This window comes from Pristiophorus japonicus, chromosome 5 (assembly GCF_044704955.1).
Source record: "Pristiophorus japonicus isolate sPriJap1 chromosome 5, sPriJap1.hap1, whole genome shotgun sequence".
Classification (NCBI taxonomy): Eukaryota; Metazoa; Chordata; class Chondrichthyes; family Pristiophoridae; genus Pristiophorus; species Pristiophorus japonicus.
In genome coordinates, this window is record NC_091981.1 from 24180978 (window position 1) to 24253066 (window position 72089).

At 45.0% G+C, this 72089-nt stretch overlaps 2 protein-coding genes across 2 annotated transcripts in view; both read right to left on the reverse strand.

Annotated features, from left to right (window-relative positions):
• Positions 1–6024, reverse strand: part of LOC139263769 (leukocyte elastase inhibitor-like) — a 23364-nt gene extending 17340 nt beyond the window's left edge. Inside the window, exon 1 of the mRNA XM_070879816.1 lies at positions 5689–6024. The gene's annotated coding sequence lies outside the window, so the exon portion shown is untranslated. The remainder of the gene's footprint in view (positions 1–5688) is intronic.
• Positions 6025–33399: 27375 nt separating this feature from the next.
• On the reverse strand, positions 33400–56683 carry LOC139263770 (leukocyte elastase inhibitor-like). The gene is made up of 7 exons (XM_070879817.1): positions 56348–56683; positions 50442–50617; positions 48773–48910; positions 48415–48532; positions 43883–44025; positions 35865–36032; positions 33400–34689 (listed from the first exon to the last, which is right to left on the reverse strand). Exons 2-7 carry the CDS (start codon positions 50607–50609, stop codon positions 34174–34176), a joined length of 1251 nt encoding a protein of 416 aa, XP_070735918.1. The 5' UTR covers positions 50610–50617; positions 56348–56683; the 3' UTR covers positions 33400–34173.
• Positions 56684–72089: the final 15406 nt, after the last annotated feature.

A 72089-nucleotide genomic window follows, 5' to 3' on the forward strand; every position in this document is an offset into this window, starting at 1 on the left:
TTAGTATAATAAGGCTCGCAAGAAACTTAATGAATTACCAGAGTTTGCAACTGAAGATAGGAATTGCCTTATGAAGAAACGCAAACTGGGTGTTGGTCTGCAATGAAACAATTATAGCCTTCTCTGTAGAATTGGATTCAGGTTTTATTCTCTCCATGTCTAAAATTGAAATATTATCGTTTCTCATTAACCAACGTGTTGAAGCAACAAAGACTTCTGTGACAAGGTACATCTTGCCAAACCAGCTTTTAAATCAACATATTCCAGTGAGCCAAGTTAAATTGCTGAACCATCAATAAATCAGAAAATGCGTCACTATAATATTTGGAAACTAATATGAAATAAAAGTAAGGAGTAAGACCGCATTATTTCTCCTTATTTAGTTGATCAAAACCCTTTATGATTTTGACCATCTCTATTAAATCTTCTCTTACTCTCATCTACTCCAAGGAGAACACTCCCAGCTTCTCCAGTCTCTCCACATAACTGAGGTCCCTCCTCCCTGGTACCATTCTTGTAAATCCCCTCTGCACCCTCTCTAAAGCCTTGGCATCTTCGCGAAAGTGTGATTCCCAGAACCCAGAATTGAACACAATACTCAAGCTGAGGCCCAACCAGTGTTTTATAAACGTTTAGCATAACTTGCTTTTGTACCCTATGCCTGTATTAAGAAAACCAAGGATCCCATATGTTTAAAAAAAAAGCTTTCTCAACTTGTCCTGCCACCTTCAAAGATTTGTGTACATATACCTCGAGCGGTCTCTGTCCCTGCACCCCCTTTAAAATTGTATAATTCAGTTTATATTGCCTCTCCTCATTCTTCCTTCAAAAATGTATCACTTTACATTGCTCTGCATTAAATGTCATCTGCCATGTGTCTGCCCATTTCACCAGGCTGTCTGTGTCCTCCTAAAGTCTGTTACTATCCTCCTCATTGTTTACTACATTTCCGAATTTCGTGTCATCTACAAACTTTGAAATTATGCCCTGTACACCCAAGTATATGCAAATATTCACATTGAACATTTCATGTTAGTGCGAGGGAATGGAGCAATTTCCCATGACAGGCATTCACTCTCAGCATGACTCCATTTATTTCAGCGAAATGGGTCAGATGGAGAGTAAAGCTTCTTCTGCTCTTGGCCACTTCAGTGTTTTAACACCAACTTCAGCAATTGACGTCATTTCACGTTCAAAGTCGCATATTGAACATTTATTTACCTGCAATAAATATCAATATCTGAGAGCTGTGAACTATGCCACCACATTAAACTCCGTACAGCCACTAGTGCGTCTTGCTGCAGGTATTGCCATTTTGAAACCTCTACTACCTGGAGACAGTTCAAGATCAAGACAGTTTGATTCAGTTAACCCGCAACCACCAAAAACTATTGGTGTGAAGGTACAGCGCCAAATCTAATGAACATACACCTCACCCCGCTCCTAACCTCAATTCATCCAAAACTCTGCTTCCACTAACATATCCCACATCAAGTTGATAGAATCAGAGGCTGGAATTTTACCAGCCCTGCGAGTGCGGGTTTGGAAGCGGGCCCGCAGTCAAAGTGGCCGTGATTGATAACAGGGCGGGATCCCACTCTGAACCAGCCTCCTTGTCAGTTTCCAAAGTGTTGGGTCTGACTGCGGTTCACAGACACGACACCAAGCCAATTAATATCATTAAGATGTAGTTGAGAAGTATTTAATAAGAATTTTACCGGGTACTTAACATTTTGACATGTTTTTCATAAGCTTCCTGTCGCTCGGGCTTCAAGTTAGGTAAATGTGTTGGGTTCTCAATGACTCTCCTTTGCTTTGACTAGTTGACAGCTGCAGAAGCAATCTCTCTCACCATTGACAGATCACTTCTGTCATCTCAACTTGAGCTGCCATCTATTCCAGCAGCATCGGCGCCCTTGAGAAAATCTCACCTTGGTCCTCAGAATCCCACCACGACCAGCCTCAACACCAACATCACTAAACACAACAGCATTACCACCAACAACACCAAACTTCTCCGCAATCACCTGATGCTGCACAGGACACAGGGCATCAGCACCCGACCACATTGCTGCCTGGGATGCCAGGTTGGTACTACCCCACACCAACACCACAAGTCATTCCTGCAATGGCCAAACCATTCCTTTCATACTCATCACCACTGCAAGGGTTACCCTTGGGTCTCACCATTCACCGCAACTCACTAAGACTCTTCCAAAGGTTCACACAAATCTGTCCAAGAAGGCAACGTGTTCAAATAAAGATTTCAATTTTTGACAACTCATTGGCAGAAACTCTACATGAACATTGGCTAAAAGACCCAAGTGTCTATCCTTGTGTGTTGTTAGTTGGTATGATTGGACAAGGATAAGGGTGAGTGTAAGGTGTGGCTAGTGAGATGGGGATGTGATAATGTAGATAGAGAGAGGGATGAGTGGAGGTGCAAGGTAAGTTAGTAAGGATGCACAGGAGTAGGTTAGGAAGGCAGAGTGATGGGGATGTGATGAGTGGCACAGCAGGATGAGGTTCAGTTGGCTTTGCAGTAACGTTTTGTGATCTGCTGAGATCACTGAAAGGTTTGCAGCCAGCTCCTCTTGATGACCTCCCTGCTTGTGCTCTCCTGTGCAATGTGCAACCAGACTGCGTAGGTGTCCTGGGGAGGTCTCTTCAGCTGATTGGAAGGGAAAAGAACCTACCTGCATGCTGTGTCTCCCTCCATTAGCATCTAGAGGGAGTCATGAGCGAGGCTGGGTGCAGTCATTGACCTCTGTGCAGTGTTTGTCAGTGTTTGCAGCAGCTCAATGCTGCAGAACACTGACAGAACAACTGTCAAAATCAATGTAGCCGTGGTCCCTTTAAGGAAACTGGCTAGTGACGCGTCATCAGACCCGCTTCCTTTTAATTGGCTGGAAATCTCGCAGGGTTCTTCATGCAGTGTGGGCTGGAGCGAGGAGCAGTGTCTCCACCCGCCACCTACCCCGGTCTCCCAGTGGTTGACGAGAGCGCGGCCATAGAATCTTACAGCACAGAAGGAGGCCACTTGGGACGTTGTTCCTGTGCTGGCTCTTTGAAAAAGCTGTCCAATTTAGTGCAGCCACCCCACTGAGCTTAGTAAAACTGCTACATTTAAATGGGCAAAATGCTGGTTAAATAAATCAATAGTTTGCTGGGACACAACTGCCAATAATTATTGCATTCGCTGTTTCCATCAGTAGTGCAAAAAATGACTGAATTAAAACAAAAGTATTTTGAATGAAAATACACACATCTAGCGAGTGTGCGCCCTTCGTACATTGTAACCGATGCAAAGCAATCTTTAATAGTAGTAATATAAACAGAAAATGCTGGAAATACTCAGCAATCAGGCAGCACCTAGGGAGGGAGAAACAGAGTTAACATATCACGTCAATGACCTTTTGTCAGCAAGTCTGACGAAGGGTCACAGACCTGAAACGTTAACTCTGTTTCTCTCTCCACAGATGCTGCCTGACCTGCCGAGTATTTCCAGCATTTCAGTTTTTATTTGTTCACTGAAAACCAAACAAAGTGGATCAAAGTTTCGAGGTTCGCAGGCTTCCCCCTTGAGCCTGGATTTCGATCCATTGCAAGGAAACAGCCCTTGCACAGCTACTATGCAAAAACCGAGATTACAGTCAAACATTTTGCTGGTTGATTTTTGGCTTAATACATCACAACAGTGACTACACTGCAAAAGTACTTCATTGGCTGTAAAGCACTTAGAGACGTGCGATGGTCGGGAAAGACGCTTTATAATTCCAAGTCTTTCTTACTTCAAAGTGGAGTTTGCCTTTCAAACACAAATAGAGCCTGTTTGCACAGCGTCAATGGAAGTGGGTGGGAGGGATGAGAAAATTGTTAAAAGCAAACACTATTAACATCTGTAAAGGTTCAATTTGAGGGATGAGATCATTTTAATCTTTTTGAAAATCTTGCAGAATCTTCCAGTAAATATCTGTACATAGTATTCCCTGTGCTTTTTAAAGCCAATTACTGTACGTGTCAAATAAATATTTAGTATCACACCATTTAAATTTACAAGTTGTAATTAGATAATAATACACGGGGTTTCTATGTTTCCTGATTGGCTAGTGAAAGGAGCACCACCCCATGTCATCCCAGGTACGAGTACGCATAACAGTGCGCCCCGGGATCTGTGGGCCATGACACAGTGCCCAACTCCGCAGTGACACAGCACAAGTTCTGGAAGCGGGGTTCTCACCAGGTAAGTGTGGATTTTGTTCGGATGTTGGCGGTGTGCTCCTGAGCTACACCGCCGACCACAAATTCGGGCCCAGTGACACAGAATGCAATTTGGCCACGTAAATAATCGGCGTTATCCTGCCTCCTGCCCCACATCCCCACACAACCATTCTACCATCTTAGTCCTAATGCTTCTAGCCTTCATGTATATATATTTTAACATAAATCAAGATCCCCCAGTGCCTACTTATTCCTGTGGGCCAAAATTGCCCCTCCCGATAAAGGTGCCTGGCCGCAGGAAAGCAGTGGCCTTGTGGCGGCATGGAATGGCTACCGACTCTCCGTGGAGGGGCCGCCATTTTATAAATTGCCCTACCTCAGGAGCGGAGCAATGCCCGGGACCGCTGCACCCAATTTCCCACCATGGTGTGCACGCACCGACCCCTTACTGACTGGAGGGGGACCCCTCTCACGAAATTGCCCCGCGGAAGAGGGTGCCCCCGACAACTTTTGCTGTTGGTGCACTCTCGGGGAAATGGCACCTCTCTTGGATGCCAGACCACTAGCCCGGCTGAAACGCTCCCTGGTAGCCCAGTGGACCTCCCTAAAATATCTACAGAATTCTCAGCGGCTCTCCCCTTTAACTGAAGGCGAGAGACGTTGTGACACATCAGCGCGATGACATCATCAGCACGGCGTTGATGACGGATATCTGCGGACACTCCGTCCCGCCTCCAATTCCGCCCTGCTAGTGACGGCCACTCCGCTCCGACCTCTGCCCCCCCCATGATGATCCACTTCCATCCCGCTGGATAAAAACCCCAAGGAGCTGAATTTCGCCAGATAGGTTGCCGCACTAGAGCACGTCAGAAAGGGTAGGTGCACCCCAATTCCAGCAGAGGCCAATTTCTAGCCCCTGGTCTCCAGTTCATGTGTGCCTCTCTGGGTTTCTCAGTGGCGACCCACCTGTTGACTACTTCCTCACCCACAATCTGTCTCATGGTGGATCCGGATTCTTTCCTGCCTATCTACGTTCAATGATTCTCAACAGCTGCCTCAATGATCTTGTAAGTTTCAATGGCCCACCTTCATGCCCAGGAAACATTTACTCTTTTCCTGAAAAGTACGAGCCTGGAACCTCCAGAAACACGGAAAATGGGTTTGTTTTTGTTGATGAACTATAAATATATCGTCACTCCTCAGGCAAATTTAGCTTTGTAAATTTACATGGTCTATCCCATCTCGGAAATGAACAGCCGAATCACAACTCCGAAAGTGGAACCGTGTGTATTTCACTTGTTCACAGTGCAGTACAAGAGAGAAAGGACAGATTGCACATGGGGGGAGTGGACGGTGTTTATCCGCTGCATTAAAAGGGAATTGAACATGAAGTTAGCGAAGGTTTACAGCGCTGACACGGAAATGTAGTGTCACTAAAACCCCTGGCAGAGATATAAAGACACTTACCTTATGCGCTGCTATCCTTCAGCATCCAACACTTCCTCTCACTGTCTTCACTTTGCTCTGAGCGTCGCCTGTGAGGCGCCTTTTAACCCGGAGCAGCCGCCCCTCCACCCCCGGATTGACAGGACTGCTCTGTTATCCATCAGAGCGGAGGCGGTCCTCTTACTGGGGACGCAAGGCGTTTCCTCATTTTTTGAAGTTGTTACAGAATTAACGTTTTGTGATGAACTGAGATCATTGAAAGGTTTGTGCCACTGCAGCCAGCTCCTCTTGATGACCTCCCTGCCTGTGCCCTCCTGTGCAATGTGCAACCAGGCTGTGTTAGTGTCCTGGGGAAGTCTCTTCCGCCAATTGGAAGGGAAAATAACCTTCCTGCGAGCTGTGTCTCTCTCATTGAGCATTTGGAGGTAGTCATGGGAGAGCCTGGGTGCAGTCATTGACCTCTGTGCAGTGTTTGTCAATGTTTGCAGCAGCTCAAAGAAGGAATCCGAGAAGTGATCTTCGAAGAGTACAAGATAGTTAAGAGAATGCAAGAGGAGGTTAATCCAGAATACTATAAATTTTAAAAGTGCAAGTTGGATAAGGGGACAAAGCTTCAAACTGGTAAAAGGACTAAATTCATGAAGTTATTCACAAACAGATCAACATTTGAAGTAGGCTTTAGATACAGTAGTGAAGATAACAACTCAAATCATTGAAGAAACAGTTAAATGCTATAATGGGGGGTGGAGGAGAAGGGTATTGTCTCAGACTGGATGAATTAAGATGTTGTAATCCATTTTGGCACAAACCATTATTAAACCAGATAGGATGGCACCTAAAATTAAGATCAGATTAATCATGATCATGTTACTCTGGTGCCCTTATTACATCAAATAAATGGAGATAACAAATAAAGGACTTAAAAAAAAATCTAGCCTAGAGTTTTCAAGCTTTTATATGTGAGACCCCCCTCACTACCATAGGACTGAAGCAATGTGATTTGCAATCTGAGACCCTCCAGTAAGAGTTTTTATTTCTATTCATTTATAGAAGAGTATTAAATAAAATGGCAGTAATGTTATAAATAATTGTGTAAAATCATTAAAAACATCAATATATGCATTTTATTTCATTCTACCCCATTTATCTCAACTGCCACTAAACCCCACTCGTAGGTACCTTGCAGATCTCTAGAAATCCCTGAGATTATCACAGGGTCTGTTGACGCCACTTTGAAAACCACGTGTGTAGACATTACCCAACTGATCTAACCGGGGTTGGATTGCAGTAGCTGCAGACCCGGGCATTGTGTTTAAGAAGAGGAGAGTCTTCCAAAAAACAAAATGTTGCGCCTTTTGTTGTGCCTGATGAAGAACAAGAACGGATGATCAGCCACAAAGTCAGCTGTTCTCCTTGCACTTCGCAATAAAAGGATTGGTGCTGTGGCAGCAGCGGCTTCTGTGCCTTCTTCATTCACTTCTACAAAGGATTTATGAACAACTTTTGACAAAACCAGGTCATTTTTCTCCGTGATTCCAGAGAAGTTAGCTTGTGAATCACTAAAAGCAACTACCATCCCCATTAGGGTGAGGGTTGATTTAAGGTCATATTTCTCCTCCAGCTTGTATTGGGCAGTTCGACATTAACCCCCATATTATCCATCATATCTGGGTTGGTCCAGTCCATCAGATTATCAAAAGTGAGCTGATTGTGAAGCTAAAAATAAAAATGAATCCCATGTTAAAACATCATCAACAACATGCATTTTTAAAAATTGAGTCGTGAACGCGCTCCGTTGCACAAGAAGAGCCTCGAGTCCTGGATCTCTGGTGAGCGTTCGACCAAAAGGTAAGTGCGCATATTTTCTCCTATTTTTAGTCGAACACTAGTGTGAAAAAGAAACCGGGATTTCAGGGCCATTATTTCCAAGTATTATGCAATCTGAGTTACTCCACCCAAGTGTCTTTGTTGCGAGACATCTCTGACATTGCAATGATTTAGTCAGCAATAATGTAGCTGATCAGGCAGGAAAACTAGGATGACGCAAGGGACATTACTAAAACTAGGCCATCGAACACTGCAGGTTTCAACATGACAGCAGACTGCAATTCCACTGCTACCTTTGATGCTTTGATGACATTTTGCACAAGTATGTACAGCGGCATTAGGTGGTGGGACACGTTCCCTCGAAGGTGTACAGCCTATCCAAAGGTCCCACCCAGGTTACTCACTAGCTGTTGCTGCTGGTAAAGATACCGCACATGCTTGGCCGCGCAGCAAATTTAAAGGGACCGTGCAGAAAGAAATTAGAGGGAACATTGGTGGTGGGATAGCAGTTTCATCATTGGCAATCGGCTGTTTAAGAGGAGTTTACCTTACCTTGCCCAATGAAATGGAAGTAACTCCATTAAAGCACTAATTTTGTAGAAATATATGGAGGTGAAAGGGAAGTTATAGCAATAATGTATTACTATGACTGTGTAGCACTTTTCCAATCAAACTATTGAAAGCCCAATTCATTGCTGTATACTCATTCTTAAAGTTAGGTGAACAGCACACTACTGTGCTGGGGAAGTTGTTGCTGAAAACTTCCAAATGCAAATCAAACTGGATGCACTTTTAAGTTTACCTGTAATGTTTGAAAGCAAAAAACAAATATTACAGCCCACGACTCTACCAAAATCCATTAGACCACCATAAAGCAGTCATGCTCTAGCCCTGGAGTGTAAAAACTGGCCCACGAAACCTAACAATCCAGCCACTAATACTCTATGCACATTTAGGTTTTCCTTACTGACTGATGTCCCATTTGACTTTTTTTGGGCAGGACTATATGGTAAGTGTCCTGTATCTTACATGGCCACTGTTGGTGTGCCACCAGAGAGCACAGCAGTGGGAGAGTCGTAGGTTACCTGTACAGGTGTGCCTGGCCTAGTATAAAAGGCAGGCCACCAGGTGTGATCCTCACTCTGGAGTTAACTAGTAAAGGACTAAGGCCACTTCAGTTCAAGTAAACTCACTGCCTCACGGAGTCATTGTTAGAGCATCTAAGGATACAACTGGCGATGAGAATACAAACTTTCACGTGGGAATTGCTACCCTTGGTACGTTGCAGCAGTTCGCCGATGGTGATGATTGGGGTGCCTTTGTGGAGAGGCTAGAACATTTTTTTCTCAGCAAATGACCTGGCAGGAGATGACCCGGCCACACTGGCTGATAAGCGCCATGCTCTCCTGCTAACCAGTTGTGGGCCCAACATCTATCACCTTGTCAGGGACTTGTTAGCACCAGCGAAAACAACGACCAAGTCATACAAGGAGTTCGAAACCCTGATCCAGGAGCAAATCAAGCCCAAGGAGAGCAGTGCTCCTCACAGCCAGACACCGGTTCTATACCCACCGACGACCCGAAGGCTCGGAAGAAATTATGCCACAGACCTCAGGAGGCTGGCGGCACCGTGTGAGTTCAGCATCCACCTTAACGAAGTGCTGCGGGACATTTTTGTCATTGCAATTGGCCATGAGGGCCTTCTTCACAAGCTACTGTCGGCGATACCACAGTCACCCTGCAGAAGGCCATCTCTGTGAGCCAGTCATTCATGACCTTGACCTGCAGCTCAAGGCAGATGTCTCACCCTCAGGTCTCAAACCCGGCAGGTACTATGCAGAGTAGCGCCATTCAGGAGCTGGACTGTAGAGCGCAAATCCTCTCAGGGAAGAGAGAACAGGCCCCTGAGTCCCTTAATTCAGAGTGAGCCAAGGGGGGCTAATCGAGTAGCACCATGTTGGCACTGCGGAGGGAATCACAGGGCTCACCAATGCCATTTTAAAGAATATGTTTGCAAAAGCTGCAGCATAAAGGGCCACCTCCAGCGAATGTGTAAGAGAAATAGGACTCACTATGTCGATGAAGAGTCTGCAGATGGCCATGAATCCAGAGTGGATTATGAATTGTTAGGCAGAGAAGCACCCGAGTCCCATGGGGAGGTACATAGCATGTTTACCTGCACCACTGAGTGCTCCCCGCTGAAGATGGAAGTTGAGATAGAGGGAAGCCCAGTCTTCATGGAAGTGGACACGGGGGCGAGCCAGTCAGTGATGAATCAAGAAGCCTTTGAGAGGCTGTGGGACAATCCGGCTGAACGACCCGAGTTGGCCCCGGGTTCAAGCAAAACTGTGCACCTACACCAATGAAATCATCCCAGTGGTTGGTAGTGTGAATGTAAACGTACTCCATGATGGTGCGGTGCACAAGTTACCTCTGTGGATTGTTGCAGGTGATGGACCAATGCTGCTCAGCAGAAGGTGGATGGAGAAGATCCAGTGGAAGTGGGAAGACTTCACCCATCCAGTGATCGAAGCCCTCTGTGCTCAGAGGCAAAGCAAGCCCTCACGTGAGAGTGGACCCGGCACCGATGAGCTGACCAGCACGGCACCCGAGACACAGACCGCTCAGCACGACTGCGTGGAGATGATCCAGCTGAGACGACCCGAACGCACGTTCCAGGCTCCAGTGGCAGGACTCAGGAGTGAGAAAATCAGATCCAGCAGCGACTTCCCAACTGTGGAGGCAGAATCCGGGGAGAAGAGGATCGCCGCAGTCGACATCGTGGACGAAGAAAAGATGGCGCCCGCACCACGAGGCAATGCGCTGAAGACAAAGATGGCCACAGCCAGACCATGAGGTGCAGCGCTGATGGAGCAACACGTGGCACCAAACAGAGAAGCGGATTGGAGTAAAGCAAGCAAGGCTCTCTTAAAGTAGGCCGGCAACCCACTACAATTAAAGGGACAGTTCCACATAATTAAGCAATGTAACAAGAATTGTAAGTTAGAGACTAAAGGTGTAACGGACTATGTAAAGTGTGTAACTGACCATGTAAAATGTGTAACTGGTAATCGGAATTGTATACATACAACCAGCGAGGAAAAGTCACGCGATCGTGATCGGACCCCTAGAGTGTCCATCATAAGTAAGGAAAAGCTGTGCGATGCAGGATTACCACTGCACACAGCCAATGCAGCGGGCAGACACCCATCGGGTGCACACAGGTCCAGCAAGCTACCCAATGCTGTAGCCTGCGTCCCGGGGACCAGTGTCATGCACCACGAAGTGTGGCCACACGCAGCCAACACACACGAGCTGCGAAGCAAGCGACCTCAGCAGGGCAAAGGCACCGGTGGTGATATCATGCCCTGGGTCGGCTCCATCTCTCAGGCAATCGATGGCACCATCTGCCACAAGCCTGAAAGAGCAGACTGCACTAAGGCCATATCTGTAGTTGTAGGATCACCCGCCACTGTTTCCCCAGAGGAAACAAGCATCAGCCAGGATCTCAAATCAAGCGACACTCAGGCCAGCGAGTCAGCGGTTCACTGTGCATGCTAGACGACAGCTCCTCAGGGAACAGCTGGCACCCAGGGCGTAAAGAAAGGATGGGGGTGTCACAGACATTTGTGAACCTGCCTGACACTAGGGACCATGGCAACAGCCCCAACTGGCTTCCCACTGCCAGCACCGGGCACTGATCCGCCACCAGACTGCAGAGACACCACCCAGCAGCTCCGGAATTAGCTTGTCCTTTCGCACCGGTCTCTGCACCGACATGGCATCTAGCGCTCTTGTCACACCACGGAGCCATGCAAAAACAAAACGCAAAACCCACCAACTGAACTCGTATGTAATGAATGCCAGGAGCCCCCGCCACACCAACGTGGGAAATGGGGAGAACGGAGTGGTTAGGAACACACACTCACACAAACGGCAACCACCAGCACGCTACTGCACCAACTACCCACCCAAGGTTGAGCCGGCCCGCTAGAGGTCTACAAGACAGAACCCATTTAGAGCGAAGCCCAGAGCACAGTTAATGCAAAGGTGATTTTCACTGAGGGTTCAGGGGGGAAGTCATGTCATGTATCTTACATGGCCACTGTTGGTACTGTATCTGGTGTGCCACCAGAGGGCACAGCAGTGGGAGACTCGTAGGTTACCTATACAGATGTGCCTGGCCTAGTATAAAAGGCAGGCCACCAGGTGTGATCCTCACTCTGGAGTTAACTAAGGTCACTACAGTTCAAGTACAACACACTGCCTCATGGAATCATTGTTAGAGCATCTCAGGACACAACAGGAAGTGTTCTTCTTAGCACTGCCACACTGGTGTTTATTTGGGATTTATTCACCACAGGCTTGTTTGTCTGTGTCTGCAGCAGCTCAAAGAAGGAACCGAGAAGTGATCTTCGAAGAGTACAAGATAGTTGAAAGAATGCAAGAGGAGGCTAATCCAGAATACTACTTTAAATTTTAAAAGTGCGAGTTGGATAAGGGGATAAAGCTTCAGACTAAATGGACTAAAAGGACTAAATTCATGAAGTTATTCACAAACGGATCAACATTTGAAGTAGGCTTTAGATACAGTAGTAAAGAAAACAACTCAAATCATTCAAGAAACAGTTAAATGCTATAATGGGGGGTGGAGGAGAAGGGTATTGTCTCAGACTGGATGAATTAAGATGTTGTAATCCATTTTGGCACAAACCATTATTAAACCAGATAGGATGGCACCTAAAATTAAGATCAGATTATCCAAGATCATGTTACTCTGGTCCCCTTATTACATCAAATAAATGGAGGTAACAAATAAAGGACTTTAAAAAAACTCTAGCCTAGAGTTTTCAAGCTTTTATATGTGAGACCCCCCTCACTACCATAGGACTGAAGCAATGTGATTTGCAACCTGAGCCCCTCCAGTAAGAATTTTTATTTCTATTCATTTATAGAAGAGTATTAAATAAAATGGCAGTAATGTTATAAATAATTGTGTAAAATCATTAAAAACTTCAATGTATGCATTTTATTTCATTCTACCCCATTTCTCTCAACTGCCACTAAACCCCACTCTCGTAGGTACCTTGCAGACCCCCGGAAATCCCTGAGATTATCACAGGGTCTGTTGACGCCACTTTGAAATCCACGTGTGTAAACATTACCCAACTGACGTAACCGGGGTTGGATTGCAGTAGCTGCAATACCGGGCATTTTGTTTAAAGAGAGGAGAATCTACCAAAAAGCAAAATGTTGCGCCTTTTGTTGTGCCTGATGAAGAACAAGAACGGATGATCAGCCACAAAGTCAGCTGTTCTCCTGGCACTTCGCAATAAAAGGATTGGTGCTGTGGCAGCAGCGGCTTCTGTGCCTTCTTCATTCACTTCTACAAAGGATTTATGAACAACTTTTGACAAAACCAAGTCATTTTTCTCATTCATTCCAGAGAAGTTAGCTTGCGAATCACTAAAAGCATCTACCATTCCCATAAGGGTGAGGGTTGATTTAAGGTCATATTTCTCCTCCAGCTTGCATTTGGGCGGTTCGACATAAACCCCCATATTATCCATCATATCTGGGTTGGTCCAGTCCATCAGATTATCAAAAGTGAGCTGATTGTGTAGCTAAAAATAACAATGGATCCAATGTTAAAACACCATCAACAACATGCATTTTATAGATTATATATTATCATGGAGAATTTTAAAATTGAGTCATGAACACGCTCTGTTGCGCAAGAAGAGGAGGCCTCGAGTCCGGGATCTCTAGTGAGCATTCAACCAAAAGGTAAGTGCGCATCTTTTCTCCTATTTTTAGTCGATTGCCTGTGTGAAGAAGAAACCGGCATTTCAGGGCCATTATTTCCAAGTATTACGCAATCTGAGCTACTCCACCCAAGTGTCTTTGTTGTCAGTCATCTCTGACCTTATTGATCTGATTTAGCCAGCACATAATGTAGCTGATCAGGCAGGAAAACTAGGATGACGCAAGGGACATTACTAAAACTAGGCCACCTAAAACTGTAGGTTTCAACATGACAGCAGACTGCAATTCCACTGCTACCTTCGATGCTTTGATGACATTTTGCACAAGTATGTACAGCGGCATTAGGTGGTGGGACACGTTCCCTCTAAGATGTGGAGCCTATCCAGAGGTCCCACCCAGGTTGCTCACTAGCTGTTGCTGCTGGTAAAGATACCGCACATGCTTGGCCGCGCAGCAAATTTAAAGGGACCGTGCAGAAAGTAATTAGAGGAACTTTGGTGGTGGGATAGCAGTTTCATCATTGGCAATCGGCTGTTTAAGAGGAGTTTACCCTACCTTCCCCAATGAAGTGGAAGTAACTCCTTTAAAGCACTAATTTTGTGGAAATATATGGAGGTGAAAGGGAAGTTATAGCAATAATGTATTACTATGATTGTGTAGCAGTTTTCAATCAAACTATTGAAAGCCCAATTCATTGCTGTATACTCATTCTTAAAGTTAGGTGAACAGCACACTACTGTGCTGGGGAAGTTGTTGCTGAAAACTTCCAAATACAAATCAAACTGGATGCACTTTTAAGTTTACCTGTAATGTTTGAAAACAAAAACCAAATATTGCAGCCCACGGCTTTACCAAAATCCATTAGATCACCATAAAGCAGTCATGCTCTAGCCCTGGAGTTTAAAAACTAGCCCACGAAACCTAACAATCCAGCCACTAATAATCTTCAAATTTAAGTTTTCCTTACTGACTGATGTCCCGTTTTACTTTTTTTGGGCAGGACTATATGGGAAGTGTTCTTCTGAGCACTGCCACACTAGTGTTTCATTTGAGATTTATTCACCACGGGCTTGAAATATATGCAAGTTAAAGTGAATGTTGATTTAAACTGGATATGTGACTCACGAAACTCCATGGTATGCACTTAAGCAGCCCATGAAGATAAAGTTTGAATACTTAGGGTGGAAAAAGTGAACACTATTGAAATGAAGCTAATTGCCACACAGCACATATTCACTCCGTAGATTATTTTGTGGACCCCCTGAAAAGTCTCTGCAGACTCCCTGCCCTCAGAGGCCACGACCAACCGTTGAGAACCACTGCTCCAGCCAGTCCAACACTGACCCAAGTGTTCAGAGTATTCATGTCAACATCTTCTGGAGCAAAGTTACTCTGACCTGCACCTTGATTTGAAGATTGATTCCTTCTCTAAGTAAAATGTCTCCGTATAAATGTACTTTCATTATTATTGTGCTAGTAACAGTCAAACCACTAAACCGAAAACTTTTCAGTTTCAGATAGGCGAATGAACCATAAATTCACACTGCTAATAAACTACTTGCTTAAGGATCAATAGCAATTGTGTTTTACTGAAACTCTCATTCATGCCGTTGTTACCTCTGAAGTTGATGACTGCAACTCACTCCTGGCTGGCCTCCCACATTCTACACTATGTAAACTTGAGTTCATCCAAAACTCAGCAGCCCATGTACTAACCCGCACCTAGTCACGATCACCCATCACCCCTGCGTTTTCTGACCTACATTCGCTCCCGATTAAACAATGCCTCAATTTCAAAATTCTCATCCTGGTTTATAAATCACTCCATGGCCTTGCCCCTCCCTCTCTGTAATCTTTTTCAGCCTCACAACCCCACAAGATGTCTGCACTCCTCAAATTCTGGCCTCTTGAGCATCCCTCATTATAAATGTTCAACCATCGGTGGCCGTGCCAAGCTGTTTGGGCCCTAAGCTCTGGAACTCCCTCCATAACCCTCTCCGCCTCTCTACCTCTCTTTCCTCCTTTAAGACCCTCCTTAAAACCTACCTCTTTAAAGAAGCTTTTGGTCATCTGCCTTCATTTCTTCTTTTGTTGCTCAGTGTAGAATTTATCTGTTTTGTCTTGTAACACTGTTGTGAAGCGCCTTGGGACATTTTACCACATTAAAGGCGCTATATAAATAAAGGTTACTATTATTTATTTTAACTGCCATCTCAGTCAGTGATCTGTGGCAAATGTGGCACTTTAGTTTATTGTATTAATCTTTAACTGTTGCACAAACTACCTTCCATTTGATTGTCGTGTGGGAGGTAATAAGTGGTACTGAGATTTGTTCATTTATCTTTATTTATTTGACTTGGATGAAGGAAGAGTTGTATGTCCAAGTTTGCAGACGACAAGGTAGGAGGCCTAAGGATTTGTGTTGATGGGAGCAGGAAGTTATAAAGTAACTTAGACATAATCTCAGTGTGCAAAACTGGCAGATGGGAGTTCAACGTAGAGAAGTGTGAGGTTGTCCAGTTTGGATCAGATACATCAGGTTGTTTGCTTAATGGGAATAGACTAGGCACCATGGATGATTAAAGGGATTTGGGTGTCCATGTGTACAAGGGTTGCCAACTCTGCTTGGAGATATTCCTGAAGGTTTGACGATGTAAAGGTTGGATCACCTGTAGTTGAGTTGGATATGGTTTCACAATAGGAGCTGTTGTGTGAGAAGTTACAAGAAGCAAGAGGCCACCTGTAAACAGGTGAAGATGGGAAATAGAGGGCAGTGAAGAGAGGAAACCAAAGGTGGAGTAGTGAGTAATGCAATAACTCAGTCTGTATGTAAATAGTAGTAATAGATGTAATGCCCCGCTCTCCTACCTGTATCTAGTTGTAATCCTATAACCTGTTGATATTCATGCTGCGGCTAAAGCTAGAATCTCTCCACACTGCCAGAACAAGGAGGCGTCATCCTGAAACTAGAGCTAGGCTACTTGGGGGAGGAAGCACTATTTCATTCAAAGGATAATGGAAAATCTGGAACTCTCTTTTCTAAAGGGCGCGACGCTGAGTCAATTGAAAATGTCATGACAGCAATCGTTTTTAATTTTTGGTTGGGTAAGGGATATGGAGAAGAGGCAGGTAAACAGAGTTGGGGTGTGGATCAGCCATGATCTAATAGAATGGTGGAACAGGCTCAAGTGCTTCAATTGTCTATTCTTGTTCCTATGTACAGCTGCTGATGACATTTAGCCCGTGTGTCAGGCCTGGAGCTTGACAGATCCAACGCATCTCAGGAGCGAGGACATTTGCAAGGGCAAGATTGAAGTATTTACCCATATGTTGCCCAGAAAATGTCCAGAAAACTCTTGCGCCAGATAAAAGCAGGCACAGGTGTCAGCATTTTAAAACATACTTAAAACATAAAAAATAAAATTAATGAACACATTTTATTTTTCAAAACTCTGCCCACTATGTTAAATTTATTTTAAAGCATACATAAATAACTTTAATTTAAATTAATGCAAAATCTGTAGTGTCTTTTTTCTATTTTTTATTAATGTTTTGTGTATATGGGGGATGGGGGAGTTCTCATTCATAACAATGGGAACTCAATTTACGGAGTTTTTCTGGATTGCCTGCCCAGAGCCATGTGACTGCAGCTACAGCCCTGTGCCTGTCCTGACGTGCACGCGCTGCGAGGCGCAGTCAGTGGAGGCCTCAGGACCGGGAACTTGCGTGGGCGCAGCAGGAGCAGGTAGGTGCGCATCTTTCTTGTAGAATCCAGTCAAACGCCCACGGGAAGGAGAAGCCGGGATTTCTGGGCCTCTAACAAAGCTGCTTCCTCCCATGACCAGGACCGGTTGCTGCGATGGCGTGTGCTGGACGCGCGTGCGCTGTTGGTCGATATTTAGATTTTCTCCGTCCGCTCGAGCGGCGCAGCTGAGAGCTCATGCCCCGGGGAGTTCGATATCAGGCGACGTGGGGAACAACTGCCCCGGGGGTCCGCCAAAGATAACCCGATTGGAAATAAGCCTCCACCGTCCCCGCACTGCTCTTTGCGGTTACGAATCATCCGCTTTTATTTGACAGAAGACGCTGAGGTAAAACGCACACTCGAATGTAACGCTCACAAATCAATGTTTATTTTAGTTCCAGAGAAACAGAAAGTGACTTCACCGCCTCCAACTACAGAACGCCGCACAATCAAATCAATCGGTAGTGCCTGATGACATGTGGCAAACAGAAAGAGAATAGTAATGGCAAGACTGAGGGCAAACTGTGAGCATTGAGCATGTCTGGGATACAGTCAGTATGGGACTGTCTCCCCATTCAATATATCTGGGTGATAAATAGGGTCGCTTTTCATTTAAATTCTTACAGACCAATTGGTTATTAAAACTGCCCATACTAAGAGCGGATGGCACTTTGGATGGCCCTGATCCTTTACCAACACAACATTACCGGAGAACTCTTAACATGACAAGACAAGTCAGGCATTAGATGTTTATTTAAAAGTTTTGCGAGATATTCAAATTATATAAAGTGCCCATACAAAGCAATGAGGTGCCTGGAGCATTTCCGAAGAACTCTTGACATGATAAAGACAAGTCAGGCACAGGCACAGCAGGCAGTAGTTTTTTTACTAAAATGTGCTGCGAGCTATTCCAATTGTATATACCACCCATTGAAACAAATGAGGTGTGGGGAACATGTCATGTTTATAACTTTGATTTAGAGGTGAGTGAATATCATTAGAGTGATTATTTGCAAGTTTTTTGTGTGTCCTTCTGCGCATGCGTGCCCTGGACTTCGTTCCTTTTTGCGCATGTGCGCTCGATTCAGTCGCACGTGCGCAGTGCGACATATAAGAAAACCGGAATCTAGCAGCTAGCCGACAACCATGACGTGCGATGATTCTTCAGCGGAGTCAAGATGACCTACGGCACAAGCACCAAGGCTCTACCCCACTACCGGCCAAGAAAGGAGAGCTGCTCATCAAGGGCAGAAAGGCAGTCAGCACTTTGAGGATCTCCTCCATCAAGACGTTGACTTCGACGTGAGTGTCCTCGACTCCATCCTACAGCATGCTCCCCACCACCATCTCAGCATAACCCCACCCTGGCACGAGGTTGAAAAGGCCATCCGACAATTGAAGAACAACCAGTCGTCAGGAATCCCCGCCGAAGTACTAAAACACGGCGGAGAAGCACTACTGGCATGGATTGATGACCTCATCTCTCTTATCTGGAAGGAGGAGATCATGCCATGAGATCTCAGTGACCATCTTCAAGAAAGGTGGCAAGTCCGACTGCGGTAACTACAGAGGAATCTCCCTGCTGTCGACCACCGGGAAATTCAGTGCAAGAATCCTCTTGAATCGTCTTCTCTCTGTGGCTGAAGAGCTCCTCACAGAGGTCGCAATGCGGATTCCGCCCACTAAGAGGCACAATGGACATGATCTTCACTGCGTGGCAGATACAAAAGAAATGCAGGGAACAGCACCAACCCTTGTACATGACCTGCTGTGTCATCACACCAATGCTCTTCCTGATCTTCCTTCCTTCAATGCTCCATCTCACCCTCAGCAAGCTCCCCGCTGAAGTGGAGCTAAATTACAGGGCATGCGGGAATTTGTTCAACCTCCGCCGCCTCCAGGCCAGATCCAAAGTCGTCCCATCCTCCGCCATCGAATTACAGTACGCAGGCGATGCTGGCGTCTGCGCACATTCAAAGGCCGAACTCCAAGCCTTCGTCAACACCTTCAGCAAGGCATACGAGAGCATGGGCCTTACACTAAACATCCGTAAGACAAAGGTCCTCTACCAACCTGCCCCCACCACACAGCATTGCCCCACGGTTATCAAAATCCACGACGAGGCCTTGAACAACGTAGACCATTTTCCATACCTCGGGAGTCTACTGTCAACAAGGGCAGACATTGACGACGAGGTCCAACACCGCCTTCAGTGTGCCAGTGCAGCCTTTGGTCACCTGACGAAAAGAGTGATTGAAGGCCAGGACCTCAAACCAGGCACCAAGCTCATGGTCTACAGAGCAGTGGTGTTACCCACCCCATAACCCTTTACTCCCTTATCACTCAAAAATCTGTCTATCTCCGCCTTAAATGTATTCAATGACCCAGTCTCCACAGCTCTCTGGGGCAGAGAATGCCAGAGATTTACAACCCTCTGAGAAAATAAATTTTTCCTCACCTCAGTTTTAAATGGGCAGCCCCTTATTCTAAGACTATGTCCCCTAGTTTTAGTTTCCCCTATGAGTGGAAATATCTTCTCTGCATCCACCTTGTCGAGCCACCTCATTATCTTGTAAGTTTCAATAAGATGACCTCTCATTCTTCTGAACTTCAATATGTATAGGCCCAACCTACTCAACCTATCTTCATAAGTCAACCCTCTCATCTCCAGAATCAACTTCTCTGAACAGCCTCCAATGCAAGTATATCCTTCATTAAATACGGAGACCAAAACTGTACGCAGTACTCCATGTGTGGCCTCACCAATACCCTGTACAGTTGTAGCAGGACTTCTCTGCTTTAATACTCTTGCAATAAAGCCCAACATTCCATTTACCTTCCTAATTATTTGCTGTACCTGCACAGTAACTTTGTGTTTCATGCACAAGGACCCCCAGGTCTCTCTGTACTGCAGCACTTTGCAATTTTTCTCCATTTAAATTAAATTTGATTTTCTATTATTTCTGCCAAAGTGGATAACCTTGCATTCTCCCACATTACACACCATGTGCCAAATTTTTGTTCACTCACTTAGCCTGTCTATATCCCTTTGCAGATTTTTTTGTGTCCTCCTCACAATTTGCTTTCCCACCCATCTTTGTATCATCAGCAAACTTGGCCACATTACACTCCGTCCCTTCATCCGAGTCATTCATATAGATTGTAAATAGTTGAGGACCCAGCAACAATCCCTGCGGCACCCCACCAGTCACTGTTTGCCAACTAGAAAATGACCCATTTATCCTGACTCGCCATTTTCTGTTAGTTTGCCAATCCTCTATCCATGCTAATATATTACCCCCAACCCCAATCTTGTGCAGTAGCCTCTTATGTGGCACCTTATCAAATGCCTTCTGGAAATCCAAATACACCACATCCACTGGTTCCCCTTTATCCATCCTGCTCGTAACATCCTCAAAGAACTCCAGCAAATTTGTCAAACATGATTTCCCTTTCATAAAACCATGCCGACTCTGCTTGTGGCTGCATGGCTGTCATTATATGATTGCTGGCTACGAGTGGTGGGGTTTTGGAGGGGAGTCATCAGCCAGGCACAAAGCGGATAGCCGTGTCGCCTAGCAGCCACCCTCGGGCTCGACTTGGTGGCTGGAAGATTGCTGCCACAGGGGACTGGCGCAGCATGAAGGCATCATGGCTGCTGCCAGGATACCGGGCATTGACCATCAGCAACTGCTGGCCATGGTTTCACGCCAACTGCACAGCTAAAAGAGCCTTTGTGGTTACCGTATACAGTGCCCGCAAAGCAACATGCATGCCATTTATGGCGCCCTGCCATGCGGAAGCCCAATATCCTGGCAAAGCCATGTGTGCGCTCCTCTTGCTTCAGTCTGTTTAGAGGGAAGACAATAAAGTCCCCTCGCCTAGTGTACAGAGCCTCTGTGACCTCCCGGATGCAGCGACGGACGGCAAACTGCAAGATGTTTGCTATGTCGCCTGTTCCAGTTTGGAAGGATGCGCTGGCGAAAATATTTCGGGGCCATGGTCACCTGGAGGCATCACCAGCAGCACCACCATTGTCCTGCTCTGAGGCTGCAGGTCTCTTTCCTTGAGGTGGCAGAGTTCTGTGAGCACCACCTTGTGAAGCTGAGCCATCAAACGCTCCGCTGTGGGCTGAGGTGCGGGTAGCCCTGAAGACCAACGTTCCCTATAAGGTGCACGACCCGGGACCGGCTTTTTCAATGTAAAACGTTGCGCATGCGCAAAAGCACAAAATTGTGAATGGGCCGGGCACCCTCCCCAAAAATGAGGGAACATTGCTGAAGACCCGAGGTGGGGAAGGCCACCCGTTGAGCGCCCACGTCCCCCTCCCCCTCCTCCATCTGTGAGCAGCTTGTCTTCTTTGCTGCCTCTGCTCCATCTGCCTGACCTGCTGCAGCAAGAAACACTGCCATGACTGGGGGAAAGTTGTGTGGTCAGGCAGCGCTTCCATTAGCAACCAACACCTTCCCAACTCCCTGCACACTTTAACAACTTGATAAATGTCTTCCAGCAAGCTGGTATACATGTTAATTCTGGGCCTGTGGGAACGGTAGCATAGTGCTTCTCTCTGTTTAGAGGGAAGACAATAAAGTTAATTCAGTTAATTCAATAAATCTGGAATAAAAAGTTAGTTTCAATAATAGTGACCATGAAACTGTTGGATTATTGTAAAAATCCATCTAGTTCATTAATGTCCCTTTAGGGAAGGAAATCTGCTGTGAATAATATGTGACTCTGGACCCACAGCAATGTGATTGATTCTTAACTGAAATGGCCTAGCAAGCCACTCATTTGTAACAGACCGCTATAAGAAACAATAAGAAGAATAAAACTGGACGGACCACCCGGCATCGACCTCGGCACCATCAACAGCCAGCCCAGTCGACCCGACAAAATCCTCCCCACTAACATCTGGGATTTGTGCCAACATTGGGAGAACTGTCCCACAGACTAGTCAAGCAGCAGCCTAACAAAGTCATACTAACAGAATCATAACTTTCAGCCGATGTCCCAGATTCCTCCATCACCATTCCTGGGAGTGTCCTGTTCCACTGTCTCATGGCTTCAGGTGGGACAGACACACCCGAGGTGGGTCCTGGGAGTCCTCAACATTGATGGAATGGTCCAGAGAGTCCTCAACATTGACTCCGGATCCCATGAAGTCTCATGGCTCCAGGTGGGACAGACACACCCGAGGTGGCGGCACAGTGGTGTACAGTCGGGACGGAGTGGTCCTGGGAGTCCTCAACATTGACTCCGGATCCCATGAAGTCTCATGGCTTCAGGTCAAGAATGGGCGAGGAAACCTGCTGATTACCACTTACTGCCCTCAGCTGATGAATCAGTACGCTTCCATGTTGAACACCACTTGGAAGAAGCACTGAGGGTAGCAAGGGCACAGAATGTACTCTGGGTGGGGGACTTCAACGTCCATCACCAAGAGTGGCTCGGTAGCACCACTACTGACTGAGCTGGCCAAGTCCTGAAGTATATAGGTGCCAGACTGGGCCTGCAGCAGGTGATATGAGAACCAACATGTGGGAAAATCCTACTTGACCTCGTCCTCGCCAATCTACCTGTCACTGATGCATCTGTCCATGACTACACTGATAGCAGTGACCACCGCACAGACCTTGTGGAGAAGACACCCCATCTTCACACTGAGGACAGCCTCCATCGTGTGGTGTGGCACTACCACCGTGCTAAATGGGACAGATTCAGAACAGATCTAGCAGCTCAAAACTGGGCATCCATGAGGCACTGTGGGCTATCAGCAGAATTGTATTCCATCACAATCTGTAACCACATGACCCAGTATATCCCTCACTCTACCATTACCATCAAGCCAAATGACCTACCATGGTTCAATGAAGAATGCAGAAGAGCATCTCAGGGGCAGCTGAAGAGCGTACCTGAAAATGAGATACCAACCTGGAGAAGTGCAACACAGGACTACATGCAAAATATCAGCGGAAGCAGCATACTATCAACAGAGCTAAGTGATTCCACAATCAACAGATCTGATCAAAGCACTTCAGTACTGCCATATCCATTCGTGAATGGCGGTGGACAGTTAAACAACTAACAGGAGGAAGAGGCTCTATGAATATCGCCATCCTCAATGATGGCGGAGCCCAGCATGGAAATGCAAAGGACACAGCTGAAGCATTTGCAACCATCTTCAGCCAGAAGTGCTGAGTAGATGATCCATATCGGCCTCCTCCTGAGGCCCCCACCATCACAGAAGCCAGTCTTCAGAAATTCAAATCACTGCACATGATATCAAGAAGTAGCTGAGCGCACTGGATACAGCAAAGGCTATGGGCCTCGACCACATCCCAGAACTAGCTGTACCTCTAGCCAAGCTGTTCCAGTTCAGCTACAACACTGACATCAACCCAACTATGTGGAAACCTGCTCAAGTATGCCCTGTCCACAAAAAGCAGGACAAATCCAATCCGGTCAATTACCGCCCAATCAGTCTACTCTCAATCATCAGCAAAGTGATGGAAGGTGTAGTTGACTGTGTTAGCAAGTGGCACTTGCTCACCAATATCCTGCTTACTAATGCCTAGTTTGGGTTCCGCCAGGACCACTCAGCTATAGAACTCATTGCAGCCTTGGTCCAAACATGGACAAAAGAGCTGAATTCCAGAGTAGGTGAGAGTGACTGCCCTTGACCTCAAGGCAGCATTTGACCGAGTGTGGCATCAGGGAACCCTAGTAAAATTGAAGTCAATGGGAATCTTGGGGAAAACTCTCCACTGTCTGGAGTCATACCTAACACAAAGGAAAGTGGTTGTGGTTGTTGGAGATCAATCATCTCAGCCCCAGGACATTGCTGCAAGAGTTCCTCAGGGCAGTGTCCGAGTAGGCCCAACCATCTTCAGCTACTTCATCAATGACCTTCACCCACGATAAAGTCAGAAGTGGGGATTATTGCACAATTTTCATTGCTATTCACAACTACTCAGAAGCATTCCATGTGGGTCAGAAGTTGGTTATTCTGTGGCGTGTATCTACCTCCTGACTCCCCAAATCTATAACAATAACAGCTTGTATTTATATAGTGCCTTCAATGTAATGAAATGTCCCAAGGCACTTCACAGCAGTATTATGAGATAAAACTATTTGACACCGAGTCGCGTAAGTAGAAATTGGCGCAGGTGACCAAAAGCTGGTCAAAGAGGTAGGTTTTAAGGAGCGTCTTGAATGAGGATAGAGAGATGGAGAGGTTTAGGCAGGGAGTTCCAGAGCTTGGGGCCTAGGCAACAGAAGGCATGGCCACCAATGGTTGAGCAATTATAATCAGGGATACTCAAGAGGGCAGAATTAGAGGAGGGCAGACATCTCGGGGAGGGAGGGGAGAAGAGGTGGGGGGATTGTGGGGCTGGAGGAGATAACAGAGATAGGGCGGGGTGAGGCCATGGAGAGATTTGAAAATAAGGATGAGAATTTTGAAATTGAGGCGTTCCTTAACCAGAAGCCAATGTAAGTCAGCGAGCACAGGGGTGATGGGTGAGCGGGACTTGGTGCGAGATAGGACATGGGCCGCCGTTTTTTGGATCACCTCTAGTTTACGTAGGGTAGAATGTGGGAGGCTAGCCAGCAGTGCATTGGAATAGTCAAGTCTAGAGGCTAGATGAGGGTTTCAGCAGCGGATGAGCTGAGGCAAGGGCGAAGATGGGTGATGTTACTGAGGTGGAAATAGGCGGTCTTATTGATGCTGCGGATATGTGGTCGAAAGCTCATTTCAGGGTCAAATATGACACCAAGGTTATGAATAGTCTGGTTCAGCCTCAGACAGAAGTTGGGGAGAGGAATGGAGTCAGTGACTAGGGAACGAAGTTTGTGGCAGGGACCGAAAACAATGGCTTCGGTCTTCCCAATATTCAATTGGAGAAAATTTCTGCTCATCCAGAACTGGGGATGTCGGACAAGCAGTCTGACAATTTAGAGACTGTGGAGGAGTCGACTGAAGTGGTATTGAGGTAGAGCTGGGTGTCATTAGAGTTCATGTGGAAACGCTGTGTTTGCAGATCATGTCGCCAAGGGACAACATATAGGTGAGAAATAGGAGAGGGCCAATGATAGATCCTCGGGAGAGACCACAGGTAACGATGCAGGGGTCGCAAGAGATGCCGTTGCAGATAATTCACTGGCTATGCTTAGATAGGTAAGAATGGAAACAGGCAAGTGTAGTCCCACCCAGCTAGACAACGGTGGAGAGACGTTGGAGAAGGATAGAGTGGTCAACTGTATCAAAGGCTGCAGACAAGTCAAGAAGGACGAGGAGAGATAGTTTGCCCTTGTCACAGTCACAAAGTATGTGATTTGTGACTTAGATGAGAGCCATTTCGGTACTGTGGCAGGCACGGAATCTGGATTGGAGGGATTCAAACATGGAATTGCGGGAAAGATGGGCACGGATTGGGGAGATGACAACACATTCAAGGACTTTGGAGAGGAAAGGGCGGTTGGAGATGGGGCAGTAGTTTGCAAGGATGGAGGAGTCGAAGGTTGTTTTTTTGAGGAGAGGGGTGATGACAGCAGATTTGAGGGAAAGGGGGACAATACCTGAGGAGAGAGAACCGTTAACGATGTCAGCTAACATGGGAGCCAGAAAAGGAGTTGGGTGGTCAGCGTTTGGTGGGAATACTGTCAAGGGAGCAGGACGTGGGTCTCATGGACAGGATCAGCTCAGAAAGGTCATGAGGGGAGATCGGAGAAAAACTGGAGAAAGATGTGAGGTCAGGGCTAAGGCACGGGGGATCCTTGGAGGAAGTTTGGCCTGGTGGGCTAGGGGAGGGAAGGGAAGAGGGAGAGGTGGCCGAGCGGATGGTCTCAATCTTAGAGACAAAAAAGTCCATGAGTTCCTCACACTTATTGTCGGAGGTGAGGGTGGGGACTGGGGAGAGTGGTTTAAAAAGACGGTTAGCAGAGGAGAATAGAAGCCGGCGTTTATCTTTACCTTCCAGAATGATTCTGGAATAATGAACCATTTTGGCAGATGAGAGCAGGACCCGATAGTGCTTTATGTGGTCCAGCTATATCTGGCGGTGAGTGGCTAAACCGTTCACATCTGCGTCCCTTAGACTTAAGGGAGTGAAGATCAGGGCTGTATTAGGGGGAACGGCCAGGGTGAGAGTGATTCATTCTTTTAACAGGGACTAGGGCATCAAAGGTGGTGGTGAGGGTGTGATTGAGCAGATAGATAGCTACAGAAATATTATGGTTAATGGAGGGCCAATGGTTGGACAGATGGGAGTTCATAAGTGCAGTTTTAAGAGAATCAGGAGAGAGATTTTTTCAGGGGCGAACACAAAGCGGGTAGGGCGTGGAAGGGGGATGTGGATGGAGACAGATAGGAGGAAGTGGTCAGAGATGGTCTTATTTGTGATTAACACGATGGGAGTAGCGAGGGCACGAGAGAAGGTGAGGCACAAGTCAGAAGAATGAAGGAACAGAAGAACATAAGAAATAGGAGCAGGAGCAAGCCATTTGGCCCCTTGAGACTACTCCGCCATTCAATAGGATCATGGAAGGAAGGTAGTGCAGGGGTCCCCTGCGGTCAGCCCCCTCCAAAACAGATACACCGTTTTGGATATTGTTGGTGGGGATGACTCATCAGGGGAAGGCAGCAGCAGCCAAGTTCACGGCACCATGGGAAGCTATGCTGCACAGGAGGACAGGAAAAAGAGTGGGAGAGCTATAGTGGTAGGGGATTCTATTGTAAGGGGAATAGATCGGCGTTTCTGCGGCCAAAATCGAGACTCCAGGATGGTATGTTGCCTCCCTGGTGCAAGGGTCAAGAATGTCTCGGAGCAGCTGCATTTTGGAGGGGGAGGGCGAACAGCCAGTTGTCGTGGTGCATATAGGTACCAACGATATAGGTAACAAACGAGATGAGGTCCTACAAGCTGAATTTAGGGAGCTAGGAGTTAAATTAAAAAGCAGGACCTCAAAGCTAGTAATCTCAGGATTGCTACCAGTGCCACGTGCTAGTCGGAGTAGGAATTGCAGGATAGCTAAGATGAATACGTGGCTTGAGGAGTGGTGCAGGAAGGAGGGATTCAAATTCCCGAGACATTGGAACCGGTTCTGGGGGAGGTGGGACCAGTACAACCGGAACCAATGTCCTAGGGGGCGTGTTTGCTAGTGCAGTTGGGGGGGGTTAAACTAATATGGCAGGGGGATAGGAACCAATGCAGGGAGACAGAGGGAAGTAAAATGGGGGCAGAAGCAAAAGATAGAATGAAGAAAAGTAAAAGTGGAGGGCAGAGAAACCCAAGGCAAAAATCAAAAAGGGCCACATTGCAGAAAAAGTCCAAAGGGACAAAGTGTGTTAAAAAGACAAGCCTGAAGGCTCTGTGCCTCAATGCGAGGAGTATTCATAATAAGGTGGACGAATTAACTGTGCAAGCAGCTGTTACCAAATATGATATAATTGGGATGATGGAGACATGGCTCCAAGGTGACCAAGGCTGGGAACTCAACATCCAAAGGTATTCAACATTCAGGAAGGATAGACAGAAAGGAAAAGGAGGTGGGGTAGCGTTGCTGGTTAGAGAAGAAATTAACGCAATAGTAAGGAAGGACATTAGCTTGGATGATGTGGAATCTGTATGGGTAGAGCTGCGGAATACCAAAGGACAGAAAACGCTAGTGGGAGTTGTGTACAGACCACCAAATAGTAGTAGTGTGGTTGTGGACCATATCAAACAAGAAATTAGGGATGCATGCAATAAAGGTACAGCAGTTATGATGGGCGACTTTAATCTGCATATAGATTGGGCTAACCAAACTGGTAGCACTACATGGAGGAGGATTTCCTGGAGTGTATTAGGGATGGTTTTCTGGACCAATATGTCGAGGAACCAACAAGAGAGCTGGCCATCCTAGACTGGTTGATGTGTAACAAGAAAGGACTAATTAGCAATCCTGTTGTGTGAGTCCCCTTGGGGAAGAGTGACCATAATATGGTAGAATTCTTTATTAAGATGGAGAGTGACATAGTTAATTCAGAGACTAGGGTCCTGAACTTAAGGAAAGGTAACTTCGATGATATGAGATGTGAATTAGCTAGAATAGCCTGGCGAATGATACTGAAAGGGTTGACGGTGGATAGGCAATGGCAAACATTTAAAGAGCGCATGGATGAACTTCAACAATTGTACATCCCTTTCTGGAGTAAAAATAAAACGGGAAAGGTGGCTCAAGCGTGTCTAACAAGGGAAATTAGGGATTGTGTTAAATCCAAGGAAGAGGCATATAAATTGGCCAGAAAAAGCAGCAAACCTGAGGACTGGGAGAAATTTAGAGTTCAGCAGAGGAAGACAAAGGGATTAATTAGGAGGGGGTAAATAGAGTATGAGAGGAAGCTTGCTGGGAACATAAAAACTGACTGCAAAAGCTTCTACTGATATGTGAAGAGAAAAAGATTAGTGAAGACAAATGTCGGTCCCTTGCAGTCAGAATCAGGTGAATTTGTAATGGGGAACAAAGAAATAGCAGACCAATTGAACAAATACTTTGGTTCTGTCTTCACGAAGGAAGACACAAATAACCTTCCGGAAATACTAGGGGACCGAGGGTCTCGCGAGAAGGAAGAACTGAAGTAAATCCTTATTAGTCAGGAAATTGTGTTCGGGAAATTGATGGGATTGAAGGCCAATAAATCCCCAGGGCCTGATAGTCTGCATCCCAGAGTACTTAAGAAAGTGGCCCTAGCAATAATGGATGCATTGGTGATCATTTTCCAACAGTCTATCGACTCTATATCAGTTCCGAAGGACTGGAGGGTAGCTAATGTAACACCACTTTTTAAAAAAGGAGGGAGAGATAAAACGGGGTATTATAGACCGGTTAGCCTGACATCAATAGTGGGGAAAATGTTGAAATCAATTATTAAAAATGAAATAGCAGCGCATTTGGAAAGCAAAGACAGGATCGGTCCAAGTCAGCATGGATTTATGAAAGGGAAATCATGCTTGACAAATCTTTTAGAACTTTTTGAGGATGTAACTAGTAGAGTGGACAAGGGAGAACCAGGCTTTTGACAAGGTCCCACGCAAGAGATTGGTGTGCAAAATTGAAGCACATGGTATTTTGAGTAATGTATTGACGTGGATAGAGAACTGGTTGGCAGACAGGAAGCAGAGAGTCGAGATAAACGGGTCCTATTCAGAATGGCAGACAGTGACTAGTGGGGTGCCACAGGACTCGATGCTGGGACCACAGCTATTTACAATATACATCAATGATTTAGATGAAGGAATTGAGAGTAATATCTCCAAGTTTGCAGATGACACTAAACTGGGTGGCGGAATGAGCTGTGAGAAGGATGCGAAGAGGCTGCAGGGGGACTTGGACAGGTTAGGTGAGTGGACAAATGCATGGCAGATGCAGTATAATGTGGATAAATGTGGCAAAAACATGAAGGCAGAATATTATCTGAATGGCAGCAGATTCGGAAAAGGGGAGGTGCAACGTGACCTGGGTGTCATGGTACATCAGTCATCCAAGGTTGGCATGCAGGTGCAGCAGGCGGTGAAGAAGGCAAATGGTATGTTGGCCTTCATAGCTAGGGGATTTGAGTTTAGGAGCAGGGAGGTCAGGCCGCAGCTGTACAGGGCCTTGGGTGAGGCCTCACCTGGAATATTGTGTTCAGTTTTGATTTCCTAATCTGAGGAAGGACGTGCTTGCTATTGAGGGAATTGCAGCGAAGGTTCACCAGACTGATTCCCGCGATGGCAGGACTGACATATGAGGAGAGACTCGATCAACTGGGCCTGTATTCACTGGAGTTTAGAAAAATGAGAGGGGATCTCATAGAAACATATAAAATTCTGACGGGACTGGACAGGTTAGATGCTGGAAGAATGTTCCCGATGTTGGGAGTCCAGTACCAGGGGTCACAGTCTAAGGATAAGGGGTAGGCCATTTAGGACTGAGATGAGGAGAAACTTCTTCACTCAGAGAGTTGTTAACCTGTGGAATTCTTTTCTGCAGAGAGTTGTTGATGCCAGTTCATTAGATATACTCAAGAGGGAGTTGGAAATGGCCCTTGCAGCTAAAGGGATCAAGGGGTATGGAGAGAAAGCAGGAAAGGGGTATTGAGGTGAATGATCAGCCATGATCTTATTGAGTGCTGGTGCAGACTCGAAGGGCCAAATGGCCTACTCCTGCACCTATTTTTCTATGTTTCTATGGCTGGTCTGATTTTGGCCTCAACTCCACTTTCCTGCTCTCACCCCATAACCATCCACTGCCCTATCATTCAAAAGTCTGCATATCTCTACCTTAAATATATTCAATGACCGAACCTCAACAGCTCCCTGGGGTAGAGAATTCCAAAGATTCATGACCCTTTGAGAGAAGAAATTCCTCCTCATCTACATTTTAAGTGTGCATCCCCTTATTGTGAAACTATGCCTCCCAGTTCTAGATTCTCCACAAGGGGAAACATCCTCTATGCATATACCTTGTCCAGCCCCCTCAGAATCTTATACTTTTCAATAAGACCAGCTCTCATTCTTCCAAACTCCAATGAGTACAGGCCCAAACTGCTCAACCTTTCTTCATAAGACAAACACTTCCTTTCAGGAATCAACCTGGTGAACCTTCTCTGAACTGCCTCCAATGCAAGTATATCCCTCCTTAAATACGGAGACCCCCAAAACTGTATGCAGTACTCTCGGTGAGATCTCACCAATGCCATATACAGTTGTAGCAAGACTTCTGTACTTTTATACTCCATCCCCCTTGCAATGTACAAGGACTCCCAGATCCCTCTGCAATGCAGCATTTTGTAGTCTCCTTTTAAAAAATAATTTTCTTTTTTATTCTACCTTACAAAGTGGATAACCTCACATTTTCCCACGTTATATGCCATCTGCCAAATTTTTGCCCACTTACTTAACCTATCTATATCCCTTGCAGATTCTTTGTGTCCTCTTCACAACATGCTTTCCCACCTAACTTTGAATCATCAGCGAACTTAGCTACATTACACTCGATCCCTTCATCCAATTCATTAATATAGATTGTAAATAGTTGTGGTGCCAGCACTGATCCCTGTGGCACCCCACTAATTACAGTTTGCCAACCTGAAGATTACCCATTTATCCCGACTCTCTGTTTTCTGTTAGTTAGCCAATCCTCTATCCATGCTAAAATATTACATCCAACCCCGTGAGCTCTTATCTTGTGCAGTAATCTTTTATGTGGCACCTTATTGAATGCCTCCTGGAAATCCAAATACACTACATCTACTAGTTCTACTTTATCCACCCTGCTCATTACATCCTCAAAGAACTCCAACAAATTTATTATGATAACTTTTATTTATAAAGCACCTTTAACATAGTAAAACATCCCGAGATGCTTCACAAATAGATGAATTTGACACCGAGCCACAGAAGAAATTAAGGCAGATGATCAAAAGCTTGTTTAAAGTGGTAGGTTTTATCGAGTGTTTTGAAGGATGAAAGAGAGGTAGAGAGGCGTAGAAGTTTAGGGAGTTCCAGAGCTTAGGGACCAGGCAGCCGAAGGCACGTCCACTGAATGGTTGAGCGGTTATAATGAGGGATGTTCAAGAGGCCAGAATTTGAGGAGTGCAGACATCTTGTGGGATTGTGAGGCTGAAAAAGATTACAGAGATAGCGGGGGGCAAGTCCATGGAGTGATTTGTAATCAAGGATGAGAATTTTGCAATCAAGGCGAGATAAATGGTTCATTCTTGGGTTGGAAATCAGTAACTGGTGGGGTGCCGTAGGGATCAGCGCTTGGATCCCAACTATTTACAATCTATATTAACGACTTGGAAGAAGGGACTGCGTGTAAGGTATCCAAGTTTTCTGACGATACAAAGATGGGAGGAAAAGCAATGTTTGAGGAGGACACAAAAAAATCTGAAAAGGACATAGACGGGCGAAGTGAGTGGGCAAAAATTTGGCAGATGGTGTATCATGTTGGAAAGTGTGAGGCCATGCACTTTGGTGGAAAAAAATCAAAGAGCAGTTATTATTTAAATGAAGGAACATTGCAAAGTGCTGCACTACAGCGGGACCTGGGAGTACTTGTACATGAAACACAAAAGGTTAGTATGCAGGTACAGCAAGTGATCAGGAAGGCCAATGGAATCTTGGCCTTTATTGCAAAGGGGATGGAGTATAAAAGCAGGGAAGTCTTGCTACAGTTATACAGGGTATTGGTGAGGCCACACCTGGAATACTGCGTGCAGTTTTGTTTTCCATATTTACGAAAGGATATACTTGCTTTGGAGACAGTTCAGAGAAGGTTCACTAGGTTGATTCCGGAGATGAGGGGGTTGACTTATGAGTTTAGGTTGAGGAGGTTGGGCCTCTACTCATTGGAATTTAGAAGAATGAGAGGTGATCTTATCGCAACATATAAGATTATGGGGGGGCTTGACAAGGTGGATGCAGCGAGGATGTTTCCACTGATAGGGGAGACTAGAACTAGGGGGCATAATCTTGCCCCTTATGGGCTGCCCATTTAAAACTAAGGAGGAATTTCTTCTCTCAGAGGGTTGTGGATCTGTGGAATTTGCTGCCTCAGAGAGCTGTGGAAGCTGGGACATTGAATAAATTTAAGACAGAAATAGACAGTTTTGTAAACAATGGGAATAAGGAGTTATGGGGAGCGATCAGGGAAGTGGAGCTGAGTCTGTGATCGGATCAGCCATGATCGTATTAAATGGCGGAACAGGCTCGAGTGGCCATATGGCCTACTCCTGCTCCTATTACTTATGTTCTTATGAGGCATTGTTTAACTGGGAGCCAATGTAGGTCGGAAAGCGCAGGGTTGATGGGTGATCTTGACTTGGTGCGGGTTAGTACATGGGCTGCTGAGTTTTGGATAACTGCAAGTTTACATAGTGTGGAAGGTGGAAGGATGGCCAGGAATGAGTTAGAGTAGTCAAGTCTGGAGGTGACAAAGGTATGAATGATGGTTTCAGCAGCGGAACACCAGGGCAGCGTGCGAGCGGCCCAGCAGCCCAGCACCCAAGACGGAGTGCTGGGCTATACAATGGTTGCCCGCACCATGCTAGGACCGCCATCTTTGAGCTGACCTGACCAGTTAGTGACCCCAGTTAGTATTTTCCATTTTTAATTCCAAAAAAACAGTTCAGTTGAAATTGAAAATCCAAAAGTAAGGATTTTGGTCGATATTGCAAACAGAGCTTGATACAAAATAAGGGAAAAGGTTTAAATCTTTAAAATCAGAAAGCAATCAATCTATCCTCAAAGATTCCAAAACAATAAATCATTGAACCATATTTTGTATTCATTTAATTGACACTTTTTATTTGAAAAAGTTTTGAGATACAGAAGATTTAACAAGTAAATTGCGTTCATCTAACATATCTTCAATCACCATTAAGATTATTTTTTTGCATTTAATGATTCACTATTTTCTATTTTTTTTAATTCCAAAAAATATAAAAAAGTTCATTTGAAACTTAAAACTCAAAAGCAGGAATGTTGGTCTACATTGTAAATAGAGCAGGTAACCTTTATACAAAAAGGAAATAAAGTTTTAAATCTTTTATTTCCAACCTTTCACCCCAGCTTTGCTATTTTGTTTTCAGACAGAGGACTGGCAAAATTGGATTTGCTAAAAAAAATTGCATATTGTAAAACTCAGCATTAAAGCTATTTGTAATTGTCATCACAGAAAAAAGAAACACGAGATGCTATACCCATTGATAAACTACTCATACCCCAATATTAGACATAAAGTCAGGTGTGAAGGAAGGTCCGAAGTGCCAGGCTTTGCAGTACATTTTACATCGGTGGTTTATCAATCGTAACCTGGAGTTACAGTAACTGACCAGTGAGTTACTGAAACACATCATTAATACAAATGCAATTGCATTTTGTCGTTAATTTATTGTCGGTTTTCATTATCAGTTCATGTATTATTTTCAGATAAAAGTAAACAGAAAGTGATAAATCTATCCTTAAAGATTCTAAATCATTAATCACTGACCCATATTTCGCATTGATTTTAATGGACATTTTTTATTTGACATATTTTTGAGCTAAAGGACATTTAAGAAAGTAAAATACGTTCATCAACAGATCTTTAAATCATCATGAAGATGATTTCCGCATTTTGCTTTCGCGCTTTGCCATGCAGCGTTACTTAGTTCCAGGTTTGGGAGACTGTTGGATTTGGGAGAACTGTTGGGTTTGGGAAAAGGTGTCGGGTTTGGGAGAAGTGTCGGGTTTGGGAGAAGTGTCGGGTTTGGGAGAAGTGTATCTGCCAAAGAACAGAATGCTATTGGTTTTGTTGTGTCGAATGAAAAAGAGGAAGGGATGATCAGCAGTGAAAATCTTGTCAGGCTGTAAGTTAATGCTTGTGAGCTCTATCATCACCGCTGTAGAACCTGCTGCTTCAGTTCCTTCCTCATTCACCTCCACAAAAGACTTGTGAATAACTTTGGTCACGAATAAGTCACGAGCCTCAGACATTCCAGATAGATCTGCCTTAGAAACATTGAAAAGATCTCGCATGCCTAAACTGGACAGAAGTGAGTTGAGCTCATAGTCATCTTCCAGTTTAAATTTGGGCAGACGAACCTGAACATCCATTTTGCGCATACGGTTTTGAAGTGTCCATTCTTGCAGCTTTTCTAATGTAAGTTCCTGCTCCAGCTAATAGACCAAAACAGAAAACATCAGTTAGAGACCAAAACAAGAAAAGCCCAGTTACAAAGGAAAGGGCCAGAGTGATCTCCTGGACTGGGTTTGATTGCACGGGAAGATCGAGAGCAATTTCTCAGATTTTTCCACCAAATTGGTCTGGATTTTAAATCTGTTTTTTTGCCTTGCCCAGGAGACCACATTATTTTTGGGTGGGATGGAGAGCGATGTTCCCTCTAAATTTTTATTGGTTGCGTGGCCCCTTTAATGTGCTGCGCGGCCCATTCACACTTCTGCGCATGCACAATTTTGTCCATTTAAAAGCCGGTGAGCGGCCTACACAGGAGTTCCAGACCGCTGCGCGGCAACACGGCTCAACAGGAACACTGGTGGAGAGTGTATATATTGTGAGATACAAGGTGTCACAATTATGTGGGACAGGCTGGATGGATGTGCTTTGAGGAGGGTGTGCTGGATAGCAATCACAGGTAGAATTCCTGCCTGATTTTCCTTTCCTAGTCCAGGGTTGAGTTATCATTACACAGAAAGGCATTCTATAAAGAATAGTGCATTATACAGTAACAGAGTGACGAGAGAGCACAGTTGAGACCTAGGTGGGAGAAAAATGTGATCTAGGTCCAAAGGACGGGGGAGGCGGGCGAATGAGGGGATGAGAGCAAGAACATGATCCAGATGGGAAGATCAATCGCATTCTTCCACCTTTTGTCGGGCCTGAATCACGTTCTTCCTCCCCCACCCCCTTTACACCTGCACTACGTTAACCCTCTCCTCCCCCACCCCATCACCGACTCTAGACCGCAGCGGTTCAAGAAAGCAGCTCACTACCACCTCCCTCAGGTTACTAGGGATGGGCAATAAATTAATGAATTTAAAATTATGAGCATATTCTGTGCATCGTCCTAAACATGCCTAACATTACATTTATGTGTTATTTTCCAGACTCGACTGTTCCAATATTCTCCTGGCCAGCCTCTCATCTTCTACCCTCAATGAACGGCTAGTAGTTGTATAATGGATCAAATCACACATTGCAAAGATCTCGATTACTCAGGCAGGCAGGATCTAATTACACATTATCGACAGACTGCTGGGTGTGTCTTGACCTCCAAGGGGACCAATCAGAACTCTCGTGTTACAAATAGTTACAACCTAAAAAGATACAATACCTTTTGGAGACCTGTGGAATCATCCATGATGTCATCTGGTAACAAGATGATCATACTTAATTCTTCATCAACGTATGGAAGCTCAAGAACTTGAATTTTAACTTCAGGAACGTGATGGATAAGTAACTTCCCCTTTTGGTACATCATTTTCACCGGCCTTCTTTCAGTCTATAAATAGTAACATTCATTGCATGTAATTCTTTTGAAATTTAAACTATTCAAAGAAAGCGTTGAAGGAGAAAGGTACAGGAATTATTTAAAAGAAAAGATAAACATATAGGTAAAAACACAGATGATGCTGTAACCGGCAAAATAGACACATTGTTGTATCATGTTTTAGTGCACTAGTCCGAAAGAGACCCTCATAATTGCCTAAAGTTTGACAAGAGTACTCACTGCTATATCGTTGTAAGCAGTAAGGATGCTTTACAAGCAATCTATTTTACCCAATCTATTGTACATATGTTTGTGTGTGTGGCGTGCACTCTTCTGAAAGATGCAATGAAGTATCGTCCATAGATCATTTAGTCAATAAGCCACGTTACTAATTTACATCTCTGGACTGATCAAAATACATTGTTGGCTTTGAATAAACAAAACACTCTGTGGGAGAAGGCCCACTTGTAGTTCAGAATATTTCCTGGTTCTAAAATGTGGTCACCTTTATTCTGGTACCCTGGCAATAGGTCACTTAAAATCAATCATTATATCAAAAAACAAGTTTGGTTCTTCTAAATTCCCTGAACATAGAATATTGTTATCTAGACACATTGTCACTGTGGATTGACAAGTCTCCGGAGTTGAAATACACAATGTTATCGGACTGTCTTTGTTTCAGACTTTCACCATCTCATGAGCTAAAACCTGCACTTTTGTGGTTATCATCCAAAAATGGGCAATATTTCTGGCATGGGCATTAAAAATAGGTTTTCAGATCGCCAGCTTCTCGCCCATTCTCAAAGCACCTAGTTTCCACTTTTGAAAATGGGTGTTATTGCGAGCGATATAAAATGGACGGTAGCGTAAATTTTTTTTGACCTTCTGCCATAAAGTGTGGCTGTCCTTAGCAACGGCATGGCAACGCTCGATTCTCGTGATTCTGGAGGTCAAGTGTCATCATGACATGTGCAGAAGAGGAGACAGAGAGGGAACTCAGAGGGACTGAAGGCATGTCTGGGTGTGGTGTGGCTGCTTTGGAAGGAAGGAGGAAGACCTTAGAGTTCTACAGCAAGTAGGGAAACAAAAAGTAGCTTTTACCAGCCACATATTTGACCAAATTTGGCCTATAATGGAGAGAGAGGAGGAGGCATCACAGCATGCTGTGGAGACTGACGCTGGAGAGAGCAGTGAGGTGGGAGAGGAGCACATTGGAGGCAGCAAAAGAGCCAGGAGTTTCTCGGATGAGGCAAATGCCTCCCTCCTACAGGAGGTCGAGTTACGCTGGGGTGATTTGATACAGGGAGGGCGTGGGAAGCCCACCCTAAAGGCATACCAGAAGATATGGACCAAAATAGCAGAGGTGATCTCGTCGGTGACCAACAAGGTGCGTGAGGGAAACAAATGCCGCGAACAATGGAACGAGCTTGTGGAATCCGCAAGAATAAGTATTACATTGATTTACCGTATATACTCACGTATCCTACGATCTCACGTATCATGCGACCCCTAACTTTTCGTCCCCAAAACATGATTTTATCATATATCTCATGTATCATGCGAGTCACTTTTTTGAGATACCAGATGACACTAGGCTAGACTTTCAAACAAGTTTAACAAGTACCCAACACGTAACAAGTACCCTAACACATAACAACGATCGAATACAGATCTTAACAACCGAATCATGAAACGAAAAAGGATGGATGAACGATAATGGCTGCAAGATTTGGCTGAAGAGAGTTTGGGAATCAAGAGCAGGTGGTTTACGACGCCAAAAAAGTTTACTTGTGTGGGATATGTTTAGGTCACATCGAGTGGATTCTGTTGTGAAAGCTGTTCGCGAATCGAACACCAATATAGCAATCATTCCAGCTGGCTTGACTAGTGGCGTTCAGCCACTTGACGTATCCATTAATAAGCCATTTAAAGACAATATAAGAAAGAAATGGAATGACTGGATGATGGAAGGAGAGAAATCATTTACGAAGGGAGGGAATATGAAGGCTCCGGATTTGCCTCTACTGTGTTTGTGGGTAAAAGAAGCATGGGCTGAGATAGATGGAGATTTGATTGTTAAAGCATTTAAAAAAATAAATATACCGGTAATAGTTTCATTAAGAATCGTTTCTGTTTTCCTTTGGTAGTTAGCCTCTCAGCTGATTTGGAAAGCGTAAACATTACGTGTGTATCAGCAAGTAAAACAGCAGTTTTATCAAAATCATCTTTATTTGATATACATATGTACTATTTGACTTACCGTAAATGGATACGGTCTGCTTAACAGCCTAACAGCCTAATCTTGGCCAGCACTTCACACCCCCAAATTTTGTATCTCGCGTATCATGCTACCCCCCAAATTTAGGTTACAATTTAGGTCTTCAAAAGTCGCATGATACGCGAGTATATACGGTATATGTATTTGTGTATTTATATAATTTGATTTGTAACAGTCATGAGTGACTATCATCAGATGTGAGGTCTTTCACTTTTACCGGGAATGTTTTACTCAAAGCCTGCAGTCATGGTGTACATCGTTAGGTAAAGAATGATAATTTTCATAATAATCATGATTATATCTGTCGGTTATGTGTTGTATCAGTGCCTGTGATAGTACCTAGCAATGGCCACCAGTCCCCAGCGACATCACTGACATGGAGGAGCCTGTGCTCGCGCTCAGACGGAAGCACACACGGACAGCCACGGACGCATCTGCAGACCCTGAAGTGATGCCACGTGAGTAAAGCTTACACCATTGCGTGATGTGAACAGCCACTCATATCCGAACAATCATATGTGATAGATAATTTCTAAAATTGTCATATAAATAATGATGGCCTAATGAAAATCATTGCAATGCAAATGTTTTGATGGTCATGAAATGTGATGTTGTGATGCTTTTGATAGTGGTGGTGCGTTTGTCGTGCATATGCTGTGTGTAGTGCTGGACTCACTTGTGACCCTCGCACCCCCTTCTCCTCGAATAGTCTCATTTGTGTTTTGCAGCTCAGCCAGCAGTGCGTCCCAAGGCAAGAACAGAGAGGCCAGAAGATGGGGGCGCGGGGCAGGAGTCGGTGGAGGATCCTACTACATCTGCTCTGAGGAGGTCAGATTCTCGCCCGTCAATCTGTTGGATCTGTTCTCCATGGATGAGAGCGCGGACTTCGAGGAACCTCCATCGCCTCGCTCCAGAAGCCATTCCACCCCAAGGCCATCTAGTGCTCCTCCAGTCATTCCCGCTTCCACTCTGGAGGTACCGGGCCCAAGCACCTCGCCACAGGGCACGCCATTTATCCCCAGGACAGCGCCAACCCCGCGGAGGCCTCGTGGACGCGGCAGGTCTGTGCTACGACGCCACATGACAGCGGAGAGATGGTACAGTTGTCCAGGAGGACTGTAGACATTGGTGATCGGCTCATCGAAGTATTGGGGGGCATATCCCGACAGCTGGCCACCATCTCCGGCACCATGACTGAGTACATTCCGCGGATGGCGGAGTCCCTGAATGCGATAGCCAGAAACACTGCTGCCACAGGCCTCCCAGTGGTCCCCGAGCACGGCACTCCACCCCTAGGTTCCGCACCACCACTGTGAACAACAGATGAGAGCAAGGACCAAGATCCTGCTTCTGCATCACAGAATGTTGCCCCCTCGGCATCCCCCGCTCCCGTACCCGTCCAACGATAGCATCTGCTTCATCACCCCCAATGAGATACCGCCTGAGGAGCTTCTCAGTCAGGCGCCTTGGAGCGAGGAGGGGAAGGGTTAGAGAGGGGGGGGGGGGTGCGAAGAACGGGAGGGGGGTGGGGGGGAGGAATGTGAGGTGCATGTCTGCAGGTGATGGCTGTGTTATATCTCCATCTGGGTGTATGCAATATGTTGCAATGTATGGGGGCTGGGGACCGCGCTCTTGCTTTGCCTTTGTACTCTGTGTTGCTGGACATGTTGAACATGTGATTTATGTCAATGGTGGAAAAAGTGGGGTGTGGGCAGGGGTTGGGTGTTATTGCCTGTGATGCTTATGATTTCAGAGCAATGCTGGTATTAAATTTTTGTTATTGAACATAACCTTGTTGCGCATTGTCTCAGATAGCTGCACCGTTACACACTGGTGATTCCTTACAATGAAAGGGTTAAATACAACTTAACATGAATCAACATAAACGTTAACTGGCACCAAGGTGATGGGCACCATTGATGTCTGAGCTGCACCCACACAGCAGTGTGTCAGCGTTGTCACTCACCAACGTTCTTTCAGGCAAATCGTTAAGCTATCAGCTCCTCACGTAAGAGTGGGATTTAAAAAATGCCAACCATACTGCTGGTGTTTGTTCAGAACAGTTCCACATTTTGTGAACAGCTTTTTGGGCGAACGTTATTGTGGGCAATATGTGTGTGAGGTGGTGAAATTGACGCTGGGCGATCTGCCGAATGTTCATTTCAGTAAACATGCTCTTCACAACAACAAAAAGTGGGCGGGCGTTAATATTGAATCTTGGCGTTAATTCGATGCGGATTAACGCTGGGCGCTATTCTGGGCGTTGATTTCGCCCATTCTGATGATTCCGCCCATTCTGATGATTCCGCCCCAAAGAAATGGGCGGGCGGTAATATTTTTTCCTGGCGTTAAGCACATGGGGAAAATAACGTTCAGAAATAAGTTTTCTAAAAATGGACATCAGTTTTATTTTATGGCTAAATGGAGGATATATGAGCGTTATACATCATTTCAGCGGTTAAATGGGTGTTAAGCATGCAAAAAAAGTGCAGGTCTAGCCCCATGTCTCTCACTGACAGAAATACCACAATGCCCCCAAATCCTTCAAAACAAATTTGCTTGTTGAAGGCAACAGGCCTTGGAGCTTACCTGAATGGAAACAGAGTGAGCTCCGTGGATAGACTGGAGAAGCTGGGGTTGTTTTCCTTAGAGCAGAGAAGGTTGAGAGGAGATTTGAGAGAGGCATTCAAAATCATGAGGAGTCTAGACAGAGGAGATAGAGGGCAACTGTTCCCATTGGCGGAAAGGTCGAGAACCAGAGGACACAGATTTAAGGTGATTGGCAAAAAAAACAAAGATGACATGAGGAAAACCTTTTTATGCAGTGAGTGGTTAGGAGGAATGCGCTGCCTGAAACGATGTGGAGGCAGACTTAATTATGGCATTCAAAAGGGAATTGGATAAGTACCTGAAGGAAAAAAATGCAGGGCTATGGGAAAAGGGTAGGCGAGTGAAACTAGCTGAAGAGCTCTTGCAGAGAGCCAGCACGGGTTTGACAGGCCATAAGAAATAAGAGCAGGAGTAGACCATTTGGCCCCTCTAGCCTGCTCCGCCATTCAATAGGATTATGGCTGATCTGATCTTGGCCTCAACTCCACTTTCCTGCCTGTTCCCCATAATTCTTGACTACCCTATAGGTCAATAATCTATCTATCTGAGCGTTGAATATATTCAATGACTTAGCCTCCACAGCTCTCTGGGGTAGGGAATTCCAAAGATTCACAACCCTCTGAGAGAAGAATTTCCTCCTCATCTCCATGTTAAATGGGCAACCCCTTATTCTGAAATGATGCCCCCTAGTTCTAGATTCCCCCATGATTGGAAACATCCTCTCAGCATCTACCCTGTCAAGCCCCCTCAGAATCTTATATGTTTCAGATCACTTCTCATTCTTCTAAACTCCAATGAGTACAGGCCCAACCTTCCCTCATAAGATAACCACTTCATCCCAGAAATCAATCTAGTGAACCTTCTCTGAACTGCCTCTAATGCAAGTATATCTCTCCTTAAATAAGGAGACCAAAACTGTGCGCAGTACTCCAGCTGAGATCTCACCAATGTCTAGGACAGTTGTAGCAAGAGTTCCCTACTTCTATACTCCATCTCCCTTGAAATAAAGGCCAACATTCCATTTGCCTCCCCAATTACTTCCTGTACCTGCACGCTAACTTTGTGTTTCATGTACAAGGACCCCCTGATCCATCTGTACTGCAGCATTCTGTAGTCTCTAATTAAATAATATTTTATTCTTGCTACCAAAGTAGATAACCTCTCATTTTCCCATATTATGCTCCATAGGCCTAATTTTTGCTCACTCACTTAGCCTATATATATATCCCTTTTCAGACTCTGTGTTCTCCTCACAACTTCCCACTCATCTTTATGTTGTGAGCAAATTTGGCTACAATATATTTGGTCTCTTCATCCAAGTCATTAATATAGATTGTAAATAGTTGAGGCCCCAGCACCAATCGCTGTGGCATACCAGGAGTTACAGTTTGCCAACCTGAAAATGACCCATTTATCCTGACTCTCTATTTTCTGTTAGTTAGCCAATCCTCTACCATGCTAATATATTACCCCCAACCCCTGAGTTCTTATCTTGTGTAATAACCTTTTATGTGGCACCTTGTCAAATGCCTTTTGGAAATCTACTTGTTCTCCTTTGTCCACCCTGCTTGTTACATCCTCAAAGAACTCTAAAATTTGTCAAATTTGACAATTTGTCTTTCATAAAACCATGTTGACTCTGCTTGATTTAGAAAACAACAATAAAATGTCCTGCTACTACTTCCTTAATAATGGATTCCAGCATTTTCCCTCTGACAGATGTTAGGCTAACTGGCCTATAGTTTCCTGCATTCTGTCTCCTTCCTTTCTTGAATATGGGCGTCACATTTACAGTTTTCTAATCCTCTGGGAGCTTTCCAGAATCTAGGGAATTTTGTAAGATTACAACCAATGCATCCACTATCTCTGCAGTCTATTTTAAGACTCGAGGGTGCAGGCCATCAGGTCTTGGGGACTTGTCAGCCTTTAGTCCGATTAATTTGCTTAGTGCTTTTTTCTCTAGTGTGAATGATTGTTTTAATTTCCTCCCTTCCTTCCTTTTCCCCTGATTTTCTACTGTTATTGGGATGCTTTTAGTGCCTTCTACCGTAAAGACCAATACAAAATATTTGGTTTTGATCATATCCTCCTTTTCCCAATATTACTTCCCTAGTTGCATCTTCCAAGGGACCAACATTTATTTTAGTTACTCTCTTCCTTTTTATATACCTGTAGATATTGGGCCAAATGGCCTCCTGTGGTGTAACCATTCTAATGGGGCCGAATTTGATCACCCTACCGCCGGCTGCCGCCGAGTGTTCTCGTCGGTCTACCCGTTTTTTTAGCGCTCGCCCCTCTGTGCGAGATTGGTGAGGCCCTCACTCTGGCGGTTTGAAAGGACCGCTGGGGACCATCCGCTGGCATGCAACGCCAAAAAAAGTCCTTCCGCCCGCTCCCACCAGAGTTTAATCTGAGCGGTCCTCCGCTCCTGCAGGAGAAAAGACCGCTGCATGGAAGCAGGTCTTACCTGGACAGTAGGTATGAAGTCCTGCAAGAAAAGGTTAGTGAGATGTTTCTCTTTAATTTTATGCAGCAATTTTGTTTAAAAGAGTCTTCTAAAGGTTTTGCCATGTTTTGTTGAACATTTTTTTTTGTGTGCGTGCTCCCCTCCCTGGGCCCGACTCCAGCCTCGGCATTACTTTGTCGAGGATTGCATTTGCCGCTGAGAATCTGACCTACCGCCCTCTACTATCCAGAATCACCGTGTAATGCCCATTTTTTCCGACGAGCGTTTTTTTCCCGATTTTTTTTCAGCAAACTTCCGCCTAAAGTATCGTCAGGATGTTAGCGGTCTTTTCGACGGTAAATGGGCGGAACTTGGCTTTGATCATATTTGGGGCCCTATGATTTTGTTTCCAATTTAACTCCAATTACTGTTGATTCAAGTAATCAAGACCAAAACTTGTTTTCTTATGCTGAAAGAATTAAAAAGACAAAATAACTCAGTTCAGTATTGGGACTTAGCTTCGAATACCTTACTCAGTCTGAATGGCATCTCCTTTGTGAATTGTTCATTAAACTTCTCAGCCCAGCTTCCTTTGAAGTAGATGGCATTCACCAACACGAGTTTGGTATCGCTGCCAACTGAACCTTGAGCCAGCAGGTCTTGGATCTTACCTGAATGGAAATAGATTCAGGATATTGACATAGTACACAACAGCAGATAAAAGGTTAGGAAAGTTTTAACCTTCAGTAATTTATATTCTAAATTTAAACTTCAGAAGGAAAGAGAGAAACATATCAAATTCATAGTTGCCAAACATTTTTGGTTACATCTTTAAAAAATGTTTTACCTTGGAATAGTTATAAAGCAGGAGGCTTTCCCACAGAACATCAACATACTGGTGTATATGTTCCAATTTCCCAAATAGGTTAATATCCATGTTAAATTCGTACAGTTAGGGATTAGTTTGTATCAAAACATTACTAAAAAAAGTTGTCGTGCCAGAACACTGGCGAATAGCTAAAGTAATACTTATATTTAAGAAGGGAGATAGAACATGTTCTGGGAATTATGGACCAGTCATCTTAACTTTGTTGGATGGAAGAAAATAGAATGCCTACAAAAAGGAAGAAAATAGAACATCTAGAAACCAAAAATATAATAATGAATAGTCAGCATGGATTTCAAAAGGGAAATTCTTGCTTGACCAACTTCATTGAATTTTTTGAAGAATTTGATAACAGCGAGTGTAGAGAATGGTAATGTAGTAGATGTAATTTATCTAGATTTTCAAAAGGCCTTCGATAAGGTACCACATAACAGACTAATGAATACAGACAGAGAATGCAGGGGACTGCAACAAATTACAAGATATTATTAATAAACTTGCAGAATGGGCATATCATTGGCAAATGAATTTCAACAGAGATACATGTGAGGTATTACATTTTGGTAAGAAAAATAAGGAGGTCACATATTACTTGGAAAAGAAGAATCTAAATAGGGTAGAAGAGCAAAAGAATCTGGGTGTACAAATACACAAATCACTAAAAAGAACACCACAGGTTAACACGGCCATTAAAAAAGGAAACCAACCACTAGAGTTTATTTCTAGAGGGATAGAATTGAAAAGTAGTGAAGTTATGCTAAACTTGTATCGAACCCTGGTTAGACTACACTTGGTACTGCATACAATACTGGTCGCAATATTATGAAACAGATAGAGGCACTAAAGAGGGTGCAAAAGAGATTTACAAGGATGATACCAGAAATGCGAGGGTATATCTATCAGGAAATGATGAATAGACTGGGTCACTTTTCTCTTGAAAAGAGAATGCTGAGGGATGATCTAACAGAAGTCTTTAAAATTAGGAAAGGTTTCGATAGAGTAGATAGAGAGAGAATGGGCTTGAACTTGGTCAATGAGCTGCCCAATAGAACCCACAGCTGCCGAGGTACCGCCCAAAAAAATTTTCTTTGCCGAGATCCCTTATGTACCACCTATCTGGTGCTCAGGTCCCGCCCGGTGGGAGTTTCTTCGGGGAAGTACCACCTACGCAACTTCCTGTTGCCCGCACATGCCGGAGGCTCCAAAAGTGGGATTTTGGTGGTCTAGGAGCCTCTAAGATGCTGCTCCACCCGCCAGAATGAACACTGGGAAAAAGGTGGTCTGAGCTGGCTGTAAATAGGACGGCAGGGACAATCGCGCAGAGTGCCCCAGAGCTGCACATAGAGGATTATACTGACAGAGTTAGATAAGGAAAGACGGGAGGAGGCTCGAGTGGAGCATCAACACCGGCATGGACAGGTTGGGCTGAGTGGCCTATTTCTGCGCTGTATTTCCTGTGCAAGTTGGAAAATAATGGCTATTCTTAAAATTTGTTTTTTTGTTCTAACAAAATCATTTTAAAAAACCTCGGCAATCTCCAAGGTATGTTTTAGTACATAAACCAATGACAGGACTGGCCAGATGAACAGCGTTTTTTTCCCTGTACTCCATAGCCTTAACTTTCTTATAATACCATTTACTGCTATCTTTCAGTCGTTACAAACAAGACCACTGGAGTGAAGCATGTTTATGAGCAGTGATTACACTTGATCTTCAAGGCTCTGATCAACAATTAAATGTACTCAAAATATGATGTCACGTAGAGTTCATTTGTTGGATTAATGATCATGAAATTTGCTGGATAAAATATTCATGATCTCAATCTCCTCAGGCTATTGGTGTAGTTGGTAGGAAAGGACTTTTGAAGATGCATTGACTGACCTTGACCACTGGTCTAAGGTCATGAAACTTCTTTGTGCGCTGGAGCCAGGATTTGCGGGCAACGCTGCTGGCATTGATCTGGTACCAAATATTTATTTCTGGAGGGCCTCCTGGACCCCAGTGGCAAGAGGACATCTCTACCAGCATTCACCTCCGCTCTAAGACCTCGAGTGCTGCGTCAGAGACCCTCGGTGCCCTTTCCCTGGCCTGTTAAGCCATTTGGGTTAGTGCTGAAGCACTTTTAATATTTTGCATCACCAGAAGGCAACTCACCTTTAAGAGGTGCAGACTGCCTTTAAGAGGTGCAGGCCAGCTTTAAGTAAAGCAAGCCTCCAGCGAACATCGCGAACTTCGGCCCCCTGCTGAGTGCACAGCCTATCAGCAGCACATTGGGCTGTGTTCTATACTTATGTAGCAGGCAGCATAAATTCAAAGGGTATATTGCAGTGCCCGCGCAGGTTTTTCCAGCATCATCCAATTTAACTGCCATGTATATTCCAGTACAGGCCCATCAAATCAAATGCAGTTGCTAATGTTTGTGGTGTTGGAGTGGACACAATATGATGGTCTGAAAATGGAATGGTTACTTCCACTGATATAATGGTCTTCAGTCTTGGAAAATCAAATACTTTTTCTTTTCATCCTTTCATTGTCAGCATCGTTAGATGAGGGGTAAGTTCCCTGTATTCTGCCGAACAGTGTGCTAGAACCCCTCACCTGAGAAGAACAACCTTTACCACACAATATACCTTTCTTACATTCGCCATATCAGTGGCTTCTCAGTGAGATTACCAACATAGGGGGTGAATTTCCGCAGAGGTTCTCCCACTCGTCTGCCATATCTGGGAAAGCTGGAAAAACTGTGAAAACTGCCATAAACATAGCATCAACACCACCTTTCCAAGGTTTTTGTTCCTCCTCTGCCAAATTTATGTTGGACGAGCGGGTAAACCTTTTGCAGAAATTTGCCCCCATATTGTCAAATTAGGGGCAAGGTTTGCATTGTGAGCCTATGCCTATTAGATTGAGACAGCCCAAGGAGATTTCAGGTCACAAAGTGGAGACTTTCACCCCCCGAGTCTGAGCCACATTCAAACCTCAGGTCCCAGTGGTGGAAGGACAATGTGCTAACCCAGTGCGGTAGTCAGATCCACAAGCTAGGCAGTGCCGTAACTGTGTTGGTCCCTGTGTAATAGCTGGAACTGAGCCAAATGGCCCATAAGGCATTGTGTCTGGTTATTATGACAAGCATTGGAATTGCAAGTACAGATTTGACTCCTCTAGTCTCCCGACATGAATGCCTCGTATTTCCTGAAATGGTACGTTTTACCCAATTTTACGCTAGTGTTTCTATCGGTGAGTTGCGCCGAAATTGAGTGTATCTCATTAGCATATGGCAAAATGTAAAAACAGGGATAAAACAAGTGGAAATCTATGTAAATAATCAGGGCCTGAGGAAAGCACAGAACTTATGCCATATTCCTTCTTTAAGTCCCTCTTTATGCATGAAAATTAAAGCTTTAAGTCATCAAGCATTCATTTCTGCACATTAGGCACAACATTTTCCAGAAAATGCAATTGTGGAAGATTTTGAATTTTGAATGCAAATCTTTCTGATGCTGTAAAGATGCAATCAAAGAAAATGCATTGTCGGTGTCAGTGAACAGAGACCGGAAAAGGAAAAAAAACGCCATAAAACATCAGGAGAATGGCCGTGTGTTCTGTTGCACATATCATTTACAGCCCGTTCACAACTGGCATTAATTCAGGAACATTGCCCCAGCTGTGTTTTTGCATGGGAGGGTGGGGAGGAGGCGGGGCTTTCTGTAACAATGAGCATCATTCTGCACAGAGAGACCCACGTTCAGACAGCATAGGATCTATCGAGCATGGTTTTGAACATGCGAGGTGAGCCAAAGTTCAGGTAAAGCCTGGACACTGTACAGCCTATAACCAGTCTGATACAATGGAGGTCACACTGTCCAACTCACTTTGTCATCAGGTTAGGTACAACGAAGGCTCACTAGTACATTGAAACACAGCTGCTCTTGCTCAAGTCTGAGACGATTAATTTATTGTTGGTGCCACTCTGGTTTCTGACTCCAGTTTCATTCTATAGAATAGATTGAAGTAGCTTTTACAAATTCACACTGCTGTTGCTGGGGGGCTAATTCATAAAACATGCCCTATGTTTCTTTATTAATTTTTTAAAAATCTACTGATCAAATTGCGATACAATCGATTTGTGCATTGCCACCAGTGTGCAAGCAACTCAACATGAAGCACAACTTACCCTCAGTCTGTGCCTCCACCCATTTATTGATCACCTGTCTTGTTTTATCTGCAGCAGTTTGGAAATCAACTCCAGACATGTCTGCTCCGTAGTATTGCTTGGAGGATTTGCAGAATTCCTGCACAATGGATACAGGGAAAATTAGTTAAAACCCTTTGAAGACCTGATTTAAAAATGATCAATTAGTGAATGACCAGAATTGGTACATTGTATATAGCAGCAATGTCAAAACAATGGCATTAGGTCCTTTGAAGGGATTATTGTGAGGATCCAAGAACAACATAACTGGCATGAGTCTTACAGCTTGATTCCTGATAACTGGAACAATCTGGGAGCAGGTGACCCACTCACAACTTACTTCTAGGAAGTTATAGGTCTTCTCTCCATATAGTCGATTGGCCACTTTCAACAGGTACGAAACATCAGCTTGGTTAATGGCTGATTGTAATTTCTGGAATCCAGAATGGAGATCTCCCACTTGATCAAAGTGGAGAGCCTGTTATCAGAATACATGGACACAAAAATCATCAAGCAACAAAGTGAAAAAAGGAGCTACACGTTATAATCATCCATTTTCAACTTTTCAGCCAATTTTCTTTGACTGCTTCCCAAAAGGCTTTTATTCTGTGCTGGGATACCATTCTACACATGCTGATCACCCTCCAGTATGTCACCAAACAAGGCATTCTTCAGGTCTAAGCCTAGAGAGTGAGTGTCAACAACTTATTCAAGCTCGCAGTATTCCATAATTTTAAATGTTGCTGTGTAAAAGTTACTAAATTATAAAGACAATTTTGATATAGACATAAATCACAGTTACTAGATTTGATTATCTTAGTCAACACTGTTGGGAGGAGACACATTCAACTTGCGTTCACTCTCATCATAATGTACATACACAGCACAACAATGCAGCATTATCAACCTGTAAAGTGAAGTGAATGTATGCTCACAGGCCTCAGTGATTGTGCACATCTACCTGGCTAAACATTTAACGAAACATCGACTCCATTTGTCAGATAACCAAGTCCCACGCCAGGGACTTGAGCACAAATATCTAGGCTGAAACTCCAGTGCAGTGCTGAGGGAGTGGTGCACAGTTGGTGGTGCCGTGATTCAGGTGAGACATTAAACCGAGGCCCTTGCTGACCTCTCAGGTGGACGTAAAAGATCCCATAGCACTATTTTGAAGAACAGCAGGGGAGTTATCCCCATTGTCCTGGCCAATATTTATCCCTCAATCAACAGATTATCTGGTCATTATCAGATCTGGTCATTTGCAAGCTCCTACAAACAGATTATCTGCGCAAATTGGCTGCCACATTACAACAGTGACTACCCGTCAAAAAGTATTTCATTGGCTGTAAGATGCTTTGAGACGTCTGGTGGTCATGAAAGGCGCTATATAAATGTGTGTCTTTCTTTTGTTTTTAGCTATATATGCACGCAGGTCACGGAAACTTTATCCAAACAGGCAAAAAAATGCTTACATACAGTCACAAGGCAGCAACAGATTTTCAGCCACCTAATTAATTGACTAATCACAGGTTTCCCAATCCTATTGTCAGTCACCTGTAGTAGGCGGCTGGGGAGGGACCAAACACAACAACATTGAACCCTGTTGTAAAGCAAAACTACAAGCTTCGTGTAGCAGTGAGGCCCCTGTGGATTAACACCCTGAATGCAGTGAATTAAGGGAGATAGTCTTCCTCAGTGTAAAGAAGAATGGCTGGTTATAAACTCCACAACACTCCTGTGCTTGGATCAGAATGCATTTAATTTAATAAAATAGGGTTGAATTCTCCTTTAATATAACTACAATAATAGACTTTGGATATTCATAATGCACACACGAGCTACGTTTAATCTATGTTATCCTGACAAGTATCGGCCTCATCGATAGCTACCATGGAGTTGCCCGTATTAGGAGTTTGCCAGAAGCATGGGCTTATCAAACAAAATGCACACTCAAGACAGTTAAAAAAGATTTCAGCTATGTCTTTTGCTCTGAATAATTTCATACATACCTTTGCCATTTGAGATGCAGTATTATTTTTTGCTCCAAGATAAACCATGGCCAACGCACTGGAGATGCTGAATGGAGAAAAAAAGATGTTGCCAGCTTGATTCTCTTTAATCAGCTTTCTGAATAGGTCAAGGGCGAAATGGGAATTTGCTTTGCTCAGGTCCTCCATTGTTTAAACTGCAAGAAAAATGAATATAAAGCGCAGATGTTCAGAAAGATTTTAGTATAATAAGGCTCGCAAGAAACTTAATGAATTACCAGAGTTTGCAACTGAAGATAGGAATTGCCTTATGAAGAAACGCAAACTGGGTGTTGGTCTGCAATGAAACAATTATAGCCTTCTCTGTAGAATTGGATTCAGGTTTTATTCTCTCCATGTCTAAAATTGAAATATTATCGTTTCTCATTAACCAACGTGTTGAAGCAACAAAGACTTCTGTGACAAGGTACATCTTGCCAAACCAGCTTTTAAATCAACATATTCCAGTGAGCCAAGTTAAATTGCTGAACCATCAATAAATCAGAAAATGCGTCACTATAATATTTGGAAACTAATATGAAATAAAAGTAAGGAGTAAGACCGCATTATTTCTCCTTATTTAGTTGATCAAAACCCTTTATGATTTTGACCATCTCTATTAAATCTTCTCTTACTCTCATCTACTCCAAGGAGAACACTCCCAGCTTCTCCAGTCTCTCCACATAACTGAGGTCCCTCCTCCCTGGTACCATTCTTGTAAATCCCCTCTGCACCCTCTCTAAAGCCTTGGCATCTTCGCGAAAGTGTGATTCCCAGAACCCAGAATTGAACACAATACTCAAGCTGAGGCCCAACCAGTGTTTTATAAACGTTTAGCATAACTTGCTTTTGTACCCTATGCCTGTATTAAGAAAACCAAGGATCCCATATGTTTAAAAAAAAAGCTTTCTCAACTTGTCCTGCCACCTTCAAAGATTTGTGTACATATACCTCGAGCGGTCTCTGTCCCTGCACCCCCTTTAAAATTGTATAATTCAGTTTATATTGCCTCTCCTCATTCTTCCTTCAAAAATGTATCACTTTACATTGCTCTGCATTAAATGTCATCTGCCATGTGTCTGCCCATTTCACCAGGCTGTCTGTGTCCTCCTAAAGTCTGTTACTATCCTCCTCATTGTTTACTACATTTCCGAATTTCGTGTCATCTACAAACTTTGAAATTATGCCCTGTACACCCAAGTATATGCAAATATTCACATTGAACATTTCATGTTAGTGCGAGGGAATGGAGCAATTTCCCATGACAGGCATTCACTCTCAGCATGACTCCATTTATTTCAGCGAAATGGGTCAGATGGAGAGTAAAGCTTCTTCTGCTCTTGGCCACTTCAGTGTTTTAACACCAACTTCAGCAATTGACGTCATTTCACGTTCAAAGTCGCATATTGAACATTTATTTACCTGCAATAAATATCAATATCTGAGAGCTGTGAACTATGCCACCACATTAAACTCCGTACAGCCACTAGTGCGTCTTGCTGCAGGTATTGCCATTTTGAAACCTCTACTACCTGGAGACAGTTCAAGATCAAGACAGTTTGATTCAGTTAACCCGCAACCACCAAAAACTATTGGTGTGAAGGTACAGCGCCAAATCTAATGAACATACACCTCACCCCGCTCCTAACCTCAATTCATCCAAAACTCTGCTTCCACTAACATATCCCACATCAAGTTGATAGAATCAGAGGCTGGAATTTTACCAGCCCTGCGAGTGCGGGTTTGGAAGCGGGCCCGCAGTCAAAGTGGCCGTGATTGATAACAGGGCGGGATCCCACTCTGAACCAGCCTCCTTGTCAGTTTCCAAAGTGTTGGGTCTGACTGCGGTTCACAGACACGACACCAAGCCAATTAATATCATTAAGATGTAGTTGAGAAGTATTTAATAAGAATTTTACCGGGTACTTAACATTTTGACATGTTTTTCATAAGCTTCCTGTCGCTCGGGCTTCAAGTTAGGTAAATGTGTTGGGTTCTCAATGACTCTCCTTTGCTTTGACTAGTTGACAGCTGCAGAAGCAATCTCTCTCACCATTGACAGATCACTTCTGTCATCTCAACTTGAGCTGCCATCTATTCCAGCAGCATCGGCGCCCTTGAGAAAATCTCACCTTGGTCCTCAGAATCCCACCACGACCAGCCTCAACACCAACATCACTAAACACAACAGCATCACCACCAACAACACCAAACTTCTCCGCAATCACCTGATGCTGCACAGGACACAGGGCATCAGCACCCGACCACATTGCTGCCTGGGATGCCAGGTTGGTACTACCCCACACCAACACCACAAGTCATTCCTGCAATGGCCAAACCATTCCTTTCATACTCATCACCACTGCAAGGGTTACCCTTGGGTCTCACCATTCACCGCAACTCACTAAGACTCTTCCAAAGGTTCACACAAATCTGTCCAAGAAGGCAACGTGTTCAAATAAAGATTTCAATTTTTGACAACTCATTGGCAGAAACTCTACATGAACATTGGCTAAAAGACCCAAGTGTCTATCCTTGTGTGTTGTTAGTTGGTATGATTGGACAAGGATAAGGGTGAGTGTAAGGTGTGGCTAGTGAGATGGGGATGTGATAATGTAGATAGAGAGAGGGATGAGTGGAGGTGCAAGGTAAGTTAGTAAGGATGCACAGGAGTAGGTTAGGAAGGCAGAGTGATGGGGATGTGATGAGTGGCACAGCAGGATGAGGTTCAGTTGGCTTTGCAGTAACGTTTTGTGATCTGCTGAGATCACTGAAAGGTTTGCAGCCAGCTCCTCTTGATGACCTCCCTGCTTGTGCTCTCCTGTGCAATGTGCAACCAGACTGCGTAGGTGTCCTGGGGAGGTCTCTTCAGCTGATTGGAAGGGAAAAGAACCTACCTGCATGCTGTGTCTCCCTCCATTAGCATCTAGAGGGAGTCATGAGCGAGGCTGGGTGCAGTCATTGACCTCTGTGCAGTGTTTGTCAGTGTTTGCAGCAGCTCAATGCTGCAGAACACTGACAGAACAACTGTCAAAATCAATGTAGCCGTGGTCCCTTTAAGGAAACTGGCTAGTGACGCGTCATCAGACCCGCTTCCTTTTAATTGGCTGGAAATCTCGCAGGGTTCTTCATGCAGTGTGGGCTGGAGCGAGGAGCAGTGTCTCCACCCGCCACCTACCCCGGTCTCCCAGTGGTTGACGAGAGCGCGGCCATAGAATCTTACAGCACAGAAGGAGGCCACTTGGGACGTTGTTCCTGTGCTGGCTCTTTGAAAAAGCTGTCCAATTTAGTGCAGCCACCCCACTGAGCTTAGTAAAACTGCTACATTTAAATGGGCAAAATGCTGGTTAAATAAATCAATAGTTTGCTGGGACACAACTGCCAATAATTATTGCATTCGCTGTTTCCATCAGTAGTGCAAAAAATGACTGAATTAAAACAAAAGTATTTTGAATGAAAATACACACATCTAGCGAGTGTGCGCCCTTCGTACATTGTAACCGATGCAAAGCAATCTTTAATAGTAGTAATATAAACAGAAAATGCTGGAAATACTCAGCAATCAGGCAGCACCTAGGGAGGGAGAAACAGAGTTAACATATCACGTCAATGACCTTTTGTCAGCAAGTCTGACGAAGGGTCACAGACCTGAAACGTTAACTCTGTTTCTCTCTCCACAGATGCTGCCTGACCTGCCGAGTATTTCCAGCATTTCAGTTTTTATTTGTTCACTGAAAACCAAACAAAGTGGATCAAAGTTTCGAGGTTCGCAGGCTTCCCCCTTGAGCCTGGATTTCGATCCATTGCAAGGAAACAGCCCTTGCACAGCTACTATGCAAAAACCGAGATTACAGTCAAACATTTTGCTGGTTGATTTTTGGCTTAATACATCACAACAGTGACTACACTGCAAAAGTACTTCATTGGCTGTAAAGCACTTAGAGACGTGCGATGGTCGGGAAAGACGCTTTATAATTCCAAGTCTTTCTTACTTCAAAGTGGAGTTTGCCTTTCAAACACAAATAGAGCCTGTTTGCACAGCGTCAATGGAAGTGGGTGGGAGGGATGAGAAAATTGTTAAAAGCAAACACTATTAACATCTGTAAAGGTTCAATTTGAGGGATGAGATCATTTTAATCTTTTTGAAAATCTTGCAGAATCTTCCAGTAAATATCTGTACATAGTATTCCCTGTGCTTTTTAAAGCCAATTACTGTACGTGTCAAATAAATATTTAGTATCACACCATTTAAATTTACAAGTTGTAATTAGATAATAATACACGGGGTTTCTATGTTTCCTGATTGGCTAGTGAAAGGAGCACCACCCCATGTCATCCCAGGTACGAGTACGCATAACAGTGCGCCCCGGGATCTGTGGGCCATGACACAGTGCCCAACTCCGCAGTGACACAGCACAAGTTCTGGAAGCGGGGTTCTCACCAGGTAAGTGTGGATTTTGTTCGGATGTTGGCGGTGTGCTCCTGAGCTACACCGCCGACCACAAATTCGGGCCCAGTGACACAGAATGCAATTTGGCCACGTAAATAATCGGCGTTATCCTGCCTCCTGCCCCACATCCCCACACAACCATTCTACCATCTTAGTCCTAATGCTTCTAGCCTTCATGTATATATATTTTAACATAAATCAAGATCCCCCAGTGCCTACTTATTCCTGTGGGCCAAAATTGCCCCTCCCGATAAAGGTGCCTGGCCGCAGGAAAGCAGTGGCCTTGTGGCGGCATGGAATGGCTACCGACTCTCCGTGGAGGGGCCGCCATTTTATAAATTGCCCTACCTCAGGAGCGGAGCAATGCCCGGGACCGCTGCACCCAATTTCCCACCATGGTGTGCACGCACCGACCCCTTACTGACTGGAGGGGGACCCCTCTCACGAAATTGCCCCGCGGAAGAGGGTGCCCCCGACAACTTTTGCTGTTGGTGCACTCTCGGGGAAATGGCACCTCTCTTGGATGCCAGACCACTAGCCCGGCTGAAACGCTCCCTGGTAGCCCAGTGGACCTCCCTAAAATATCTACAGAATTCTCAGCGGCTCTCCCCTTTAACTGAAGGCGAGAGACGTTGTGACACATCAGCGCGATGACATCATCAGCACGGCGTTGATGACGGATATCTGCGGACACTCCGTCCCGCCTCCACTTCCGCCCTGCTAGTGACGGCCACTCCGCTCCGACCTCTGCCCCCCCATGATGATCCACTTCCATCCCGCTGGATAAAAACCCCAAGGAGCTGAATTTCGCCAGATAGGTTGCCGCACTAGAGCACGTCAGAAAGGGTAGGTGCACCCCAATTCCAGCAGAGGCCAATTTCTAGCCCCTGGTCTCCAGTTCATGTGTGCCTCTCTGGGTTTCTCAGTGGTGACCCACCTGTTGACTACTTCCTCACCCACAATCTGTCTCATGGTGGATCCGGATTCTTTCCTGCCTATCTACGTTCAATGATTCTCAACAGCTGCCTCAATGATCTTGTAAGTTTCAATGGCCCACCTTCATGCCCAGGAAACATTTACTCTTTTCCTGAAAAGTACGAGCCTGGAACCTCCAGAAACACGGAAAATGGGTTTGTTTTTGTTGATGAACTATAAATATATCGTCACTCCTCAGGCAAATTTAGCTTTGTAAATTTACATGGTCTATCCCATCTCGGAAATGAACAGCCGAATCACAACTCCGAAAGTGGAACCGTGTGTATTTCACTTGTTCACAGTGCAGTACAAGAGAGAAAGGACAGATTGCACATGGGGGGAGTGGACGGTGTTTATCCGCTGCATTAAAAGGGAATTGAACATGAAGTTAGCGAAGGTTTACAGCGCTGACACGGAAATGTAGTGTCACTAAAACCCCTGGCAGAGATATAAAGACACTTACCTTATGCGCTGCTATCCTTCAGCATCCAACACTTCCTCTCACTGTCTTCACTTTGCTCTGAGCGTCGCCTGTGAGGCGCCTTTTAACCCGGAGCAGCCGCCCCTCCACCCCCGGATTGACAGGACTGCTCTGTTATCCATCAGAGCGGAGGCGGTCCTCTTACTGGGGACGCAAGGCGTTTCCTCATTTTTTGAAGTTGTTACAGAATTAACGTTTTGTGATGAACTGAGATCATTGAAAGGTTTGTGCCACTGCAGCCAGCTCCTCTTGATGACCTCCCTGCCTGTGCCCTCCTGTGCAATGTGCAACCAGGCTGTGTTAGTGTCCTGGGGAAGTCTCTTCCGCCAATTGGAAGGGAAAATAACCTTCCTGCGAGCTGTGTCTCTCTCATTGAGCATTTGGAGGTAGTCATGGGAGAGCCTGGGTGCAGTCATTGACCTCTGTGCAGTGTTTGTCAATGTTTGCAGCAGCTCAAAGAAGGAATCCGAGAAGTGATCTTCGAAGAGTACAAGATAGTTAAGAGAATGCAAGAGGAGGTTAATCCAGAATACTATAAATTTTAAAAGTGCAAGTTGGATAAGGGGACAAAGCTTCAAACTGGTAAAAGGACTAAATTCATGAAGTTATTCACAAACAGATCAACATTTGAAGTAGGCTTTAGATACAGTAGTGAAGATAACAACTCAAATCATTGAAGAAACAGTTAAATGCTATAATGGGGGGTGGAGGAGAAGGGTATTGTCTCAGACTGGATGAATTAAGATGTTGTAATCCATTTTGGCACAAACCATTATTAAACCAGATAGGATGGCACCTAAAATTAAGATCAGATTAATCATGATCATGTTACTCTGGTGCCCTTATTACATCAAATAAATGGAGATAACAAATAAAGGACTTTAAAAAAAATCTAGCCTAGAGTTTTCAAGCTTTTATATGTGAGACCCCCCTCACTACCATAGGACTGAAGCAATGTGATTTGCAATCTGAGACCCTCCAGTAAGAGTTTTTATTTCTATTCATTTATAGAAGAGTATTAAATAAAATGGCAGTAATGTTATAAATAATTGTGTAAAATCATTAAAAACATCAATATATGCATTTTATTTCATTCTACCCCATTTATCTCAACTGCCACTAAACCCCACTCGTAGGTACCTTGCAGATCTCTAGAAATCCCTGAGATTATCACAGGGTCTGTTGACGCCACTTTGAAAACCACGTGTGTAGACATTACCCAACTGATCTAACCGGGGTTGGATTGCAGTAGCTGCAGACCCGGGCATTGTGTTTAAGAAGAGGAGAGTCTTCCAAAAAACAAAATGTTGCGCCTTTTGTTGTGCCTGATGAAGAACAAGAACGGATGATCAGCCACAAAGTCAGCTGTTCTCCTTGCACTTCGCAATAAAAGGATTGGTGCTGTGGCAGCAGCGGCTTCTGTGCCTTCTTCATTCACTTCTACAAAGGATTTATGAACAACTTTTGACAAAACCAGGTCATTTTTCTCCGTGATTCCAGAGAAGTTAGCTTGTGAATCACTAAAAGCAACTACCATCCCCATTAGGGTGAGGGTTGATTTAAGGTCATATTTCTCCTCCAGCTTGTATTGGGCAGTTCGACATTAACCCCCATATTATCCATCATATCTGGGTTGGTCCAGTCCATCAGATTATCAAAAGTGAGCTGATTGTGAAGCTAAAAATAAAAATGAATCCCATGTTAAAACATCATCAACAACATGCATTTTTAAAAATTGAGTCGTGAACGCGCTCCGTTGCACAAGAAGAGCCTCGAGTCCTGGATCTCTGGTGAGCGTTCGACCAAAAGGTAAGTGCGCATATTTTCTCCTATTTTTAGTCGAACACTAGTGTGAAAAAGAAACCGGGATTTCAGGGCCATTATTTCCAAGTATTATGCAATCTGAGTTACTCCACCCAAGTGTCTTTGTTGCGAGACATCTCTGACATTGCAATGATTTAGTCAGCAATAATGTAGCTGATCAGGCAGGAAAACTAGGATGACGCAAGGGACATTACTAAAACTAGGCCATCGAACACTGCAGGTTTCAACATGACAGCAGACTGCAATTCCACTGCTACCTTTGATGCTTTGATGACATTTTGCACAAGTATGTACAGCGGCATTAGGTGGTGGGACACGTTCCCTCGAAGGTGTACAGCCTATCCAAAGGTCCCACCCAGGTTACTCACTAGCTGTTGCTGCTGGTAAAGATACCGCACATGCTTGGCCGCGCAGCAAATTTAAAGGGACCGTGCAGAAAGAAATTAGAGGGAACATTGGTGGTGGGATAGCAGTTTCATCATTGGCAATCGGCTGTTTAAGAGGAGTTTACCTTACCTTGCCCAATGAAATGGAAGTAACTCCATTAAAGCACTAATTTTGTAGAAATATATGGAGGTGAAAGGGAAGTTATAGCAATAATGTATTACTATGACTGTGTAGCACTTTTCCAATCAAACTATTGAAAGCCCAATTCATTGCTGTATACTCATTCTTAAAGTTAGGTGAACAGCACACTACTGTGCTGGGGAAGTTGTTGCTGAAAACTTCCAAATGCAAATCAAACTGGATGCACTTTTAAGTTTACCTGTAATGTTTGAAAGCAAAAAACAAATATTACAGCCCACGACTCTACCAAAATCCATTAGACCACCATAAAGCAGTCATGCTCTAGCCCTGGAGTGTAAAAACTGGCCCACGAAACCTAACAATCCAGCCACTAATACTCTATGCACATTTAGGTTTTCCTTACTGACTGATGTCCCATTTGACTTTTTTTGGGCAGGACTATATGGTAAGTGTCCTGTATCTTACATGGCCACTGTTGGTGTGCCACCAGAGAGCACAGCAGTGGGAGAGTCGTAGGTTACCTGTACAGGTGTGCCTGGCCTAGTATAAAAGGCAGGCCACCAGGTGTGATCCTCACTCTGGAGTTAACTAGTAAAGGACTAAGGCCACTTCAGTTCAAGTAAACTCACTGCCTCACGGAGTCATTGTTAGAGCATCTAAGGATACAACTGGCGATGAGAATACAAACTTTCACGTGGGAATTGCTACCCTTGGTACGTTGCAGCAGTTCGCCGATGGTGATGATTGGGGTGCCTTTGTGGAGAGGCTAGAACATTTTTTTCTCAGCAAATGACCTGGCAGGAGATGACCCGGCCACACTGGCTGATAAGCGCCATGCTCTCCTGCTAACCAGTTGTGGGCCCAACATCTATCACCTTGTCAGGGACTTGTTAGCACCAGCGAAAACAACGACCAAGTCATACAAGGAGTTCGAAACCCTGATCCAGGAGCAAATCAAGCCCAAGGAGAGCAGTGCTCCTCACAGCCAGACACCGGTTCTATACCCACCGACGACCCGAAGGCTCGGAAGAAATTATGCCACAGACCTCAGGAGGCTGGCGGCACCGTGTGAGTTCAGCATCCACCTTAACGAAGTGCTGCGGGACATTTTTGTCATTGCAATTGGCCATGAGGGCCTTCTTCACAAGCTACTGTCGGCGATACCACAGTCACCCTGCAGAAGGCCATCTCTGTGAGCCAGTCATTCATGACCTTGACCTGCAGCTCAAGGCAGATGTCTCACCCTCAGGTCTCAAACCCGGCAGGTACTATGCAGAGTAGCGCCATTCAGGAGCTGGACTGTAGAGCGCAAATCCTCTCAGGGAAGAGAGAACAGGCCCCTGAGTCCCTTAATTCAGAGTGAGCCAAGGGGGGCTAATCGAGTAGCACCATGTTGGCACTGCGGAGGGAATCACAGGGCTCACCAATGCCATTTTAAAGAATATGTTTGCAAAAGCTGCAGCATAAAGGGCCACCTCCAGCGAATGTGTAAGAGAAATAGGACTCACTATGTCGATGAAGAGTCTGCAGATGGCCATGAATCCAGAGTGGATTATGAATTGTTAGGCAGAGAAGCACCCGAGTCCCATGGGGAGGTACATAGCATGTTTACCTGCACCACTGAGTGCTCCCCGCTGAAGATGGAAGTTGAGATAGAGGGAAGCCCAGTCTTCATGGAAGTGGACACGGGGGCGAGCCAGTCAGTGATGAATCAAGAAGCCTTTGAGAGGCTGTGGGACAATCCGGCTGAACGACCCGAGTTGGCCCCGGGTTCAAGCAAAACTGTGCACCTACACCAATGAAATCATCCCAGTGGTTGGTAGTGTGAATGTAAACGTACTCCATGATGGTGCGGTGCACAAGTTACCTCTGTGGATTGTTGCAGGTGATGGACCAATGCTGCTCAGCAGAAGGTGGATGGAGAAGATCCAGTGGAAGTGGGAAGACTTCACCCATCCAGTGATCGAAGCCCTCTGTGCTCAGAGGCAAAGCAAGCCCTCACGTGAGAGTGGACCCGGCACCGATGAGCTGACCAGCACGGCACCCGAGACACAGACCGCTCAGCACGACTGCGTGGAGATGATCCAGCTGAGACGACCCGAACGCACGTTCCAGGCTCCAGTGGCAGGACTCAGGAGTGAGAAAATCAGATCCAGCAGCGACTTCCCAACTGTGGAGGCAGAATCCGGGGAGAAGAGGATCGCCGCAGTCGACATCGTGGACGAAGAAAAGATGGCGCCCGCACCACGAGGCAATGCGCTGAAGACAAAGATGGCCACAGCCAGACCATGAGGTGCAGCGCTGATGGAGCAACACGTGGCACCAAACAGAGAAGCGGATTGGAGTAAAGCAAGCAAGGCTCTCTTAAAGTAGGCCGGCAACCCACTACAATTAAAGGGACAGTTCCACATAATTAAGCAATGTAACAAGAATTGTAAGTTAGAGACTAAAGGTGTAACGGACTATGTAAAGTGTGTAACTGACCATGTAAAATGTGTAACTGGTAATCGGAATTGTATACATACAACCAGCGAGGAAAAGTCACGCGATCGTGATCGGACCCCTAGAGTGTCCATCATAAGTAAGGAAAAGCTGTGCGATGCAGGATTACCACTGCACACAGCCAATGCAGCGGGCAGACACCCATCGGGTGCACACAGGTCCAGCAAGCTACCCAATGCTGTAGCCTGCGTCCCGGGGACCAGTGTCATGCACCACGAAGTGTGGCCACACGCAGCCAACACACACGAGCTGCGAAGCAAGCGACCTCAGCAGGGCAAAGGCACCGGTGGTGATATCATGCCCTGGGTCGGCTCCATCTCTCAGGCAATCGATGGCACCATCTGCCACAAGCCTGAAAGAGCAGACTGCACTAAGGCCATATCTGTAGTTGTAGGATCACCCGCCACTGTTTCCCCAGAGGAAACAAGCATCAGCCAGGATCTCAAATCAAGCGACACTCAGGCCAGCGAGTCAGCGGTTCACTGTGCATGCTAGACGACAGCTCCTCAGGGAACAGCTGGCACCCAGGGCGTAAAGAAAGGATGGGGGTGTCACAGACATTTGTGAACCTGCCTGACACTAGGGACCATGGCAACAGCCCCAACTGGCTTCCCACTGCCAGCACCGGGCACTGATCCGCCACCAGACTGCAGAGACACCACCCAGCAGCTCCGGAATTAGCTTGTCCTTTCGCACCGGTCTCTGCACCGACATGGCATCTAGCGCTCTTGTCACACCACGGAGCCATGCAAAAACAAAACGCAAAACCCACCAACTGAACTCGTATGTAATGAATGCCAGGAGCCCCCGCCACACCAACGTGGGAAATGGGGAGAACGGAGTGGTTAGGAACACACACTCACACAAACGGCAACCACCAGCACGCTACTGCACCAACTACCCACCCAAGGTTGAGCCGGCCCGCTAGAGGTCTACAAGACAGAACCCATTTAGAGCGAAGCCCAGAGCACAGTTAATGCAAAGGTGATTTTCACTGAGGGTTCAGGGGGGAAGTCATGTCATGTATCTTACATGGCCACTGTTGGTACTGTATCTGGTGTGCCACCAGAGGGCACAGCAGTGGGAGACTCGTAGGTTACCTATACAGATGTGCCTGGCCTAGTATAAAAGGCAGGCCACCAGGTGTGATCCTCACTCTGGAGTTAACTAAGGTCACTACAGTTCAAGTACAACACACTGCCTCATGGAATCATTGTTAGAGCATCTCAGGACACAACAGGAAGTGTTCTTCTTAGCACTGCCACACTGGTGTTTATTTGGGATTTATTCACCACAGGCTTGTTTGTCTGTGTCTGCAGCAGCTCAAAGAAGGAACCGAGAAGTGATCTTCGAAGAGTACAAGATAGTTGAAAGAATGCAAGAGGAGGCTAATCCAGAATACTACTTTAAATTTTAAAAGTGCGAGTTGGATAAGGGGATAAAGCTTCAGACTAAATGGACTAAAAGGACTAAATTCATGAAGTTATTCACAAACGGATCAACATTTGAAGTAGGCTTTAGATACAGTAGTAAAGAAAACAACTCAAATCATTCAAGAAACAGTTAAATGCTATAATGGGGGGTGGAGGAGAAGGGTATTGTCTCAGACTGGATGAATTAAGATGTTGTAATCCATTTTGGCACAAACCATTATTAAACCAGATAGGATGGCACCTAAAATTAAGATCAGATTATCCAAGATCATGTTACTCTGGTCCCCTTATTACATCAAATAAATGGAGGTAACAAATAAAGGACTTTAAAAAAACTCTAGCCTAGAGTTTTCAAGCTTTTATATGTGAGACCCCCCTCACTACCATAGGACTGAAGCAATGTGATTTGCAACCTGAGCCCCTCCAGTAAGAATTTTTATTTCTATTCATTTATAGAAGAGTATTAAATAAAATGGCAGTAATGTTATAAATAATTGTGTAAAATCATTAAAAACTTCAATGTATGCATTTTATTTCATTCTACCCCATTTCTCTCAACTGCCACTAAACCCCACTCTCGTAGGTACCTTGCAGACCCCCGGAAATCCCTGAGATTATCACAGGGTCTGTTGACGCCACTTTGAAATCCACGTGTGTAAACATTACCCAACTGACGTAACCGGGGTTGGATTGCAGTAGCTGCAATACCGGGCATTTTGTTTAAAGAGAGGAGAATCTACCAAAAAGCAAAATGTTGCGCCTTTTGTTGTGCCTGATGAAGAACAAGAACGGATGATCAGCCACAAAGTCAGCTGTTCTCCTTGCACTTCGCAATAAAAGGATTGGTGCTGTGGCAGCAGCGGCTTCTGTGCCTTCTTCATTCACTTCTACAAAGGATTTATGAACAACTTTTGACAAAACCAAGTCATTTTTCTCATTCATTCCAGAGAAGTTAGCTTGCGAATCACTAAAAGCATCTACCATTCCCATAAGGGTGAGGGTTGATTTAAGGTCATATTTCTCCTCCAGCTTGCATTTGGGCGGTTCGACATAAACCCCCATATTATCCATCATATCTGGGTTGGTCCAGTCCATCAGATTATCAAAAGTGAGCTGATTGTGTAGCTAAAAATAACAATGGATCCAATGTTAAAACACCATCAACAACATGCATTTTATAGATTATATATTATCATGGAGAATTTTAAAATTGAGTCATGAACACGCTCTGTTGCGCAAGAAGAGGAGGCCTCGAGTCCGGGATCTCTAGTGAGCATTCAACCAAAAGGTAAGTGCGCATCTTTTCTCCTATTTTTAGTCGATTGCCTGTGTGAAGAAGAAACCGGCATTTCAGGGCCATTATTTCCAAGTATTACGCAATCTGAGCTACTCCACCCAAGTGTCTTTGTTGTCAGTCATCTCTGACCTTATTGATCTGATTTAGCCAGCACATAATGTAGCTGATCAGGCAGGAAAACTAGGATGACGCAAGGGACATTACTAAAACTAGGCCACCTAAAACTGTAGGTTTCAACATGACAGCAGACTGCAATTCCACTGCTACCTTCGATGCTTTGATGACATTTTGCACAAGTATGTACAGCGGCATTAGGTGGTGGGACACGTTCCCTCTAAGATGTGGAGCCTATCCAGAGGTCCCACCCAGGTTGCTCACTAGCTGTTGCTGCTGGTAAAGATACCGCACATGCTTGGCCGCGCAGCAAATTTAAAGGGACCGTGCAGAAAGTAATTAGAGGAACTTTGGTGGTGGGATAGCAGTTTCATCATTGGCAATCGGCTGTTTAAGAGGAGTTTACCCTACCTTCCCCAATGAAGTGGAAGTAACTCCTTTAAAGCACTAATTTTGTGGAAATATATGGAGGTGAAAGGGAAGTTATAGCAATAATGTATTACTATGATTGTGTAGCAGTTTTCAATCAAACTATTGAAAGCCCAATTCATTGCTGTATACTCATTCTTAAAGTTAGGTGAACAGCACACTACTGTGCTGGGGAAGTTGTTGCTGAAAACTTCCAAATACAAATCAAACTGGATGCACTTTTAAGTTTACCTGTAATGTTTGAAAACAAAAACCAAATATTGCAGCCCACGGCTTTACCAAAATCCATTAGATCACCATAAAGCAGTCATGCTCTAGCCCTGGAGTTTAAAAACTAGCCCACGAAACCTAACAATCCAGCCACTAATAATCTTCAAATTTAAGTTTTCCTTACTGACTGATGTCCCGTTTTACTTTTTTTGGGCAGGACTATATGGGAAGTGTTCTTCTGAGCACTGCCACACTAGTGTTTCATTTGAGATTTATTCACCACGGGCTTGAAATATATGCAAGTTAAAGTGAATGTTGATTTAAACTGGATATGTGACTCACGAAACTCCATGGTATGCACTTAAGCAGCCCATGAAGATAAAGTTTGAATACTTAGGGTGGAAAAAGTGAACACTATTGAAATGAAGCTAATTGCCACACAGCACATATTCACTCCGTAGATTATTTTGTGGACCCCCTGAAAAGTCTCTGCAGACTCCCTGCCCTCAGAGGCCACGACCAACCGTTGAGAACCACTGCTCCAGCCAGTCCAACACTGACCCAAGTGTTCAGAGTATTCATGTCAACATCTTCTGGAGCAAAGTTACTCTGACCTGCACCTTGATTTGAAGATTGATTCCTTCTCTAAGTAAAATGTCTCCGTATAAATGTACTTTCATTATTATTGTGCTAGTAACAGTCAAACCACTAAACCGAAAACTTTTCAGTTTCAGATAGGCGAATGAACCATAAATTCACACTGCTAATAAACTACTTGCTTAAGGATCAATAGCAATTGTGTTTTACTGAAACTCTCATTCATGCCGTTGTTACCTCTGAAGTTGATGACTGCAACTCACTCCTGGCTGGCCTCCCACATTCTACACTATGTAAACTTGAGTTCATCCAAAACTCAGCAGCCCATGTACTAACCCGCACCTAGTCACGATCACCCATCACCCCTGCGTTTTCTGACCTACATTCGCTCCCGATTAAACAATGCCTCAATTTCAAAATTCTCATCCTGGTTTATAAATCACTCCATGGCCTTGCCCCTCCCTCTCTGTAATCTTTTTCAGCCTCACAACCCCACAAGATGTCTGCACTCCTCAAATTCTGGCCTCTTGAGCATCCCTCATTATAAATGTTCAACCATCGGTGGCCGTGCCAAGCTGTTTGGGCCCTAAGCTCTGGAACTCCCTCCATAACCCTCTCCGCCTCTCTACCTCTCTTTCCTCCTTTAAGACCCTCCTTAAAACCTACCTCTTTAAAGAAGCTTTTGGTCATCTGCCTTCATTTCTTCTTTTGTTGCTCAGTGTAGAATTTATCTGTTTTGTCTTGTAACACTGTTGTGAAGCGCCTTGGGACATTTTACCACATTAAAGGCGCTATATAAATAAAGGTTACTATTATTTATTTTAACTGCCATCTCAGTCAGTGATCTGTGGCAAATGTGGCACTTTAGTTTATTGTATTAATCTTTAACTGTTGCACAAACTACCTTCCATTTGATTGTCGTGTGGGAGGTAATAAGTGGTACTGAGATTTGTTCATTTATCTTTATTTATTTGACTTGGATGAAGGAAGAGTTGTATGTCCAAGTTTGCAGACGACAAGGTAGGAGGCCTAAGGATTTGTGTTGATGGGAGCAGGAAGTTATAAAGTAACTTAGACATAATCTCAGTGTGCAAAACTGGCAGATGGGAGTTCAACGTAGAGAAGTGTGAGGTTGTCCAGTTTGGATCAGATACATCAGGTTGTTTGCTTAATGGGAATAGACTAGGCACCATGGATGATTAAAGGGATTTGGGTGTCCATGTGTACAAGGGTTGCCAACTCTGCTTGGAGATATTCCTGAAGGTTTGACGATGTAAAGGTTGGATCACCTGTAGTTGAGTTGGATATGGTTTCACAATAGGAGCTGTTGTGTGAGAAGTTACAAGAAGCAAGAGGCCACCTGTAAACAGGTGAAGATGGGAAATAGAGGGCAGTGAAGAGAGGAAACCAAAGGTGGAGTAGTGAGTAATGCAATAACTCAGTCTGTATGTAAATAGTAGTAATAGATGTAATGCCCCGCTCTCCTACCTGTATCTAGTTGTAATCCTATAACCTGTTGATATTCATGCTGCGGCTAAAGCTAGAATCTCTCCACACTGCCAGAACAAGGAGGCGTCATCCTGAAACTAGAGCTAGGCTACTTGGGGGAGGAAGCACTATTTCATTCAAAGGATAATGGAAAATCTGGAACTCTCTTTTCTAAAGGGCGCGACGCTGAGTCAATTGAAAATGTCATGACAGCAATCGTTTTTAATTTTTGGTTGGGTAAGGGATATGGAGAAGAGGCAGGTAAACAGAGTTGGGGTGTGGATCAGCCATGATCTAATAGAATGGTGGAACAGGCTCAAGTGCTTCAATTGTCTATTCTTGTTCCTATGTACAGCTGCTGATGACATTTAGCCCGTGTGTCAGGCCTGGAGCTTGACAGATCCAACGCATCTCAGGAGCGAGGACATTTGCAAGGGCAAGATTGAAGTATTTACCCATATGTTGCCCAGAAAATGTCCAGAAAACTCTTGCGCCAGATAAAAGCAGGCACAGGTGTCAGCATTTTAAAACATACTTAAAACATAAAAAATAAAATTAATGAACACATTTTATTTTTCAAAACTCTGCCCACTATGTTAAATTTATTTTAAAGCATACATAAATAACTTTAATTTAAATTAATGCAAAATCTGTAGTGTCTTTTTTCTATTTTTTATTAATGTTTTGTGTATATGGGGGATGGGGGAGTTCTCATTCATAACAATGGGAACTCAATTTACGGAGTTTTTCTGGATTGCCTGCCCAGAGCCATGTGACTGCAGCTACAGCCCTGTGCCTGTCCTGACGTGCACGCGCTGCGAGGCGCAGTCAGTGGAGGCCTCAGGACCGGGAACTTGCGTGGGCGCAGCAGGAGCAGGTAGGTGCGCATCTTTCTTGTAGAATCCAGTCAAACGCCCACGGGAAGGAGAAGCCGGGATTTCTGGGCCTCTAACAAAGCTGCTTCCTCCCATAACCAGGACCGGTTGCTGCGATGGCGTGTGCTGGACGCGCGTGCGCTGTTGGTCGATATTTAGATTTTCTCCGTCCGCTCGAGCGGCGCAGCTGAGAGCTCATGCCCCGGGGAGTTCGATATCAGGCGACGTGGGGAACAACTGCCCCGGGGGTCCGCCAAAGATAACCCGATTGGAAATAAGCCTCCACCGTCCCCGCACTGCTCTTTGCGGTTACGAATCATCCGCTTTTATTTGACAGAAGACGCTGAGGTAAAACGCACACTCGAATGTAACGCTCACAAATCAATGTTTATTTTAGTTCCAGAGAAACAGAAAGTGACTTCACCGCCTCCAACTACAGAACGCCGCACAATCAAATCAATCGGTAGTGCCTGATGACATGTGGCAAACAGAAAGAGAATAGTAATGGCAAGACTGAGGGCAAACTGTGAGCATTGAGCATGTCTGGGATACAGTCAGTATGGGACTGTCTCCCCATTCAATATATCTGGGTGATAAATAGGGTCGCTTTTCATTTAAATTCTTACAGACCAATTGGTTATTAAAACTGCCCATACTAAGAGCGGATGGCACTTTGGATGGCCCTGATCCTTTACCAACACAACATTACCGGAGAACTCTTAACATGACAAGACAAGTCAGGCATTAGATGTTTATTTAAAAGTTTTGCGAGATATTCAAATTATATAAAGTGCCCATACAAAGCAATGAGGTGCCTGGAGCATTTCCGAAGAACTCTTGACATGATAAAGACAAGTCAGGCACAGGCACAGCAGGCAGTAGTTTTTTTACTAAAATGTGCTGCGAGCTATTCCAATTGTATATACCACCCATTGAAACAAATGAGGTGTGGGGAACATGTCATGTTTATAACTTTGATTTAGAGGTGAGTGAATATCATTAGAGTGATTATTTGCAAGTTTTTTGTGTGTCCTTCTGCGCATGCGTGCCCTGGACTTCGTTCCTTTTTGCGCATGTGCGCTCGATTCAGTCGCACGTGCGCAGTGCGACATATAAGAAAACCGGAATCTAGCAGCTAGCCGACAACCATGACGTGCGATGATTCTTCAGCGGAGTCAAGATGACCTACGGCACAAGCACCAAGGCTCTACCCCACTACCGGCCAAGAAAGGAGAGCTGCTCATCAAGGGCAGAAAGGCAGTCAGCACTTTGAGGATCTCCTCCATCAAGACGTTGACTTCGACGTGAGTGTCCTCGACTCCATCCTACAGCATGCTCCCCACCACCATCTCAGCATAACCCCACCCTGGCACGAGGTTGAAAAGGCCATCCGACAATTGAAGAACAACCAGTCGTCAGGAATCCCCGCCGAAGTACTAAAACACGGCGGAGAAGCACTACTGGCATGGATTGATGACCTCATCTCTCTTATCTGGAAGGAGGAGATCATGCCATGAGATCTCAGTGACCATCTTCAAGAAAGGTGGCAAGTCCGACTGCGGTAACTACAGAGGAATCTCCCTGCTGTCGACCACCGGGAAATTCAGTGCAAGAATCCTCTTGAATCGTCTTCTCTCTGTGGCTGAAGAGCTCCTCACAGAGGTCGCAATGCGGATTCCGCCCACTAAGAGGCACAATGGACATGATCTTCACTGCGTGGTAGATACAAAAGAAATGCAGGGAACAGCACCAACCCTTGTACATGACCTGCTGTGTCATCACACCAATGCTCTTCCTGATCTTCCTTCCTTCAATGCTCCATCTCACCCTCAGCAAGCTCCCCGCTGAAGTGGAGCTAAATTACAGGGCATGCGGGAATTTGTTCAACCTCCGCCGCCTCCAGGCCAGATCCAAAGTCGTCCCATCCTCCGCCATCGAATTACAGTACGCAGGCGATGCTGGCGTCTGCGCACATTCAAAGGCCGAACTCCAAGCCTTCGTCAACACCTTCAGCAAGGCATACGAGAGCATGGGCCTTACACTAAACATCCGTAAGACAAAGGTCCTCTACCAACCTGCCCCCACCACACAGCATTGCCCCACGGTTATCAAAATCCACGACGAGGCCTTGAACAACGTAGACCATTTTCCATACCTCGGGAGTCTACTGTCAACAAGGGCAGACATTGACGACGAGGTCCAACACCGCCTTCAGTGTGCCAGTGCAGCCTTTGGTCACCTGACGAAAAGAGTGATTGAAGGCCAGGACCTCAAACCAGGCACCAAGCTCATGGTCTACAGAGCAGTGGTGTTACCCACCCCATAACCCTTTACTCCCTTATCACTCAAAAATCTGTCTATCTCCGCCTTAAATGTATTCAATGACCCAGTCTCCACAGCTCTCTGGGGCAGAGAATGCCAGAGATTTACAACCCTCTGAGAAAATAAATTTTTCCTCACCTCAGTTTTAAATGGGCAGCCCCTTATTCTAAGACTATGTCCCCTAGTTTTAGTTTCCCCTATGAGTGGAAATATCTTCTCTGCATCCACCTTGTCGAGCCACCTCATTATCTTGTAAGTTTCAATAAGATGACCTCTCATTCTTCTGAACTTCAATATGTATAGGCCCAACCTACTCAACCTATCTTCATAAGTCAACCCTCTCATCTCCAGAATCAACTTCTCTGAACAGCCTCCAATGCAAGTATATCCTTCATTAAATACGGAGACCAAAACTGTACGCAGTACTCCATGTGTGGCCTCACCAATACCCTGTACAGTTGTAGCAGGACTTCTCTGCTTTAATACTCTTGCAATAAAGCCCAACATTCCATTTACCTTCCTAATTATTTGCTGTACCTGCACAGTAACTTTGTGTTTCATGCACAAGGACCCCCAGGTCTCTCTGTACTGCAGCACTTTGCAATTTTTCTCCATTTAAATTAAATTTGATTTTCTATTATTTCTGCCAAAGTGGATAACCTTGCATTCTCCCACATTACACACCATGTGCCAAATTTTTGTTCACTCACTTAGCCTGTCTATATCCCTTTGCAGATTTTTTTGTGTCCTCCTCACAATTTGCTTTCCCACCCATCTTTGTATCATCAGCAAACTTGGCCACATTACACTCCGTCCCTTCATCCGAGTCATTCATATAGATTGTAAATAGTTGAGGACCCAGCAACAATCCCTGCGGCACCCCACCAGTCACTGTTTGCCAACTAGAAAATGACCCATTTATCCTGACTCGCCATTTTCTGTTAGTTTGCCAATCCTCTATCCATGCTAATATATTACCCCCAACCCCAATCTTGTGCAGTAGCCTCTTATGTGGCACCTTATCAAATGCCTTCTGGAAATCCAAATACACCACATCCACTGGTTCCCCTTTATCCATCCTGCTCGTAACATCCTCAAAGAACTCCAGCAAATTTGTCAAACATGATTTCCCTTTCATAAAACCATGCCGACTCTGCTTGTGGCTGCATGGCTGTCATTATATGATTGCTGGCTACGAGTGGTGGGGTTTTGGAGGGGAGTCATCAGCCAGGCACAAAGCGGATAGCCGTGTCGCCTAGCAGCCACCCTCGGGCTCGACTTGGTGGCTGGAAGATTGCTGCCACAGGGGACTGGCGCAGCATGAAGGCATCATGGCTGCTGCCAGGATACCGGGCATTGACCATCAGCAACTGCTGGCCATGGTTTCACGCCAACTGCACAGCTAAAAGAGCCTTTGTGGTTACCGTATACAGTGCCCGCAAAGCAACATGCATGCCATTTATGGCGCCCTGCCATGCGGAAGCCCAATATCCTGGCAAAGCCATGTGTGCGCTCCTCTTGCTTCAGTCTGTTTAGAGGGAAGACAATAAAGTCCCCTCGCCTAGTGTACAGAGCCTCTGTGACCTCCCGGATGCAGCGACGGACGGCAAACTGCAAGATGTTTGCTATGTCGCCTGTTCCAGTTTGGAAGGATGCGCTGGCGAAAATATTTCGGGGCCATGGTCACCTGGAGGCATCACCAGCAGCACCACCATTGTCCTGCTCTGAGGCTGCAGGTCTCTTTCCTTGAGGTGGCAGAGTTCTGTGAGCACCACCTTGTGAAGCTGAGCCATCAAACGCTCCGCTGTGGGCTGAGGTGCGGGTAGCCCTGAAGACCAACGTTCCCTATAAGGTGCACGACCCGGGACCGGCTTTTTCAATGTAAAACGTTGCGCATGCGCAAAAGCACAAAATTGTGAATGGGCCGGGCACCCTCCCCAAAAATGAGGGAACGTTGCTGAAGACCCGAGGTGGGGAAGGCCACCCGTTGAGCGCCCACGTCCCCCTCCCCCTCCTCCATCTGTGAGCAGCTTGTCTTCTTTGCTGCCTCTGCTCCATCTGCCTGACCTGCTGCAGCAAGAAACACTGCCATGACTGGGGGAAAG

Coding starts and splice junctions, on each gene's coding strand:
- LOC139263770 (XM_070879817.1), bottom strand. CDS start 50,609: ATGGAGGACCTGAGCAAAGCAAATTCCCATTTCGCCCTTGACCTATTC. Junction 48,533..48,772: donor AGACCTATAACTTCCTAGAA/GTAAGTTGTGAG, acceptor TCCATTGTGCAG/GAATTCTGCAAATCCTCCAA. Junction 34,690..35,864: donor ATTCCACAGGTCTCCAAAAG/GTATTGTATCTT, acceptor TTGGTCTATTAG/CTGGAGCAGGAACTTACATT.